General features: G+C 37.2%; 3 protein-coding genes across 5 annotated transcripts; 2 read left to right on the top strand and 1 right to left on the bottom strand.

Moving 5' to 3' along the window:
- Positions 1-26,000: 26,000 nt before the first annotated feature.
- Positions 26,001-29,450, bottom strand: LOC141692555 (26S proteasome regulatory subunit 6B homolog). The gene is made up of 6 exons (XM_074497427.1): positions 28,885-29,450; positions 27,886-28,116; positions 27,279-27,437; positions 26,976-27,128; positions 26,703-26,786; positions 26,001-26,312 (listed from the first exon to the last, which is right to left on the bottom strand). Exons 1-6 carry the CDS (start codon positions 29,326-29,328, stop codon positions 26,187-26,189), a joined length of 1,197 nt encoding a protein of 398 aa, XP_074353528.1. The 5' UTR covers positions 29,329-29,450; the 3' UTR covers positions 26,001-26,186.
- A 21,180-nt stretch (positions 29,451-50,630) lies between these two features.
- Positions 50,631-57,877, top strand: LOC141690145 (hydroxymethylglutaryl-CoA lyase, mitochondrial). Of its 3 annotated transcripts, none has more exons than XM_074494804.1 (9): positions 50,631-50,774; positions 51,721-51,898; positions 52,423-52,615; positions 52,813-52,992; positions 54,098-54,178; positions 54,255-54,418; positions 56,157-56,293; positions 56,873-56,988; positions 57,356-57,875. In XM_074494804.1, the coding sequence occupies exons 2-9, from the start codon at positions 51,732-51,734 to the stop codon at positions 57,593-57,595; spliced, it is 1,278 nt and encodes a 425-aa protein (XP_074350905.1). In that variant the 5' UTR covers positions 50,631-50,774; positions 51,721-51,731; the 3' UTR covers positions 57,596-57,875. The 3 variants fall into 3 exon arrangements, with proteins under 3 accessions (XP_074350905.1, XP_074350906.1, XP_074350904.1); XM_074494805.1 differs by having other exon boundaries at positions 50,645-50,774; positions 51,706-51,898; positions 57,356-57,877; XM_074494803.1 differs by lacking the exon at positions 50,631-50,774 and adding an exon at positions 51,414-51,644 and having other exon boundaries at positions 57,356-57,877.
- A 6,471-nt stretch (positions 57,878-64,348) lies between these two features.
- Positions 64,349-64,753, top strand: LOC141690809 (uncharacterized). The gene has a single exon (XM_074495573.1). The coding sequence runs from the start codon at positions 64,349-64,351 to the stop codon at positions 64,751-64,753; it is 405 nt and encodes a 134-aa protein (XP_074351674.1).
- The last annotated feature ends 7,336 nt before the right edge of the window (positions 64,754-72,089 follow it).

Genomic DNA, 72,089 nt, shown 5'->3' on the forward strand with positions numbered 1-72,089 from the left:
CTCTCTTCTGTTACCCCGCGGTTCTGCCTCTTTGGTTCCGGTAATCTCCCCGCTGCCGCCTTATTATTTTCCGGTTGCTTTACCTTTATTTGCCGGTTGCTTCGTTCTGTTCTGGTGTGGTATACGCGCTTGTGTGCGTATTGTTGTTATGTCGGGACTGTGGGTTCTGTTAGTTTAATTCATTTTTAATTATTTTTTTCTGCAGGAAAATTAATTGAGGGATATTTGTGAAATAAATTATACCGTGCGGAAAATATTATCATATTTAATCGGTGAAATTTCGTGTGGAAACCCGAATTTTGTCGGGTACCGACGAATTTTACCGCCGTCGGCGATGAGCCTCGGCGTGCCGACGGTGGACGGTGATGAATTTATTCTGAGTCCTAATTTTTATAAAATAAATAAAATGAGTCGTGTAATTAGTTTCGTATGGGAATGGTTGTGGAATTGTGAAAATTGGATTGTTGTGGTGAATTGACTCCATTTGCATTCGACGGGTAGTCCGATAAATGAAGGAGACGCTGCCCGATTTCCGGGAAACTGAACTACGTAAATACGGGAACGTTTTCGATGATTATCGGGACGTCGAGTGACTACATATATATATATATATATATATGTGTGTGTGTTTTATACCAAACTTGATTGTACGATGTGATAAAATATTTTGCCAAATTGATAACCCTGATTTCGTAAAATAAAGAGTATATGTATTTTCCGGAAACGAGCACTGAACCGATTTTCAAGATTGTGAACCATGCTTGTTGCGTGTGTTATTATAATATACATAATTACGAGTCAGGTTTGAATATCGTTGGGTTGAATTAGTATCGAGGATATGTCAAGCATACCTAGACGTCTAACGTAGGGTACTTCGACCCTGTAGGTTATAGTCGGGAACCTGAAAGTGGACGATGGACTAAAGATGACCTAGTAGTCAGTCGACGAGCTCAGTAGAGTTTCTACAGAAAAACTTGAGTATCAAAGTCAAATCCAATGGGATCTAGTGGTTGGACGTTAAAGCCTGAGTGACAGAGTTGGCTCAGAATTGATCAGTAATAGTTGTAAAGCCCTGTAAGGCAAGTACTTCTGAACTTTTCTTCAAGATATATCGCAAATATTTTCGAAATGTTTCATAACATGTCGCTAGTATTCAAAATAACTCCTGTTTTATATTGTAAGTGCTCTAAACTAATTACCTTGGAACCCTGATTTTTCTTGATCTTGAGCCGTAAGCCTTATCTTTGTAAACCATCCTTTGTTGATCCTCAGATACCAAATCACACAAATATGATTCTACTCCCCAAATGTATAACTACCAAACACCAAACACTGGAACAAAATTGTTTGAAAACACACAAACTTTTATACTCCAACCATTCCTTATAACATCAAAGAACTATATCTTGAAAATCATTATCTGTCTAATACCTGATCCTTTTACAGACTGAAAACTGTTTCTTATACATACCCTGATATACCCTTGTGATACTCATGAATCACATTATGCTTTTATACCAATGCTTTATCGCTGTTGATTATGATCTTGTTTATTGAATTACATTGTTTATTACACTGAATTGTTTTAGAATTGGATAATTTTCTTTATATGGACCATATTCGTGGTCGAATGAGGCCAATGTGTGCCTTGGATCCAGTTCGTAGAGCAGAGCTGTGTGCTTCGCTCGGGGTTAGTGCGTGACTGATCAGCAGCCTAACCTTGGTTTTTTAAAAACTTAAAATGAATATCCAATTCTAAAGATTAGTTAAAAAGAAACTTGAATCCTCTGAATCATCTCATTTGATCATTGTTTAACCTCAGTTATCGTTATTATGACTTGCTGAGCTAGTTAGCTCACTCTTGCGAGTCTTTTTATATATTTTACAGTTGAAAAGGATATGGATGATAGTAAAGTTCCTCAGTCCAAAGTGCGGGCTAAGGTTCCAGTTTGAGTTGGATCGAGCTAGCAGGAGCTTCTTTCGGTAGAGAGATAGTAAGATTGTAAGAATAATTTTATTATTAGTTGTAAGTTAAGTTAGTTGGGATTTGGTACGTTGTAATAAAAGTTCAGGTTGTGGCTTGTTTTCATACTTTAACCTGTTACGATCCGTGGTTATATAAAGCAGGGTCATTGCAATTAATATTTCATATATAGGTTAATATATTGTGTTTGTGTTGTGGACCCCAAACTGCTGACCCTGGTTTGGAGGGCGCCACAGATAGTTTCCTTTTGAGTACTTAAACCAAGACTAATTGTGCCCAGAGCCAGTCTCATGTAGAGCTGTTCTCGGCGTTCACCCTTTTGAGATAATTTCCTTTGGTCTGTAATAACTTAAATACTTTAACGTTAATTTAGTAATGTTTTTGAGCATATAACCTGTGTGTGTGAGTTTAGTTAAAATGGTCGAGTAATGATGTGACAAGAGGATTAATTATTTATTAGACAATATTAAGTGATCGTAACAACCCGAATTCCCGACCTTGAATTTGGGGGTGTTACAATTCTTATTTCTCGGTATGAGGGGTTTTTGGCTAAACCAAGAGAAGGAATCACTGAAGTCTTTGAAAGGTTCAATAAATTGATAATTGACTTGCAGCTACATGATAAATATTATGAAGATGAGGAGGTTAATCTAAAGTTTCTACTAACCCATCCTGACCATCTTGAATAGAAAATATCAGCCATTAGAGAAGGAAGAGATTTGAGTAGAATGACTTTGGAAGTTTTATATGGAATCTTGAAAACCTATGAACTTGAGATGCTGTAAAGAAAGTCATTAAAAGCACATCATGGACATGTTGTTGATGGTAAGTGCTTTAATTGTAAATGATAGAGAAGAAAATGAATATTAGCAAGATGATCAAGTTCCAGTTGTTCAAGCTATGGAACAAAAGAACAAAGGACCTTAGAAGTAAGTTATATTGGAGCTAGAGAAAGATGAATATTACACCTTGGATGAGCTTGATCAAATGGACAATCCATGACCTACTTGGCTAGGAAATTCTCCAACATAAGAGTTAAGAAGCCATGGTTCTTCAAGACCAAAGGACAATCTTCCAACAACAATAATTGGAAACCAAAGACTCGGTACAATTCAGTTAGCAAAGGTGGCTACAAAACATAATATATGGACAGATCAAAGATAAGGTGCTTTAACTGTGATGAATTGGGTCACTTTGCTACTGAACGCAGAAAGCCTAGGTGAAGAAAAACAAGGCCTATCTTGAACTGGAAGCAAAGTATGAAGCTCTCTTGAAGAAGCAGTCTGTGTTGTGAATATGTTGTGTACTTGATGATCACTTAAACAAAACATCTAAGTAGATTTTACTTAGTGAAATAATGTAGCTCTCGACGGATAAGAATTATAGTCCCGACGGATAACTCATTATAGTCCCGACGGATGATTAACTCATTATCCATCGAGTGAGTAGCTTATGTAATAATAAGTTTGTAGCACAGTGATGTATGCACCTTTGTATGGAATTTGTAGTAACATATAAGTCATGTTGACTTTAACTAGATATGCAGAATAGGTTGATTAATTGTACATAAGCAATGTCTTGTAATTCTGTATAAGTGAAATGAAGTCAAGTGACAAAATAGCTACTGACGGATGATTAACAAAGCCTTCGACGGATGATCAAATGACTATCAATGGATGTTTAACATAGCAGTCGACGGATGATCAATCAAGTCATCGACGGATGATCTGAAAGTCGACGGATGATCATATCAAGAATTCAAACATCAGTTGAACAGTGAAAGCTGGCACACAGCCGTCGAGTTGGATACAAACACACTGTGGAAGCCCATTAACCGGGTAATAGAGGACGAAAAGCAGCAAAGATCAAGACTGTTAGATTTTATATTTGTTCAGTCTTTTTGACTTTGTAATCTTGGTAATATATAAACCAAGAGAGTAGCAAATAGAAATATAACTGAGATAGTTGAGAAACACAAAAACAGAGAAATCTTTGTAAGCATAATCTTTAGCATTTCCTGTATTCTCAGTAGTTCCATTTGTAAGCAGCTGTGAGCATTTCTGCACACAGAGTCCTCTCGATATATTATATATATCTCTGGTGGAATCGTTTAAATCCACCAGAAAGTTTTTAAAGACTCTTGTTTTTAATTACTTATGTTTTGATTCATTCAAGTTTACATTCCGCATTGTGCTAATCAAAACAAATATATCTATAATCGAGTTGAACATTTTTATTTCAAGAAAAAGGTTCAAGAATTCCATTCAACCCCCCTTCTGTAATTCTTGCTATATTGTTAAGGGACTAACAGTCTGGAAAGGCTTATACTGCAGAAGGAAAAAGTTGGGATGATACTGATGTAGATGATGAAGATGAAGATGTTGGAAACTAAGCACTCATGGATTTTGAGCATGGAGAAACATCTACTTCAAAAACAAAGGCACCAACTATAACTACTATTGATTTAAATGTTAGTCAAGATAAAGAGACTGTGGAAAGGATGAGTGTAGAGATGTTTCATATACACACTAGCTTAGTAGAGCTATTGAGGAAGTCAGCAGGCTAACAAAAGTTAATGAGAATCTTGAGAGTGAGAAGCAAAAAATGGATATATTGCTTGTGGAGCTTGAATCAGTCAAGCAAGAAAATGAATACTTGAAGAACAAGCTGAAGTGTGCCAATGAGATTGAAACTGTGTTAAGAGAGAAGATTGAAAAGAATGAAGTTAAGTTGAAATCCATCAGGAATGCATCTTAGTTGGCTGGACAATACCATGAGAAGAATAAACTATGTGCTAACATAGCTATTGGTCTTGACTATAATGCTTTGAACAACAAGAAGAAGAATAATGGTGGTAAAAGAAAAGCAACATAAAATGAAGATGTTCCTGCTATGCTGAAAAAGGTTGACTCACCTATGTTCAAATCATGTGAGGTATATTTCAGTGAAGAAGAGTTGATCATTAAGCAAGAAATTGCTGATGAAGATAATGAGAAGAAAAATGCAGATGCAATTCCAATTTTCAAAGCTGATAAGAAGCCCATGGTCAACCAAGATTCCAAGACACCTATCAAGGAAATGAAAACTGAAGATGCAAGAAAGAAAAAGAAAAATAAAAATGGCAAGATTGGGATAAACAAAAGCAACAATTTTGCTTATGTTGTAGATGCTCTAAGGAAACAATGTAAAAAATGTGACTCTGTAAATCATCTAAATCACCTTTGTAAAAAGGTTGTTAGCAAGCCAATAGAAGGGGAATACAAGTACAATGAAGCAATTACAAATAATCCCTACTCATTCTTTGACAAGTTTGATTGCATCTCTTGTAACTTGAAAGTGATGAAAAGTTGTCACAAGCTGAGACTAGACCTCAAAAAAGTAAAAACTGGGTCTACATCAAAAAGGAAAAATGCACAACAGTCAATGAACTCTATTTTATTTGAAACAACTTATTCTGATTCTGCTCACTCTGTTAACAAGAAGAAAGTACCCAACACTGCTTGAGTTTCTAAACACACTTAAACTCATTGTGTGCATGGCAAAAAGAAGAAAGTCATATGGATCATAGACAGTGGATGTTCAAGACATATGAGAGGTGATATGGCCCTACTATCACAGTTTGAGGAGAAAGCTGACCCATTAGTGATTTTTGGAGACAACAACAAAGGCTTCACAATGGGATATGGAAAATTGATTTCTGGAAATGTTGTCATTGATGATGTAGCACTGGTAGCTGGTCTTGAAGTAAATCTTTTAAGTGTTAGCCAATATGCAGACAAAGGCTTTAAAGTTTTATTCTACAAAGAAGAATGTACTTTCATCAGCAAGAAAACTGGTGAAATTGCTCTGAAAGGAGTAAGGAAAGGAAGCTTATTTGTTACGGACTTGGACTCAGCAAATAAGGATGGAATGTGCTACTTTTACACCAAGTCATCTGTAGAACAAAGCAAGCTATAGCATAAGAAGTTGTCTCACTTGAATTTCAAAGCAATTAACACTCTGGTCAAAAAGGAGTTAGTAAGAGACATGTCTAATCTGGAGTTTGCTCAAGATGAAGTCTGTGATGCTTGTCAAAAAGGGAAAATGAAAAGATCCACAAGAATAAAACTGTAAATTCTATAAGTGCACCTTTGCAACTTATTCACATGGACTTATTTGGACCAGTTAATGTTCAATCAATTTCAAGGTACACACTGGTAGAATTTATGTATTCTAAGATGAAACTCCACACATCATAATTGAACACATCAAGAAGATTGAAAAACAGGCTGAAGATCAGAATTGTGTGAAATGATTGAGGTGTGACAATGGAACAGAATTCAGGAATGCAACCTTAACTGAATTCTGCAAAGACAAAGGCATTGTTCAAGAATTCTCAGCAGTTAGGACACCTCAACAGAATGGTGTAGTTGAGAGAAAGAATAGAACATTGGTGGAGGCTGCTAGAACAATGCTACAAGATGCAAAGTTGCCAACTAGTTTTTGGGAAGAGGCTATTAACACTACATGCTATACTCAAAACAGATATCTCATTAACAAGAATCTTGGAAAATCACCCTACTCAATCTTGTCTAAAAGAAAGCCTACTGTAAAACATCTTCATGTGTTTGGAAGCAAGTGCTATGTATTGATGGACAACTCTGAATATGTGGGAAAATTTAATTCTAAAGTTTTTGAGGCAATTTTTCTGGGATATTCATTGGAAAGAACTGCATACAAAGTCTATGTGATTGAGCAAAAGAAGATCATGGAAAGCACAAATGTTACTTTTGATGATGACAAGTGCCCGGGCTTGGAATGCCTTGATGAAAATGAAGCAGAAGCCCTCAAGTTTGAAAATCTCAACATTGATAGTGTTTCTGATGATGAAACTGAAGTCAACACAAATCACAGAATAAATGAAGAGTCAACTGAACAAGTGAATCATGAGAGTAGAAGCTCATTTCAAACACCTGAATTTGATAGCACAAAATCAGGGGGAGAAAGAGGAGAAAATTCTGAAAGTCATGCCAGTAATGAAGGAGAAGCAGAAAACACAAGTCAACAAACTCACACAAGGAAGTGGGATATAAGTCACACTAGAGAAGCAATTATCGGTGATCCAACTGCTGGAGTAAGGACTAGAAGTGCAACTGCAAATGAATGCCTTTATGCATGTTTTCTCTCACAAGTTGAGCCAAAGAAAACTGAAGAAGCCCTTCTTGATCCTGATTGGATATCTGCAATGCAAGAAGAGCTAAATCAGTTTGAAAGGAACAAAGTTTGGAAATTGGTTCCTGCACCAAAGAACGGAAGTATAATTGGAACAAAATGGGTGTTCAGGAATAAGATGGATGAAAATGGAATTGTTACCAGAAACAAAGCAAGGCTGGTTGCAAAAGGCTACTCACAGGAGGAAGGAATTGATTATGATTAAATATTTTCTTCAGTTGCAAGACTTGAAGCAATAAGGATTTTCCTAGAATTTACTGCACATTCAAATTTCAAGGTATATCAAATGGATGTGAAGAGTGCATTCCTTAATGGTGAGTTGGAAGAAGAAGTTTATGTGCAACAACTACCTGGCTTTGAAGATCCAGAATTTCCAAATTTTGTATACAAGCTACTCAAGGCTCTCTATGGACTTAAACAAGCACCTAGAGCCTGGTATGACATTTTGTTAGGATTTTTGATTCAGCATGGATTCACTAGAGGTACCATTGACAAAACTATCTTCTACAAAAAACATGGTGATGATATAATCCTAGTACAGATCTATGTGGATGATATTATCTTTGGTTCTACTAATGAAAAGCTTTTCCAAAGATTCTCTAAGCTTATGCAAAGTGAATATGAAATGAGTATGATGGGGGAATTAAGTTATTTTCTTGGAATTCAAGTCAGTCAAAGAAGTGATGGAATCTTCATCAGCCAAACTAAATATGTCAAAGATTTATTGAAAAAGTTTGGTATGGTTGATTGTTCACCTGCATCTACACCCATGTCTATAGCTACAAAGTTGGATGAAGATAAAAAGGGCAAGAGTGTAGACATTTCAAGCTATAGAGGAATGAATGGATCATTGCTTTACTTAACTGCTAGTAGACCAGACATCATATTTGCAACATGTCTGTGTGTAAGATTTCAAACCAATACAAAAGAATCACATTTGATGGCTGTGAAGAGAATTTTCAGATTCTTAAAGGGGACTCCAAACTTGGGATTATGATATCCTAAGGGAACTGGTTTTGAAGCTGTTGGATACACAGATGCAGATTTTGCTGGATGCAGGGTTGACAGAAAGAGCACTAGTGGAAGCTGTCAGTTTCTTGGACAAGGACTTGTATCCTGGTGCAGCAAGAAACAACAATATGTGTCAATTTTCACAGCTGAGGCTGAATACATAGCTGCTGGAAGTTATTGTGCTCAAGTGCTTTGGATTAGAAATCATATAATGGATTATGACATAGTGTTACATAAAATTCCAATTATGTGTGACAATACTAGTGCTATATCTATTGTAGCTAATCCAGTTAATCATTGTAGAACAAAGCACATTGATGTAAGGTACCATTTTATTAGAGAACATGCTATAAATGGTACTATTGAGCTTATTTTTGTTCCAACAGAAAAATAACTAGCTGACATTTTTACTAAACCTTTGGATGAAGCAACTTTCACTAGACTTGTAGGTGAAATTGGAATGCTTAATTCTTCATCCAAAGGCAAGGACACGGCTAATGTTTTGCAGCAGATTAATTTCTAGTAAATCAAAATTCATTTGATTAATTGGAAGTTAACTGAAATATGAATTATAAATATTTCAGAAATCTCTGCGTATTTATTCTTCAAAATTCAAAAATCAGCTTGGAATTTTTTAAATTCTAAATAAACTGTCTGGATGTTGATTTACATTCTCAATATGTAAAATTAGCACAAGGAAGAATCAAAGTGATCAAAAGTATATTGAGAACTGAGTTCTCGATAAGTCTAATTGACTTATCGACAAGTCATTTTAAGACTTCTCTAGTGAGTTCTCGAGAAGTCATACTTCTCGAGTGACTTCTCGATAAGTTTTATTATTATTTATCGATAAGTCATTGTAGAGTTCTCTATAAGTGTTAATTCACAGAGTTCTCTACAAGTATAATTTTAGACCTATAAATAACTCAGAACTGAAATAATTTAATGCAATAAATTATTTTGGTAAAATACTTTTGGCAAAATTATTCCGATTTTATTTTGATTCATTCAAATAAAAATTGGAAACAATTCAGTCCATTTTGGACAAACTGGGTATTTATTAGACATCTCGATAATCTTATTTTTAGTTCTTTACAAGAATAAAATAAAATGACTTATCAATATGTCTTTCACTTTTCAAAATGACTTCTCGATAGACAAATTCCAAACGTCTATTTTTGAGTTCTCGACAAGTCATTTACTTTTACTATAAATACCCAGACATCTCGACATACATATACTTACGCCTTCGAGAACTTTAAGTGACCTAGCTATTTCAATTCAAAACCGATTTCTCTCTCGTTTCAAATCCTTTCTCTCTAATTTCTTTTACCCATCAATCTTCACACTCGCAACAATGGCAACAAACATTATTGTACCCTTCATCCCAAAGGAGACCAATTTCCTTGCATTTTTAGATGCCAATCAAGTTCTTGAAGCTTTCAAGATCTTTGTCAAGTTGTTGTATGAAACTTACTTTGTTGGAGCTCTTACAGCTAACCCAGTTCTCTATCTGGATATATTGGGGTGATTTCTGAAACTCAGCTGTAGCTAGGACAGTTGTGCATGAAGACCAATATTCAAGTCTAGTGGTTAATTGTCAAATCAAAGGACAACATGTTGAGATGACTGAATCTGATATGAACTTGGCCTTGAACATTCCAACTGATAAGGTAGTAGGGATTCCAACTCAGGAGGAGCTGTATGAATTCTTGGATTTAATCAACTACTCTGAGAAAAATAACTTGGCTAGCTTGAACAAGAAAAATATGAGAAGGGAGTGGTCCTTTCTGTTTGATTCTGTGATAAGAGCTTTCACAGACAGGAAATCAGGATTTGACAATATTTCTAGTGTTGTTTAGAAGCTGGTCTACTCAATGGCTCACAACAAACAGATTAATGTAGGACACTATATTCTGGAGGAATTGAGCACCGGGCTCATCATGCCATTCACTTCAAGAGGTAAAGAAATTTTCCTTCATAGATTCATAATGTCTGCTTTAAATTATAAAGTAAATGACATCCATATGCTTGAAGGTGCAGATAGGTCATTAATAGGCAACTATAAGCAAGTGTCCAAAATCCTATTTGGATCACTTACTACTAAGAATAAGGTACAGGTGGGTCTTAGGTTAACACCTTTTGTGATTGAAAGATTTAAGACCTATCCTTACCCTATGCCTGATATGAGGATCAATGTAGTTCAATCTAGTCCAACAAAGGTTCCTGAGCCTGTGGAAGTACAAACACAGGTACACCCACAGAAACCTTCCCATGTTGAGCCTACTTCTTCAAAACCAATAGCTTTTAGGAAACCAACCACTTTATTCTCTCAAAAGGGTAAAGTGAGTAAAAAGAAGAGAATGGAGGTAACCCTTAATATACTGAATGAGAGTGATAAGGAACAAACACAACCTGAGTCACCCTTGGTCAAAAGAACAAAGAAGCAAAAGAAAACTGAGTTGGCCACTCAAGGCACCTCTACATTCTCTCAAAAGGATGTAGTTGTAAACAAGGGAATTGAACAAACTCTAGGGGCATCCTTTCAACAGGGTGTCTCTATTGAAAAGTGCATCCTTCCAAATGCATCTTGTAAAGAGTCTACACAACTATCACTTGATCAAATACAAGTGTATGGAAGGAGAAACAGGGATGAAACACACAAGGAGAGCACATCCCTTGAAGCTCCGTCATCCATTCAGGGGGAGCTGCCAACACTCGCTACTGACCAACAACTCTTAATCTCTTAAATTTCTTCTTCACATACTGCACTTGAATTCATTTCTCAAGTGCAAACTCACTCAAGTGACGTGGTTCAAAAAACCTTGCTCACCACCCAGACACCAAACTTAGATGGTGAGAGGCTACTAGCTGGGGTAGACCTTGATGACACCATCACAAACATGGGGGATTCATCTGTTTTTACTTAAACCCCATGGTGATCACAAATGCACCTTCATGTGCAAATTAGCCTTCACATGCTGTTAGGTTTAAGGGTAGTACTCGTGAGGGGGAGATATCTAAATCCTCTCCAATTCAATTGGAGGTTCCTGTTCCAGGAACAACTCCCCTCAAAACCCTAGCGCATTAACAATTGATGTTAGGAGTACAATTGCCAATGATCCTGTTATAGAGAAGGCAAGTATATCACATTCATGTGAAAGTGCTTTGCAAGAAGCACAAGGGTTTGAGGCTGGTGTACATGAAATTAACCCAGTCAAATCCCCTCCATTCAATTGGAGGTTCCCACTACAAGTGGAGGACAACACACTGTCATAAATATAGAGCAATCTGTGGGTCAAACTGTGACTCCTGTCACAGGTGGTTCTGACCCTACACACCAACCCTCAACTTCTCAACCTCAATCATCTCATCTCATCTCCCAGTGGCTTCAAGAAATTGAAAATAAACTTTAAACCATTGAAGATCTTGTAGTTTACCAGATTGGAGGCTTTGCACAAATCTCACAACAGCTGCTCACATCCAACATGTCAAATCACGACTACCAAGCTATCATGCTCACCTACCAGACAGATGTTGAAGAAAATCAAGCTAAAATTGTTGGTGAAGCTGATCAGGATGCAAACTGTGATGTTTGGATAGTTAAAGAATTTTCTATTGAAATGGATGCTGTGCTAGCTAAGTTCAAGGAGGAGTATATCACTATTCTGGGCAGCAATGCTAGATCTCTAACTCCTCAGGAAGTTAATGATGCCATCAATGATGTATACAAGGCTCAAATCAAGGATTTCCACAACTTTGGAAAAGCACTCCAAATCACACTGACTGGACATCAAGATAAAATAATGAAGATAGTGAGCGAAAATATGGATCAAATTATCCCTTCTCAAACTGAGATAAAAAACAAATTCATTAACTTTGCTGACCAGATGTCAAGGCATGATCTTAGTGGAATGGAAACACATGTCAAAAATCTCAAGACTTCATTTGTGGCCCTGAATGAACAAGTTCAAAATCATATAATTCATTCTAATGATACAAGACTGAAGCTGGATCAAATGCATTCTAGCAGATACACTCCTTCAGCCCTGCTCATGGATGAAATTAAAAAGGTTGAGCAGAGCACTTTTGGGGTTTTTACTACCTCCACATCTCAATCTTCATCTACACTGCAAGTTCAAGAACTGCAACAACAATTTTTTTCTCTCCAATCTTCCAATGACTCACTGAGTGTACAAGTATAAACTCTTACATCCTTAGTGTAGAGTCAACAGACATACATCAAAACCCTAGTGGATTCTCACAAGCATCTCCAAATGTAGAATTCTGTTGCTTTGGGAGCCATCATGGGGAAGTTCAACATATCACTGCCCTCACTACCTGAAGAAATAAGGCCAGAATTACCAACTCCTCTACTCATGCCTGTCACCAAGACTAAGGGGGAGATTGAGGCTAGGATTAAACAGTCTAGGGATGCTGAATCTAAGTCTAAAGAGCTTATTCAGGTTGGTCAAGGTTCTTCACATGCTCAAATCTCTCATGATGTGTTGGAAAAGAAAGAATTCTAAAGGCTGTAGAAGGACCAAATCAAGATCAAGAATTCAGTGTACTTCTTGCTGTACTAAAGATGTCTCTTCAAAACAACTACATCACCTACAAGAAAGCATTGACCAAAAATATGAACTTCATTAGGGCAGTGGTTGTGAAAATTGATAATTTCTTGGAGAAGAGAATTGTCGTGAATATCAATGATGGTGATGTGGACAGATGTCTCCATGTGTCTCTTCCAAATCTTAAAACTTTAAGAGCATTTGAACTGGATGTAATGATTGAAAGAGTAAATCCAGTTATTCAAGAGGACACCCAGCTGCTAAAAGAGCTCAAAAATGCACAAATAGCAGCTTTTTCTGAAGCCTATCTATATCCAAACAAAGAGGTGGCATACATTTTTCCAACAACCAAACAATACAAATACCTCATTGTTCCTAAAAACTGTGTCTGATCAAATATGAGGCTGATCATGACTTTGCAGTCTGATCTAAAGTACAAAAGGAGTAAGAAGCATGAGGATCTGGAGATGATAAAGATCTTAGACAGATACCTAATGAATTCTGACACCATGTTGCCATCCACTCAATTCAACTTAAAAGATGACAAGGATAATGATGAGCAGAAGCATGATGAGCAAAAGCCTTCTGGCTCAAATCCAAGTCAATCTTCAAAAGCAACTACAGCAAGTATAAAAAGAAGGATGAGAAAAAGGAAGATGAAAATAAGAAAGGGGATGAAAGAAGAAGGAAGAAAAAACAAGATGGCTCAGAACTACAACAAACCCTAAAAATCCAAATTAACCAAGTTCAACCTTCTAAGCCAACAAACTTATACACTGAACCACCTACTACCTTAAAGCCTAAATTCTTGTACAAACAAACTGCTAACACCTTTCTAAAATTACCAATCACCTCAAGTCAAACATTTCTCAAGAAAATCTTAAACCTACCTTTTGCTAAGCCATCAACCAAAATTCTCTACAAGTTTGTTGGGAGAAAACCTAAGAAAATTGAAGTCACCGAGAGGGCCATCTGGAATTGTTATAATCAAAGTGATTATCTACCTCTTAACTGGTGCATCTCAGATGAAGACTACTTTCAACAACTAGCTGAGGAAATGGTCAGAGTTTGGGTTGTAACACTAAGGGAAGTAAGAATCTACTATCAGGATGGGTCCTTCACATTTCTTGACAGCAATTTAATGGACACCTTTTCACCAACAGAAATCAAGAGAGTGATAAGCTTACTGAAGGATAAGGACACGACAACCAGGGCATGGAGATCTGTTTCAGCAGAATGGTTGATAGAAAGGGAAGAAAAAAGAGCAAGAAACAAGGCTGAATATGAGGAGAGGAAGAGGAAGTATGATGAAGAAATATAAATGTACATTCAAAGATCTGAAGGTCTCAAGGAAAAAGGGATGAGCAGAGTTACCAAAGATGGAAGATTTCTAAATGTAAAGGCTGGCACAGTTTCAAGATTTAGGATTGATTTACTGAGTAATTATTCAATACATGACAAACTCAAACTTGTGGAAGCTTTAAGAGGAACACCAATCATAGAGGAACCTGAAATTCTTGTGCAATTAAAGGACCTTAATAGAGAAGAAATAGGATATGAGAAATTTGTCTGATGTATGTATCTAATGAACTCAAGGAATCTCCTAATGTATAAATGTTGTATTTGTATCAATTTGTATGTACAAGTCTAATTTTCCATTATAACTTGGGGTTAGTCTTGTTAACATGCATGAATTTGTGATAAGCAATCTTCTCACAAATTGGGGGAGATTGTTGTGCAAGACATGCCTGTACAATAACAAGACTAAGTCAAATTGACAATCCTAAGTAAGTTGTATGATAATCTAAGTTTGCATTTTGTATTGTATCACTGAAGTCTATAAAAGTGTAATTAGATTAGACTGGAATATTTTTCCTGTAAACATTTTAAATCCTAAGAATAAACTCTGGAAGAAGATCATGCCTCAGAGAAAGTGTGAAGCAGCTTGGGGTTGAATAAATTTGGTTTGGGAAAAACATTCCAAGTCAAGAAATCTACAAGTCACAGATTAAGCGTTATAGAGAAGTCATTCGAGAACTCCATAATGACTTATCGAGAAGTCAGGAAAAGCTTATAGAGAAGTCTCAGAGATATCGACAAGCCAAATTGAAGACATGAAGATTGGAGATAAGCTTACTGAAGGATAAGGACATGGCAACCAGGGCATGGAGATCTGTTTCAGCAGAATGGTTGATAGAAAGGGAAGAAAAAAAGATCAAGAAACAAGGCTGAATATGAGGAGAGGAAGAGGAAGTATGATGAAGAAATATGAATGTACATTCAAAGATCTGAAGGTCTCAAAGCAAAAGGGATGAGCAGAGTTACCAAAGATGGAAGATTTCTAAATGTAAAGGCTGGCACAGTTTCAAGATTTAGGATTGATTTACTGAGTAATTATTCAGTACATGACAAACTCAAACTTGTGGAAGCTTTAATAGGAACACCAATCATAGAGGAACTTGAAATTCTTGTACAACTAAAGGACCTCAATAGAGAAGAAATAAGGGATGAGAAATTTGTCTGATGTATGTATCTAATGAACTCAAGGAATCTCCTAATGTATAAATGTAGTATTTGTATCAATTTGTATGTATAATTCTAATTTTCCATTATAACTTGGGGTTAGTCTTTTTAACATGCATGAATTTGTGATAAGCAATCTTCTCACAAATTGGGGGAGATTATTGTGCAAGACATGCCTATACAATAACAAGACTAAGTCAAATTGACAATCCTAAGTAAGTTGTATGATAATCTAAGTTTGCATTTTGTATTGTATCACTGAAGTCTGTAAAAGTGTAATTAGATTAGACTGGAGTATTTTTCCTGTAAACATTTTCAATCCTAAGAATAAACTCTGAAAGAAGATCATGAAGATCATGCCTCGGAGAAAGTGTGAAGCAGCTTGGGGTTGAATAAATCTGTTTTGGGAAAAATATTCTAAGTCAACAAATCTACAAGTCACAGATTAAGTGTTATAGAGAAGTCATTCGAGAACTCCAGAATGACTTATCGAGAAGTCAGGAAAAGGTTATAGAGAAGTCTCAGAGATATCGACAAGCCAAATTGAAGACATGAAGATTGGAGATATCGACATGTCATTTCTTTACTAGAGAACTCTGAGATATCGACAAGTCAAAATGTCATTAGAGAACTCAGAGACATCAATAAGTAAATTCTACATGCAAAGAAATGAAGACCTCGATAAGTCAAGTTCATTCGAGGACTCAGAGATCTCAATAAGTCAAAGTTCATTCGAGAACTCAGAGATCTCGATAAGTCAAGATTATACTCCGAGGACTCAGAGATCTCAACAAGTTAATTTCACATTCGAGAACTTGGAGACTTCGATAAGTCATATCAACCATAAAGTAATAAGAGATCTCGATAAGCCATTATACTTATCGAGATGTCTAGTTCTCTATATGACTAACTGGAGATCTCGTTGTAAAACTCAAGTACAGAATGCAGATCAGTTTAATATCCAGGATTATCAATCAACAAACAAATCAATCAATGATTTGAACAGTCTACAAAAGCAACTTGAAGAGTACAAGATCAAAGGACAAGATTAACTGACAAAGTAAAGTCATAGGCATGCACGATTTGTAAAGATACACTACGCCAAAAATAGAAAGATTTAGTTATCCAAAAGTAGGGTTTAGTACATGATGTTGCATGCTGTGTAAAAACCAGTGTTTACTATTCTATAAAGTAAACACTGGATGCTTTATTTTTAAGGGTAACCAAAACAAATCTGAAAAAACTTGTAACTCTCAAGAGGGAAGCTGAGTTCTTAACATACTAAGAACCCAGAAATTTATAGCAAAACACTAGCTTGATTTTAATATAAAATTAAGTGAGTTTTGAAAGATAAGTGTGTTCATGTGCATGTTTTAATTATTCTGCTAAAGCACATTATCTCTACAATACAGATTACTTTGTTCACCATTCTTAAAAGTTCAAAAAGCCATTAAAATTGTCCAAAACACATTCACCCCCCCTCTGTGTTATATTCATTACCTAACACGACTTATTCTGACTCACGAGTCTCTATCAACTAAAATTATTTCATAAGAGAGATATGATTTCTTTTACTCATTTTATTTTAATTATTGTTACATATTTATTTATGAAACTGATTGAAAACTATAAAGATGGCTATACCGTCAAGTAATACTATAAAGATGGCTATGCCGTCAAGTAATACTATTAAGAAGTCTTTGCCGTCAAGTAATACTACTATAAAGATGGCGCTGCCGTCAAGTAATAATCAAACATTTTCTGGCCGGCTATGCCGTCGTAACTTTTGTATAAAGTTATTATTTCAAATTGCTTGTTTAAATATTATGTGACATATTATATCTTGTTTAAAAATCTATTTAGAATGGAGAATCTTGCAAAATTAGAGTTTCTTGCCTTGGATGTATCTGGGGATAATTATCTATCTTGGGTAGTCGATGTTGAATTACACCTTAGTGCTAACGGGTTAAAAGACACCATAGAATTGGGAAAAACTCCAAGTGTTGAACAAAATGCTAAGGCTATCATTTTTCTTAGGCATCACATTCATGAAAATTTAAAATCTGAATACTTAATTGTCAAAAACCCACTCACCCTTTGGAATAATCTCAAAGATAGATTTGATCACCAAAATGTGTTCATCTACCTCATGCCCGATATGACTAGCTTAACATAAGGTTACAAGATTTCAAATATGTGATATCCCGGATTTTCAGCAATTATTATTATTGTTCTGTGAATATGTTTATGTGACTTTCTGATTTAGAAGGAATAAAATTGTGGATATTTTATTCCTGTTTGACGTGTTCATTTCATTAAATGGTAATGTACTAAAAAGTGCAATATTCGGATACTCATTACGTGTTTAAAGTGCAATTATATGAATCGAGTCGCAATTTGGACGCGTGTCAGATTACGTTTCTTCCGTGTTACGTGTTAAAACTTGTTATATGATTATCTGTGTATTTTATAATTACTTTCGGCCTTTATCTTAATTTTAGAAAATATTTTGGTTTCTCAAAAATGAACGGACCGGGCCGTGACCGGCACGAAAAAGCCCACAAAAAATCCGTACATCTATTTTTATAAATATCAAGGGCTCCGCTGGCAGTCCGTATTTTTGTATTTTAATGTGTACCTATTTTTCGATGAATTTTGATACAAAAACTTTAATTATCAATAACTATATTTTAAAAATATTTCCCCGTAAACTATTAATTTTAGGGCATGTGATTTTAAATTATAAGAACCAAAGAGTATCGATTTCAGATTTATCGAGAATATTTTACTGAGTATAAAAACCTCAATGGTTATCTGTACTGTTTTATAAAAATAAAAAATCATTCAGATATATCAAAAGTTCTCTGCAATTTAGTTTTATTTTATTTTTGAAATTACCGAATTCAAACAATTGAGCGTACTGATCAAACCAGAAGCCCATTGATTTCAATCTTAGTACCGTTGCGAAGCTCTTGAAACAACGATCATAACCATACCAAAACCTTCGATTAAGGTGGGATATTCATCGATTTCATATTTTTTGATTTTTCCACCTAAATTCGGTTTTGATTACAGGACGGTTGTTTGATGTTTTTGTTAATTGATTAATTTTCCTGAGGTTGCAAGGATCGATTTAGTATATAGGTTTGTGAATTTTGGTCCCGTTTTGTTACAAACCGAGTTTTAAGTTTATTTCTAATTTTTAAAATAAATTTCTGGTTTTGTTGTTGATTCTCTGATGTTTGTGAGATTATGATTAATTTGAGTGTGAATTTAGCATCATTTTGATACCAAATTCAGAAGTTTTCATTAAGTTTTGAGCCGAATTGATATTCACCGGACCTTCGCCGGTTTTTGGTGTTAAGCTCGCCGGAATAGAGTGGTTGTTGGTTGTTTGAAGTCGTGATTGTTGAATTGAAGTTGACAGAGGATGTTGAGTAGAATCCAGCCGAAATTCTGTTGAAACTGTAATGTTTTGGGTCGTCTAGGAGTTACCGGACTTTTCCGAGGTTGCCGGAAAAGTCACCGGATTCTGGTTTTCCAAAACTCCGATAGGTTGTTCTTGGCAACCCGAAAGGTTCTTGGCAACCCGGATTTCGACCATTCTCAACCCGAGTTCAATCTGTGTTTCCCCAACCCCTTTCCAGAAATCTGTTTTTACAGACTTTTTTTTAAAATTTAATTCAAAATTCAGTTTTAATTCCTAAAATCCTTTTTAAATTTCAAAAACAATTTGGTTAATTATTTAATAATTAACTGAATTCTTTTAAATTCCCAAAAAATATTTTATTTTATTATTTTCAAAAATCCAGATTGGTTTTAATTATTTATAATTTATTTTAGTTAATTACTTAGGATTTAATTAATTAATTAATTAATTCGTTTAATCAATTAATTTTACTTTTAAATAATTAAATAAAGTATAATCATTCATAATTAAGCTAAATAAATCCTAAAAATTATTTTATGCTTTTAAAAATATATTTAGGTATTTAAAAATCAATTAATAATTATTATTAATTGATTTAATCTTATTTTAATCATAATAAATAGACCGTTCATCCGTTTAATACGAAACGAACGCGTCTAGACTCATAAAAATAATCCGCTTCAATTAAAAATACTTTCGAGACCCGAATTCCTTCATATCAAAGGGTAATTTATTTTACGAGTCATTCTGAGTCGAATACTTATCGAAAAATCCCTATTTTGACCCGATTTCAGTTTTAAAAATACTGAGACCTATATTTTAACAATCTAACTTATATGTTATGTGAATAACATGATTATGTACTATGTGATATACATGCTATCTGTTTACAACTTTCAATTCCCTGATTAGATGAACGATCGGGTAGATGCTGAGACGTATAGACGTAATCCGAGTTTGTCTTGATTATTAAATGAGTGTGTTTGATTATAAATCAAGTCCAGGAGGGCAGAAAGGTTTATAAAAGTTAATTTCAGTCTTTGCATACCAGGCAAGTACCCTGTCCCATTCCAATTTCAAAATAAACAATTGTTGTATATTTGAGATTGATATTGCTGTTAGGTAAATCCTTTTGATACAGTGCTTTCAAATACTCGTAGATTATTTGAGATACATAATTCTAGTAATCTTTCTACTAGAATGTTAATTTCATTCCGGATACATAGTGAATCACTATGATATCTCATTTCACTCTATACATTGGACCTTGATATTGATATTTAGCGAGTAACTAATAATTCTAGTTATTTCGCCATCAGTTGTTGAGATTACTCCGGATCATGTGAAATGGGGAGTAGATTATGATAGGATATTGATTGATTCGATTCCTTTATGACGGAAAATTATTTTGATTGGAAGATGCGTAAGTGGCCCGGGCGGACAGTCCAGCATTAGGGCTTTGTGTTAACTGAAATATGTTAACACAATTTTGTCCTTTGGCCACATTGTGCCTTTTTATTAAAGTACATATCGGTTGTGGCCGGTATGTAGCTTTTGTTTGAGTACTCGTGTTTGGGATCTAAATTCTATGAATTATGATCCAGCTATATCACAGTGGCTGATCAGCATGTGATAAGGCATCTGCCGGAATATTGTGATTCCCAATCTAAAACTTACCGCATACTATTTTATAAACTTACTGTTAGCTTTAGTTATTATTCAGATATCATTGATTATCTGTTATTCTTTCTTTATCAGCATAATATTGTTGTTGATAATCATACATAAATGATTTATCTCGTGCTTCTATTTTGAATAAAAGGTGAAAATGCAGTTTTGATTTAGTTTCTGGTTGATGTTGATATTTAGTTTGTTGTTAAATATCAAAGGTGGTATTAATATAGATGATTGATGTTGACTTCAGTATGGGATGTTATTATCATCAAAGTTCATATTAATATCTAATTTGATATGACATCAAAATGAGTATTAATTTCAAAAGTTGGGTTTTGAATGAGTTTATGATTCAATCTATAATCACTGTTTCATATTATTGTTTACGATATTTCTGTAAACACTGTTTTACGAGTTTTATTCTCTTCGAGATTTAAAGTATTGCTGAAGCATTTCCGCTCGAAAATATCAAAAGGATTTTAAATACATCTACGGAACCAATTCTGGGATTCCTTAACTAAAAATTTCCTGGTTCAGCAATTATGATTTAAAATGTTCCGCCCTAGTGCAGATGTCGTCTTTTATATCAAAAGACCATATATATGCTATAATGAACTTGCTGAGCATTTCTTTCGCTCATACTTGCCTGTTTTTAAATTTAACCTTCTAGTGAGGATTAGCTTGCACTGTTTAGCCGCACAATTGGAGAAAGCAAAGAAGAAGTTTTTGGAAGGTGGTTGGTCAAGGGTTTGCGGACTAGTGTAAGTTCTATTGTGTAAAGTTGTTTGTTTATATATTACTTATATTATCTTATATCTGGGCCTAGTATACTTCCTTTCGAAATTATACTAGCAGGTTAAGTTTTGAGTTTGGGAATTTGTTGAAAAGATGTTTAAAAAAAGTGAAAATTTTATTTATGGAATTTGGATATCTTATTTCTAGAACTGTAAACTAAAAAGATCTTAATATAGTTTGGGGTCACAGATGCTTTATTTCAGTTGCTGGCATTTATTTTCTATTAAACAAGTTATTTTGGATTAAGGTTTCATCGTGACGACCAAATCTTCTGACCACGGATTTTGGGGTGTCACAAAATCTATTGCTGAGTATAATTTTGCCTGATTCAAAATAAGCTCAAAACTGACCTTGTGTGGTGAGAATATTACTGATGCTGACATGATTGAATAGACACTATCAACCTTTCACCCCAACACTATGATTCTGGCACAACAATATCGGGAGCGCAACTTTCAAAAATGTAGTGAGCTGATATCTCTCCTTCTTGTAGCTGAAAAGAACAACGAGTTGTTATTAAAAAATCATCAAATACGTCCCATAGGCTCTGCGCGGTTACCTGAAGTACATAACACGTCATTCCGGAAGAATGGACGTGGGAAAGGGCATAGAGGAGGACGAGATAACGGACGGAATCATGGACGAGGAAATTTCCGTGGTCGGTTTCGTAATCAGTATAACTCTGGTCACCTGAAGTGGCAGCGTGATGGATACAACAACAACTCTGGCCACCAGAAGTGGCAGAATGAGATGCCAAATAAAAGGAAGGCACCGACAGAAGGGGATACTAGAGATATCTGCTTTAGAAGTGGGGCTCATGGGCATTAGACTCGTACTTGTCGTACACCCAAACATCTTGTAGAACTTTACGAGTCATGTAAAAGGCAGAATGGACAAAGGATGGAAACAAACTTGGCGAGCTATAATGATGAACCGATGATTAAGACCACAAATGAACTAGAAAATGGTGTTAATATCTACTATGTCCTATATGACTAGTTTTCATATGCACTTCTTTTATGTCATGTGCTGCATCTACTAATGAGGGTGGAAAAGAATATCTCCTAATCACTTCAACTACCTCAGGCTATAAGAAAATGTTGGAAAAATTACCATCAGTCTCTTTTGGGTTGTATACCACACAAATAAAGGTCATTGAATCTTACAATATCACTATTCCCAAAATCATTGATCCAAAATCCCTTATTCCGTGGCATGATAGACTTGGTCATCCAGGAGTTTCTATGATGCATCGTATTATAGGAAATTCTATGGGACATCCTCTTGGACGCCATAAGATCATACCACAAGATGAACTTCCTTGTTCAGCTTGTTCTCTAGGAAAATTAATTGTTCGACCATCTCCTGTTAAACTTCAAACTGAATCCCCCAAGTTCTTAGAACGGATTCAAGGTGACATTTGTGGTCCCATTCATCCATCTCCAAGCTCATTTAGATATTTAATGGTTTTAATTGATGCATCAACCAGATGGTCTCATGTATGTCTACTTTCTACCCAAAATTTAGCCTTTGCCAAACTGTTTGCCCAAATAATAAAGTTACGAGCCCAATTCCCTGACTATCCTATTAAATCAATTCGTTTAGATAATACTGCTGAATTTACATCCTCTACTTTCAATGATTATTATATGATGATAGGATTCTCATTTGAACATCCAATAGCGTACGTACATACCCTAAATGGTTTGGCAAAATATTTGATTAAAAGACTTAAACTTATCACTCGTCCCTTACTTTTTAGAGCCAACTTACCTACATCTGTTTGGGGTCATGCTATATTACATGCTGCGAAACTAGTAAGGATTAGGCCATCCTCCTATCATAAACAATCTCCCCATCAACTAGCACTTGGTCAAATTCCCGATCTCTCTCATTTTAGGATTTTTGGTTGTGCCGTATATGTTCTCATTGCCCCACCTCAAAGGTCAAAGATGGGACCGCAAAGGAGGATGGGTATATATGTCGGTTTTGATTCACTATCTATTATAAGATATCTTGAATCGCTAACTGGGGATGTTTTTACTGCTCGCTATGCTGAATGTCATTTTGATGAGTCAATATTTCCGACATTAGGGGGGATAAATTAACGCATAAGATAAACCCTGACTTGACATGGAATACATCAGGATTAATGCTTTAGATCCGTGAACTAATCAATGCAAATATGAAGTTCAAAGAATTATTCATATGCAAGATATTTCTAATCAAATGCCAGATGCTTTTCGTGATTCCGGACATATTGTTAAATCACATATATCTGCCATTAATGCCCCAGCAAGGGTTGAAATACCTATTCATAAAGCAGTTCCCGAATAATTGACTAGTAATTCAAAACCACGCCAGAAGCGCGGTAGACCAGTTGGTGCAAAAGATGTTGTACCACGAAAACGAAAAACGATTGGACATGACTATGAAGTGGCAAATATTCCAGACAATACCCCAGAAGTGGTATCCCCTCCTGAAGAGGTTAAAACCCCTGAAGTAGCAGTGACAAAACCACCAGAAGTGGTATTGCCTCTAGAAGAAGATATTGCCCCTGAAGTGGCACATGCTTTCGTAAAAGCAAAGGTACCTGAAAGTTATGATATCTCATTGGGTTATGTATATTACGGAAAATTATTGGATCGTGGGAGTATTGAAATTGATGATGTATATGCTTTTTCCGTGGCATGTGATATTTTCTTATGAACTCCGATCCAAAACCACAAAGTGTGAAAGAATGTCGACAAAGAGATGATTGGCCAAAATGGAAAATTGCAATCCCGGAAGAATTGCAATCCTTGCACAAGAGAAATGTATTTGGACATGCAGTCCGAACACGAGCTGGTGTGGTCCCCGTTGGGAATATATGGGTATTTGTACGAAAACGAAATGAGAGAAATGAAATTGTAAGATATAAATCCCCGGCTCGTAGCCCAGGGATTCTCTCAAAGGCCTGGATTTGATTACCAGGAAACTTACTCTCCTGTGATGGATGGAGTTACTTTTCATTTTCTTACGGGTATGGCTTGTATGGAAAAATTGGAAACACGTCTGATGGACGTTGTGACAGCCTACCTATATGAATCACTTGATAGTGATATCTATATGTAAATCCCTGAAGAATTAAAATTGGATGAGACTAAGACCCGTCATTTATACTCGGTTAAATAACAACGATCAATATATGGACTGAAATAATCTGGTCGTATGTGGCACAACGGACTTAGTGAATACCTATTGAATGATGGGTATGTTAATGATAAAGTATGTCCATGTGTGTTTATTAAAAGATCTCAAACTGGTTTCATTATTATTTTTGTATATGTGGATGATTTGAATATTGTAAGTACTTTTGAAGATATTACTAATGCTGCTAATTATTTGAAAAATGAGTTTGAGATGAAAGATTTTGGAAAGACAAAGTTCTGTTTAGGTTTATAGGTGGAACACTTATCTTCAGGAATATTTGTTCATCAATCAACCTACACAGAAAAAGTTCTTGATCAATTTCACATGGACAAATCTCATCCTCTGACTAGACCAATGGTGGTTCGGTCACTTGAAGTTAAAAAGGATCCATTTCGTCCCAGAAAAGAAGATGAAGATCCACTTGGACCAGAAGTTTCATATTTAGCGCAATTGGCGCTCTTATGTACCTTACAAACAACACACGACCTGATATTGCTTTTGCTGTGAATCTATTAGCAAGATTTAGTTCAGATCTAACTAAAAGACATTGGGATGGAATCAAGCATATATTGAGATATCTTCGCGGGACAATTGATCTTGGATTATTCTTTCCAAATAATTCGAAATCACAGCTGGTTGGATATGCAGATGTTGGATACTTGTCAGATTCTCATATTGGACGATCACAGACATGTTACTTATTCACATATTGCGGTACTGCTATCTCTTGGAAATCTACAAAACAGATTGGGTGCAACTTCATCAAATCACGGAGAATTACTAGCAATCCATGAAGCAAGTAGGGAATGCGTCTGGCTATGATCCATAATCTAACATATTCGGCATTCATGTGCATTATCAAATGTCACAGACGACCCTACTATTTTGTTTGAAGATAATTCAGCTTGCATTAAACAGTTAAAGGAAGGATATATCAAGGGAGATCGAAAAAACACATCTTACCAAAATTCTTCTACTCACGAATTAAAAAAGAATGGAGATATTGAGGTACAACAAGTTCGATCATGTGATAATTTGACGGATATACTTACAAAGTCACTACCGACATCAACATTTGAAAAGCTACGAAATAACATTGGAATGCGGAGATTAAAGAACATATTACATCATATGTCAATATGTGAGATATTTTATTCAGGGGGAGACTGTACTCTTTTTCCTTCGTCAATGTTTTTATCCCACCGGGTTTTTCCTTGTAAGGTTTTAACGAGGCAGTCAATCTTTGAGATACTCACATTTGATAATCAAGGGAGAGTGTTATAATATGATTGTCAAATCTTACTAAGGAATACTCGCAATACTTACTAAAGAAGACTTGCGATACTTATCAAGAAATACTTAATTCAATATTGGAAGTTTGTCACGAAAATCTGTCTAAGAAAACTTATCTATTAAGTTTTCTTAGTATAGTTGATACTATAAATAATAGTTTTGCCTAGTCATTTGTACTGGAACAATCACAGGAAAAGTAATAATACCTTTGAGATCTCTCAATCTTTCTCCATTTCTTATTTTGTAGTTTATAGTTTATTTAAATATAACAGTTGTTTGAGAGTACATCTATTACCAAATTATTCGGTAGCGAAGATAAAGAAACTCGTCCATAGTATTCTTAACAAAGGTTTCAAGGTAAGAATGTTTTCAGAACCGAAACTAAACACGATTTGCATGAAATGAACTGTTAATATTCCGAGGCAAACTATCCGGCTACACGGGATTAAGACCGAACATCTGAAAGTGAGTAGTAACATAAAACTAGTCCTTGAGCCTGCAATCACTTGTAGAATGTGTAGGGTTTCTTCACATGGGTTCTGTACCCCTTCTCAAAATCCTTAGGAAGTATGACATATCGGTTCTTGCGGACAGCATGCATTCCCGCTTCTTGACAAATAGCTGCAATCTGTAAACACAACAAACATAGTGTGGGGTTAACAAGCTTTAGTCTTACAAATTTTCAACATCAAGTTTCAAGCATATTTCTAATTTGCCAAAACAGCTCAAACTTGAATCTTTTCAGGAACTAAAAATGTAATGTAGACGTATGGGGCCATTTGTATCGTGGAATTTCAACCCGGTTATAGGGAACGATGATAAAGTTTTAATACATTTTTGTATAGAAATCTCATTCTCATTCCCGCTAACTAGCTTGAAATCATATGATTCAAACGGGCCTTTAATTCTTTGCATACTCTTATTTCATACAAATAATCTCCAGTGTCTTAATTCCAATACAGACCTATTCTACAAGGATACATCTACTCATTTTGGTAAAATTGAAAAAGAAACTAACCTCGGCAGCACTAATCTTATCTGGCCGAGAAACGTAGTCCTCCAAATCAACCTCATCACCCAAGTTCATTTTAGCTGTGCAAACCTTCACAAGTGACCCAAGTTAGAATGTAGGTACAAGCAACTAAGCAAAGTAATGTGCTAGCCTACACAGATAACCATTTCAATAACTTAACGGCATTTTTAAGCGGTGCTCTTAGAGTGAATAAATCTTTCATTATTCCAGCTCGATTACTTCACGGTAAAACAATGGATCTGAATTCTGAAGTCATACTTGAAAAACAAGTCTTTTTTGTCTTCTATCTGGCAAAGGAAACTCTATTTTCCGGTCCAGCCGCCCTGGACGCAGAAGAGCAGGATCCAATGTGTCAGCTCGATTAGTTGCCATGAGAACTTTCACATTCACTGTTTGATCAAAACCATCCATCTGTAATGACAAGAAACTTATCAAGTAAACTTTAGTTAAAGAAAATAGGTTAATCACAGGTTTCACAACATATGATTTAAGCATCATACAAGGGACGTGTTAACCAGTTTGCTCATAGCTAACTCAACTAAAAGCTTCCCCAAACGTTACCTGGTTTAAAAGTTCCATGAGAATCCGCTGAACTTCTCTATCAGCTCCAGTCTGAGCATCAAACCTAGCAGTTGCTATGGCATCTACCTCATCAATGAAAATAATTGCTGGAGCATTTTCTTTGGCAAGACGAAAAACATCACGGACCATTCGCGGCCCCTGAATTACATATACACAACTGTTCAGGATAACAAAAACACGAGTTGTGCTTGTCATCACTACTTCACTTGATACGGGGAAATGTAGATTGATGAAGTTCAAATTGCACATAAAATACAGGAGCATGAGAAGGAAAATAAAATATTAAACAACTGCCAAAAGGCTCTTGGCCTAGCTACCTTGGTCTCTTTACACGAGGTCAAAGCAGTATTCATTTTTTTTTTCTAAATTTTAAGGTATGCAATCTCCCTGATGATGGCAAATCCGATATCAGTGAAAAAGAAGAGAAATAATCAGCAGTTCACTGATTAGTAATATCCACACTCATGTTCTGGATCTCATTAACGCAACAGAAAAACCACAACATACATCAGTTAATGTATACAAGCAAGGTACACAGAGAGTCTACATATAAACAAGCAGAAGGTTCCATCAAATCTTTACCTACCTCACCCAAGTACTTTTGAACAAATTCCGATCCAACCACCCTAATGAAGGCTGCAGTTGTATGATTGGCAACAGCTTTGGCAAGCATTGTTTTACCGGTGCCTGGAGGGCCATAGAGCAACACTCCACGAGGAGGGTCGACACCAATCTGTTTGTACAATTCATGGTGAGTCAAGGGCAACTCGATAGCTTCATGAATTTCCTGCTTCTGAATGTCGCAGCCTCCAATATCCTGACAAAATGAAGGAAAGACAACTTTTATCCCAACAAACACCCCCCACAACTTAAAATGATATAAGAGACATCTTGATGCAGTACAGACTTGTGAAAGATGAATACATGAAACAGATGAACAAAAAGATAAAATTTGGTGATTCAACCGCACAAGAATCACAGCCTTAAAGGTTTCCTAGCCGTGGAAGGAGAAAAATAATAGATAGCAACCCATACTTATTGAGAATTTGAGACTCAATTCGACTTTCATTAATATTCCAGTAATTAAGTCTAAGATAGTATGTCGGGTTACATGACTTGTATCGGCAACAGAAAGCCTAATGACAGAACATAATGGACCAATGTCCAAAAGATTAGGACTTATTTAGGCCAATCACCTCAAGTTCTAGCCACCTAAGTTAGGAGCCTACAAATTATTTTGAATAAGATAGTGAGGACCATTGATGGTCTCATACTCTCATTGCAATAGTTCAGCATACTTTTTGCCCATCATTCTCTGAAATCGTTTTGTGGACAAATTAAACGTCAGAGTCCTGTATTAAACATCGCCTTTTGTTTACCATCTAATACGGAAAATGAAAGTGATGAAACAATTGCACTGTGTCTCAGTACACATCCAAGTCCTTTACAGCTACAACACTAAAAGAACATATCGATGAGATCATAACAGATGATAATATATGACTTGTTGGCGGACTAAGTAATTCATAAAAGAACATCGATGAGAACGTTTAAGTAGCGATGAATTAAATAGCAATAGACTTACAGCATAAGAAACATCAGGTTTCTCAGACTGGCTAACAAGAGAAACACTCGCATCACCCTCAGGCGGTAAAACATCCACGAGAGCATTCGAGTGTCGATGCAACGCAACAGAACCCGAAGGCTTAAGTAATTCACGATCAACAGTACTCAAAACTCTAACATAGTAATTGAAACCAGTAGGGGAACCAACAATGCCATTGTTCTGATCAATCATCTCCATGAATTGGCCTATTTCAAGCGGCACTGATCGGATTCTTTTCAATTCTTCCTCAGCTCTTACACGTTCACGCTCTAGATTGTTATGCTCGTCTTTCACGTACTCCTCCCGAATTTCAATTAATTCTAGCCGGCGTTCTACAGATTTCAGCAGCATGTACGGATCTTCTTCTGCGTCGGTCTTAACCGGTTTCGAGTCAACAACCAAAGCTACTGCTAGTGCGGCCATTGAATAACAAACTACTGGATATGCTTTGATCTAATATACAAATGATCTTGTGTTTTATAAAGTACTTATCCTCGGAAGAAAGTACTTGCTTCTTCCTCAAGACAGAAGTACTTGTGTACTACTAGCGGAACGCCCCTTTTAAAATATATTTTTTCTTTAATTTTTATATACCAGCCCCGGCAAAGTCGTGGTCAAAATATCAATATTAAATAATAATAATAGAGATTAATTTTAAATTATAATTAAAATATATAATAAATAAAATTACTCTATTATTGTAATTTTTCTTTTAAAATTATATGTAATTTTCATTTACTCAACTCTTATTAAAACAACAAACTCAACCTTGTTACGTCTCTATTTTTTGAAAATACATAAAAAAAAATCCATTTTATTATTTTATTATAAAATAAAAAAGAATTCTATGAAAAATAGAAATATCATAATTATAATATGATTCAAACAATCTATATTTCGTTAAAAAAATAAATTTATCTTTATAAAATAGAAATCTAGAACTGAAACCAAAATACGGTGGAGGCGTATTAAGATGAAATCAAGTACCTGATTAAAAAATAATTAAGAGTTCTACGGAAATAGAAATTGTAATCATAATACAATTTGAACAAATTTATTATTTTCCAGGGATGAAATCAAAATACAGTGTTTATAATACTTATATCATTATCTTAAAATGGAATTCCACCAACAAATTAAAAAAAATTAAATTGAATTATTCCAATTAAACACATGATCTATTTACTTGGTCTTGGTGTATATTTTTCGAAAATTATTTGGTTGAGCCAATTTATAAACCTATTTATTTTAAAATATAATTAAAAATAGGATTCAAACCTATAAAAATAATAAATAAGCATGGTTTCTAAAATTCAAAAAACGGGTAAAAATAATACATATATAATTATAAGTCACATAAAAATAAATAAAAATAATACACTTGTAGTTAAAAATGAATCATAAAAGGTGAAACTGAGAGGTGGCGGAATAACAAAATAAGTGAAATCAAAATAACACTTAAAAAGAGAATTCCTTTATTAATGAGTGAAACAAAATACGGGTAACTGTAGTAAGATGAAATCAAGTGCCTTGTGAAGAAATAATTTAGAGTTATACGGACATATAATTGTAATCATAATTTGGTTTGGCCAGATTTATTATTTTTTAAGGGAAATCAAAATACATTGTCTACAATATTCATATCATTTTATTAAAATGGAATTTCACCAACAAATTAAAAACTTTTAAATTAAAATATTTCAATTTAAACACATGACCTATTTACTTGGTCGTGGTTTATATTTTTCGGAAACTATTTAGTTTAGCCAATTTATCAACCTATTTATTTTAAAACATAATTAAAAATAGGATTCAAACCTATTAAAATAATAAAAAAGCATGGCTTCTAAGATTCAAAAAACGGATAAAAATAATACATATAGAATTATAAGTCATATATGATAAAAAGGATAAAAATAATAAAATTAGAGTTATAATATGAATCATAAAATGTGAAACCAAAAGGTGGTCGAACCAAAAAATAAGTGAAACCAAAATATCACTTAAAAAAAGATTTCATTTATTAATAAAGGTTATTAATTTAGTTTACAAATTCTTTTTACTGTATTTTCTCTTTGTCATTGTACATTTATTTTCATAATTTTTATCAAATTAGCAAAAGAAAATTGATCCAATATATATCAGAAGTACAAAGCTAACATCATTCAGATCTTAAGAATATCTAAATTCGATTCAAGAGCATTCCAACTACATTTGACTCGATATTTGATGATGGATCAGATTTCATTGGTCTTTGTTCATGATCCTGTATCATATATACCCCATTCCTTACATACCCATCGATCATAGCCTTTCACGAAACCACATTCCTCTCCGGCATCTTAATGGTTGTTTGGTTTGAGAACGGTACGGGGTTGCAATTAAGAATCGGGTTAAAATGATATTAGATTGAGGTATCATTTATGATATTATGTGTTTGGTTGAGTGCTGGAATTTGTATTTTAGATTTAAAATATTTTTTAAGTGATTAATTTTAATTAATTTAAATATTGTTTTATTATCATTTTAATAAATTTTAGTTCATTAAATTATTTTTGTATTAAACATTTATATTTGATTGATTAAATAAAATTGAAATACTATAAATAAAATTGATTCCCCATGCCCCTTCCTCATACCCACCTCTCCCTTTAGATATCAAAAACTCATACCTTGGAGGTATGAAATGGGTTTAGAGAAAAAAAATCTGAACCAAACATCAGATATGGGGTTGGAATGAACGAAACTCATAACTAATACCGAAATTCCTCCGACCAAACGACCCTAAACAAATTTTTTCACCTCGAAAGAACACTTGTTTCTCAAATGCCCATAAACCATAGCAATCCATTGTGATCAAGTGTTTAGTTTTATTTCATTCATCTGTTCTATATATAATATTGTATATATAAAATGAGAGAACAAGGGGATAATTAGTGAGATTAAAAAGCCTCATTGAAAAAACTAAATTACCCCTGTTTTTAATTTTTAGATAAAAGATGTGCTTTGTGGAATCAAATTTAAGATATTTTATTCACATATACAACTTCATACCACTACACCATAATGACACATGTGCTTTTTATCATACACATAATATGTAAGTGTGCTAAATGAATATTTTATTTAACTTTTAAAAATAGTTACTTGAATTTCGTAAAAAAAATAGCTACTTGAATATTTGTACAGTTAATTTTAAAAAATTAAATTCCGGATATAAAATTAAACGTAGTACATAAATGAATTGTTATCTTATTTATTAATCTTTTTTTAATTTGAAAATGTATCTCATATATTTTTAACATATTTATTATTATAAAAAAGCAATTAAAATATATATATAATTTTTAAAGAAAATATTGAAAATAGAAACGCTTATATATGAATAATTTATAATAGTATTACATATTTAGATGAGTTCCAATTATAATGAGTCAAAGCATTTTATTTTATTTCGAATTTGAAATCAGAACTTGACCCATTCTTCAAAAAATACTCGAAATTTGACTACATGACCCGGCCAAAAAAGATCATCACATTCAATGTTTAGTAATTTTAAATTACAAGTTCGGCGAGAATATCTTACCAATAATGTCAAATTTTTTAATATCTTATGTTAATATAAATTAATGTGTTCGAGGAGTTTATAAGATCAAGTCAATTGATTATTTATATTGAAATTACTAACTTCATTGATAGCCTATTATTATTTTTGGGACTTGTCTCGATTTTAAAAATATTTAAAATTTGATATGAGATCTCACGTGATTTTTTAAAACTACGATAATATATTAAATCGATTTATTTTTCATTTTTCACTTAAAAAAACTAGCTTTTTAAAAAGAATTCTTCTAGATAAATAATATTCATTGACCAAGATAATATTGTACAAATATTTTGAATTATTTTTATATTTTGAATTATTCAAATAAAAGTTATATCTATATTATATTATAACATTTGATTCAATGCATTTTATACTATTTAAAGAATATATATATATATATATATATATATATATATATATTTCAATAATCTGAACGAATAAACCAGTTCAACTGATATTTATAAAACTTTATCAAATTGAAAAATATTTAATTTTAGGAGAATAGTATACAATTTTATCAAATTATTATATGAAGAAATATTATAGTAGTAATTAAAGGAACTTAAAAACGGTTTAAATAACGGCATAATTATAATTTTTTTTCAAATCCTTAAAAAAATCATGAATATCAATAATAAGTCTTTATAATATATAATTTATTTTTATGTTACAACCATGATTGATACTCAGTTGCGTAAAAATTAGATATGGATTATTTGTTAGTGATAATATAAATACCATATTTAATTATTGCAATTTATTTATTACATAATTTTAATTTTTGAATAATTATAAATGCATGTTATTTAAGTAATCATTTGTTTCACTAGATGTTAATAGTGATTATACATGTACATAAATCATATATTTAGCATATAAATAATTGAAACCATCGTAATTTACTAATAAATGTAACATACGACAATTTACATGCTGACACACACACATATGACTTAATGTCACTTTGGTAACCGTAGTGTAAATAAATCACTAATATTTTTCCATGCATACATACGTTGAATTTTAAAAACTAACATTTTTCATTAAATTTAACTTTTATATTAACAATAATGTAAAATTTACATTATTGTAAAATTTACATTATTGTATATTATGATTGCAAGTCATACTGACTTCAATTATGCATTTTTTATCTTTTTAAATTGAGTAAGTTAATTGTAAGTTAATAGTGAATTCAGTTTTAATATAGACCAGTACATATAGTTTATTTAAATAAAATTCAAAATTTTTGGTTAACTCTGTATTCAACATAAATGTTATTTTTTAACTTTATATTTGTAAAATAATAACGACATTCTACAAATTAAGTATAATCGTTTCGTTTTAAACGTACACTAACTACCCTATTTATATTCATTCATGAAATACAAATGATACAACATAAACAAGAATATATATATATATATATACATATATATATATATATATTTGCTTAATGAGTTACATTTGAAACGTTGTGTAATTTGGTATTGTCTTTTATGAAAATATAAATGTTATGCCCGTTTTCGGTGATGGGCCCTAAACAGGTCCCCATGGGAACATTGAATAGCTGGGCTCTCATGTGTGGGTTAGAATCGTGGATTAATGTGACTTGGGCCAGCACATGCGAGTTGGACTCGTGACATGTGAGCCGGTACGATCTCACATGAGAATTGGGCTCACACTTGTAATCTGGGCTCTCATACGCGAGCTGGGCTCAGGTGCCCGCACGCGGGCTGGGCTCAGGTGCCCACACGCGCGCTGGGCTCAGGTGCCCATACGCGAGCTGGGCTCAGGTGCCCACACATGAGCGGGGCTCAGGTGCCTACACGCGGGCTGGGCTCAGGTGCCCACACGCGGGCTGGGCCCATGAGCCCCCATCTTATGAAAACGTAGGAAACATTGTATTTATTAATTGAAAAGGAAGGCGGTACGAGCCGAGGTAACCAGGCCGACCCGCATTAAAGGACTTTGTGTGCAACATGGAAAGTGACTCATAGATGACTGAGTTGCTCGTAGATTTCAGGGCCGACACAGGTTGTTCCTACAATTACGGGAAGAAATGCGGAGATGCCGCGAGATTATAGAAAGCGTGTGGAGCCGGTCGAGATTTACGTGACTAATTGGCTGAAGGCCTGACTTTTATCATGGGCTTGGGCTGCACGGGTTGAAGAACCCTAACCCTAGCCTACGTGACTTGTTCCCCAAGAACTACGTGAGGCTTGATCCCTATAAATAGGGTACGTAGGCACTTGTATGATATATGAGTCGACACTTGATAGAGAATAACAAAAACCCTATTCTTTCTTAAGGAGTCAACATACAAGTTCAACCACCACCACAAAACAACCTTCATCTGCCTTCAAACACCGTCCTCGATCTTTTTTCCGACCATCAACCTCCATAACACCGTTATACGAAATTCTCCCTATAACATTTGGCGTTAGAAGGAGGGGTCTTCATCTTAGGGAGAAGAGATGACCAAAGAAGGCAAACAAGCGGTGACACCAGGAAGCGGGGGAAAGAAGAAGGACCAGAACGAGGTCGAGCACACACCCCCAGAGAGTCAGGCGCCACCTCCACCAATCGCAACTGTGGACGGGCAGGCGGTCATGACATATCTTGAAGGGCTGGCCGATCAGATGAACGAGATCAAAGCCCGGATGTCAAGAGGAGAGAAAAGCTCGGTTCGGAACGCCAAGCGCAAGGCTCGCCGCTTCAAGGTCTCTCAACGTAGCTGGAAGGGAAAGGGTCCCCAAAAGAGGTTGATTCACGAGTTTGATGACGCGGCAACCGAGACCAAGCAGAAGAAAGAGGCATCACTAAAATAGGAAGAGATACCTCAAGATCGGGTTGAGCGGGGTAGCCAGATCTCTAAGAGACCGGGGCAGAAGCCAGCTTCGTCCGAGGCAAGGTCGACTAGTGTGCTAGACCGCGTGGGCAAGAAGCTAAGTGAGCATGACCTCAGGCTCAAATTGGAGAATAGCAAGAAAGAGAGAGAAGAGAAGGAGCCCAAAGATCAGAAAACCCAAAAAAGAGGGCGTGCAGCGACTCCTCCAGAAAGACGACAACACACCCCACCCAGGAGGGAGGGATGGCGTAGGCGCAGAGACAATCATGAAGAGGAGTCGCATGTACAAGATGGAGGTCTATCAGGTGCCAGAGCCAACCCGCTGCAGACTTTTTGCAGCATCACTCCGAGGGAGTGCCCAACAATGGTTCTTCAAGTTGGGACCGACTAGCATAAGGACGTGGCGGCAGTTGGAAGACCTGTTCATCCAATAATTTCAATCCACCCTCCACTATTCACCTCCCGTGGCCACGCTAGCCAACATCAAACAAAGGGAGGGGGAGCCTCTGGCGGAATACTTTCGTCGGTTCAATAATAAAGTTCCTAAGGTGAGAGGTGCTAGTGAAGAGACCATCAAGAACTTTCTGATAGCGGGGTTGAAAGAATGGTCGAAATTTTGGAAAAGCCTTCAAGCTAGCGAGCCAAGGACCTTGGCGAAATTCTGTGAGCAAGCTGAACACTTTAAGAGGGTAGAGAAGTCAATGAGGGAGCTGAAAATCAGCGAGAACTATCGAGACAAGAGAGACCGGTCCTCGAGCCCTGATGAGAGGAGGAAGACGTATCAGCGTAGTTCAAGCCCCAAGAAGTCTGCCCGGGTCAAAGAGACAAAAAAAGATTCGAGGAGGCCCTATACAAGCAAATGGCAGACACATACCCCTCTGGTAGCCTCCACCGACCATATATATGCTACCTATGCTGGGAAAGGGGTGTTCAGGAAAGAAGCCCCTCTCACAGACTATAACAAGAGGGATACTTCGAAGTATTGTGCATACCATGAGGCCACGGGGCATGATACAGCTGATTGCAGACAATTGAAGGATGAGATCGAGACGCTGATAAGACAAGGGAAGATTATAGAGTGTGTTATCAAGGAGGTTCAAAAACACATGACTGATTATCATACGTCTCTCCTCCACCCTCATAAGACAAAGAGAGGGTACCCCGGGCCGACAACATTCATATTATTCTAGGCGGGTCTCACATTGGTGGAGATAGCCGGAAGGCGATGAACAGATATGCCCGGGAAGCAAAGGACAAGCCCCTCACCAACATCATCCATCTGAGCCAAAGGCCCCCAGAGTTCTTTGAAAAAGAGGCTGATGATATTGTGTTTAGGAAGAACGATGCAAAATGGGTGCACTACCCCCATACTGATGCCCTGGTCATAAAAATGAAGATTGGGACAGTGAATGTACATCGAGCATTGGAGGATACCGGGAGCTCGGTAGACGTTCTAACCTATGATGCCTACAGGAAACTAGGACTGCTAGATAGAGAACTGAACTCGACAGGTGGGCACTTGTATGGGTTCACGGCAAACTCAATCGAAGTAAAATGGGCGATTCGGCTCCCGGTGACCTTAGGTGAAGAGCCTTATGTGGCCACCCAGATCGCTATGTTTACAGTTGTAGATCAGCCTTGTGCCTACAATGTTATAGTGGGTAGGCCCCTTATGAAGGCAATGAGGATGGTGACCTCGATCCATCACACGATAGTAAAATTCCCAACCCCCGCGGGGGTAGGCTTCTTGAGGAGCTGTCAATACGAATCGAGGGTCTGCTACAACCAGGCGTTCAGGGCAGCCGAGTCAGAAAATACATCGAAAGAGACGGTCAAACCGGGTGAAGGCGATGTCCTCATGAAAGAGGCAAAGGGCGGGAAGAGAGTACGTCCTGAGGGACACGAGACTTGTAATATGATTTCAATCGAGGAATTTCCCAAGAACTATTTCGAGTACATGGGGATTCAGGTGGAACCGCGCCCAGGGGCCCTGCTGATGGAGGCCTCTCAGCCCATCATGTTGGTACAAGAGGGGATTGTGGAAGAGGCAAGTTATGAAGAAGAGAGCCCAGAACAAATCGCTGCAAGACTCAGGAAAGTAAAGTGGGCACGCGAAGAAACAACAACAACTATGGATCTGCCCAACGGAATCACTCGCACGGTCACCATGACCTCTGAACACTTGGCAAATCCGGTTCAAGCTCACCAGCCTGGGCTCGAGGACACGGAAGATTTGACAATCATGGAAGTGGGAGAAACCAGTGAGGCTTGAACAGACTTAGACCTAAGAATGCCCCCAATGGTTGAGAGGGCTGGCGTCACAGAGGACACAATTCCAATCTTGGTAGACACGAATGGTCCCTCCAAGGTACTCAGAATATGCTCTAACTTAAGCCCTAACTTGAGGGAAGACCTGGCTCAACTCTTGAGCGGAAATTTGGATGTCTTTGCATGGTCACACTCTGATATGATAGGGATTGACCCAAATGTCATGTGCCACCGGCTCAACTTGGACCCGAAAAAGAAGGGGGTCAGACAGAAGAGGCGGCCGATTAGTGGAGAAAGGGCAGATGCCCTCAAAGAAGAGGTGGATAGACTGATGGAGGCAGGGATTGTAAGGGAAGCCTTCTACCCCATATGGCTGGCCAACCAGTGCTTGTCAAGAAACCAAATGGGAAATGGAGGACATGTGTGGACTTCACCGACCTAAACAAAGTTTACCCGAAGGATAGTTTTCCTCTACCCTGAATCGGCCAGCTGGTTAATTCCACAGCTGGGCACGCACTACTTAGCTTTATGGATGCTTATTCGGGATATAACCAAATCCCAATGTATGGGCCAGATCAGGAGCACACCTCCTTTATTACTTATCGGGGCCTCTATTGTTATATCGAGATGCCCTCCGGGCTCCTTAACGCTGGGGTAACCTATCAAAGGTTGGTGAACAAGATGTTCAAATATCAGTTGGGGAAAACCATGGAGGCTTACGTAGATGATATGCTTGTGAAGTCAAAGAAAGCAAAGGATCATGTCCGCCGCCTATCAGAAATATTCCAGATCCTAAGGGAGTACAGAATGAAGCTCAACCCCCAGAAATGTGTGTTTGAGGTCGAATCAGGGAAGTTTTTGGGATTTATTTTCAACCATAGAGGCATTGAGGCCAACCCCGCCAAGATACGAGCCCTACTCGAGATGAGATCCCCTCGACGGGTGAAGGATGTTCAAAGCCTAGGGCGAGTGGCTGCCTTAAATCGCTTCGTCTCAAAGTCCTCCGATAAATGCCAGGAGTTCTTTAAAGCAATTAAAGGAGTGGGGAGGAATTTTGAGTGGACAGAAAAGTGTTAGAAAGCCTTTCAACACATAAAGAAGCATCTTAGTAGTCCTCCAATGTTGTCCAACCCAAAGGCAGGTGAGACTTTGGTCCTATACCTGGCTGTCTCTGACTTTGCAGTAAGTGCGGTACTGGTCCGAGAGGAGGATGGTATCCAGCTCCCAGTATACTATGTGAGTAAAAGGCTAGCCGACGCAGAGACTCGGTACACAAGCCTCAAGAAATTAGCATATGCTCTGATTCTGGCCTCCCAAAAGCTCAGGCCCTATTTTTAGGCGCACAGGATAGAAGTACGAACCTCCTATCCCCTCAGACAAGTAATGCACAAACCGAAGTCTTCTGGTCGAATGCTGAAGTGGACGGTTGAGCTTGGCCAGTTCGAGGTGGATTATAAGCCCATGACCGCAATCAAAGGCCAAGCCCTGGCCGATTTTGTGCTGGAATTTCCTCCACATCAAGAAGTGGAGCAGGGAGCCCTTGTTGTCATACCTAGTGCAGAAGCGGTCGGGCTGGAAAGCCAAAATAGTGCCCCTGGTGGAGCCTATTTGTGGATGGAGCCTCTAATAGGGATGGGGCAGGAGCTGGAATTGAGCTAATCAGACCAGAGGCGCACAAGATCAGACGCGCGACCCATCTGGCCTTCCATGCAACCAACAATGATACTGAGTATGAGGCCCTGATCAACGGTCTCAAGCCAGCTCTGGAAATAAAGGTGGAGAATTTGAATGTGTTTAGTGACTCCATGATCATGGTCTATCACATAAACGGGGGGGGGGGGTACCAAGCTAAGGGGCCAAGAACAGAGCTTTACCTGATGTGTGCACAGAGGATAATTGAGATATTCAACGAAGTGAGGCTGTAACTAATTCTGCGCGGGTAGAATGAAGGCGCAGACGAGCTGGATAAACTCGGCTCACGCCGTGAGGCCACTCTGTTAGGGGTCGTGCCCCTTGATATACAGAGGCAGCCTAGTGTGCCCAAGCATGAGGTGGGCAGCCTTAGTGATGGCCTCGGCCCCACATGGATGACACCTATCTTAGCTTACATAAAAGAAGGATCACTCCCGGACGAAAAGAATGAGGCGAGAAGAATAAAATATAAGGCAACCCGCTACGTGATATATGATGGGGTCTATACATAAGGGGGTTCAGTGTACACCTCCTCAAGTGCATAGATGAGAATGCATGCAATTATATCCTAAAGGAAGTACACGAAGGCATTTGTGGCAATCACTCGGGGGGTAGCTCTCTAGCTCAGAAAATCCTCCGTCAAGGTTACTATTGGCCAACGCTAAAAAAGATGCCTTTAAATTCTCCCGAGCATGTGATAAGTGCCAGCGATATGCCAAATATTATAACAGCCCCGTGGATCCTCTCACATCACTCATGAGCCCTTGGCCCTTCGCTATGTGGGGAATTGATCTGATTGGAGAACTCCCGAAGGCCAAGGGAGGTGTCAAGTATGCGGTTGTTGTGGTAGATTACTTCACTAAGTGGGCAGAGGCTGAGCCTCTAGCCACTATCACGGCAAAAAAGCTCAAGAAATTTGTGCACAGGACCATTGTGTGCCGCTATGGCATCCCTTACAAGTTAATATCTGATAACGGGAAACAGTTCGATAGAAAGGAAATGCGGGAATTTTGTGAGCAGCTGGGAATTCAGAAGAGTTTTAGTGTAGTTTGCCACCCCCAAAGCAATGGGTAGACATAGGTTGTTAATAAAATCATTAAGCACACCTTGAAGGCAAAACTGGAAGAGAAAAAAGGGACATGGCCAGTATAACGACTCGTACATTTCTGTAATAATTAAATAACTAAATAATTCAATAAATAAAATATGTATATGGGTTCCGTCAACGGGTTATCTCTTTGTTATTAATTATATGAATTACTGGTGTTTGTGGATCAATTTTGTAGTTAATTGCTGAGCTGTGTTGTTTGGTTTGTATTTTAAAAGTGATTATATTTAAGATTTATTTTTGTGAATACTTTGGTTATCTCTAAAAATCATTTTTATTACTTTATAATTTTATTTATTATTTTTAGGAGTTTATAAAAATTGAGAAACCAATATTTCATTAATTATTCAGCCCTGAATGATTTTCTGATTGTATTTTAATGTAAATTCGATATTAAAATAAAAAATATTTCAAAAATTATGAAATTTTTAGTTTATTTAAGTTTGGAATATTCTGAGAATTTTAAAATTATTTTGGGAATTTTTGGGATTAATTTCACCCGCGCGTTAATTCATTTAATTGAAAAGGCGGGTATAAATTGCGTTTCAGAAATTATTTTAAAATTACAAAATTTATGTTTTAATAAACTTCGGGATATTTTTAACATTTTAAGACTATTTTGGTAATTTTCAGAGCTTATTTTATGCGCAACCTAGTTCGTTTAAATGCAGAATGCTAATCAGAATTGAGGCTTGTAAGCAGAAATAATTATACGTGGTAAATTCTTGATACGTGTAGAAGTTTTACAAACTGCTATACACGTGTTGCTACTGGATTGTTACAGAAAAAAATATAAATAAAATAAAACAACAGAAACGACCCACCCCTGTTCTACCCCCCATTTCTTAATATCTCTTGTCATGTTCCTCCAGTTGCGGTGCTCTCTTCCTTTTCTCCTCGGTATCGCCATTGCCTCTATTATGTTCTTTTTATTTTGATTACAAACTAGTTTGTTTTGGGTGAGGTTTGCTGCGTGTTGTATGTATATTGTATGTGCATATGTCTTGTTTTGCTTTCTTCTTTTTCCACCGCCGCCCCTCTCCGTTTTCCGCCGAGGGCGGTGGCGCGTGGGGGTGCTCATCTGGGTATGGTCTCTGTATATGGCTGTGTAAATTAGATTTGTCCTTTTGGGGATTATTCGAATTGCTTGTTAATTTCTTGATAAAAATTCGAATGAATTATTCTTGATTTTCGAATTTTATTTTCGATTTTTCCAAAATTAATAATTGGTGGAATTCGCGACGAAAACCCGAAATTAATCGGGTACCTGCAAATTTTTTTGCCGTCGACAATGAGCCCCGGCGAGCCGACGGTGGACCGTTATGATTATTCTGAGTCTTATATCTATAAAATACTATTTAATATTTAATTCGTACAATTATTATTAAAATAATACTTAGTGCGTAAATTAATTTTCGGAATGAAAAATTTGTTATGTTACATCAAGGTCGGGTAAATAAATTGTATTCTACATGTGATTGTTGAATTGTGTATTTGATTGGTTGTGTTTGAGACGTCGAATTATTTCGACGGGTAGTCCGATAAACAAAAGAGACGCTGCCCGATTTCCCGAAAATCGAACTACGGAAATACGGAAGCGTATCCGGTGATTATCGGGACGTCGAGCGGATATATAATTTTTTATGTATTTTATACGAAACTTGATTGTACGACGTGATGAAATATTTTTCCAAAACCAACAACCCTAATATCATAAAATGACGAGTATAAATATTTTCTGGAAACGAACATCGAACCGACTTTCGAGGACGTGAACCCTAGTGGATACGTGTATTATTATATTAAGAATGTTACGAGTCGGGTTTTGTTAACGTACGGGTAGACTGTTAGTGAGGATAAGTCAAGCATATTCGGACATCTAATTTAGGGTATTTCGACTCTGTAGGTTATAGTCGGAAGACCCAAGAGTTGGCGTTAGTCTAAAGATAGCCTAGTGGGCAGTCGATGAGCTCAGTAAGGTTCCAATCGAAGAACCTGAGTGTTGAAGTCCAAATAGGGTGATCTAGTGGTTAGGCGATAAAACCTGAGTGTCCGTGTCGGCTCAAGGTCAATCGATAATATTTGTAAAGCTCTACAAGGCAAGTACCCCTGAACAAATCTTTTACGGTTCAGTATATATGAATAATTGTTTATCTAAATTAAGTACTGGAACAAAACGTTTTAAGTTACGTATCCCCTGTGATTCAAATTGATTTGTTAACTGTTGTTTTGGGGGAAAAGTAACTTCTCAAAGTACCTATCTCTAAACTTTGAATAAAATGAAAATGTTTTGGAATATGTGCTGTGATAGAATTATTTTGAAAAGAGATAGGTAAGTGGTTTGGAAAACTGGATAAAATTGATCAGATAATTGGATGAGCGTGCACAAGGGCCCGTAACAGCCCAGAAGATAGCATAAGAGACGAAGTGGTTGCGCACCCTATTTTAACCACTAGCCCAGCGTGATAGGGACCTAGCTAGTCTCTGAGTTCCGGAACAAGTTTCATAGGATGGCCAAGATAAAGTTATCCTATGGAGATAGCCTCATCAGCTGTCTCACCAGGGATCATCCAATACTTTCATATTTGAGCGTGATTTTGAGGTTCCCGTAACGAAACAAGTGATTTTGAGGTTCCCGTAGCGGAATAAGTGATTTTGAGGTTCCCGTAGCGGAACAAGTGATTTAATGGTCCCCGTAACGAGACAAATGGTTTTATGGTTCCTGTAATGGAACAGATGATTTGAAAATGAAAATAACATGCTAAAATTTGACTCTGGTATTTACATAGCACATAACTTATGTTATTATTTTACAGAGCATGCTAGTTATTGATATCCAGTTTATACATGTTTTACTTGTTTTCTATAAACGAGTTATGATTTGTGTTCCTATAAGTGTTCATCATAAACTGTTTTTGATTATTATTCAAATAGTGGTACTGTTGAGCAATTGATTGCTCACCCTTGTAAAATGTTTTATATATGTATTGCAGATACCTAGGAGATTTTTTCCATGGTAGTTGGGGCAGAGTTCCAGTTGCTTCCGTGTCAGGCTCCTCTGAGGTACTTGTGTCAGACCAGAAATGGTCTGTTGAGTTGCTGTATTAAGATAGTATTGTCAAAGTGGTTGTAATGAATTAGTTTTGTGGTAAATTATAACATAAGTCATATTTAAACCTATAAAAGATCTTGGTAAGAGGGGTCGTAATTATGTTTTATCAGTGGAATGAATTTTATTATGTTGGTTATTGTGTTATGGATGACGTCAACTCCTGACCCCGGGGTTGAGGCCGTCACAGCCAGAGGAGCTCGCACAAGTCCTATGGTCTTACAACATGACCCCCCGAACTACAACTAGAGAGACCCCATTTTCTTTGGTATATGGGTGTGAAGATATGGTTCCCGCTGAAGTAGGGGCAGATTCTTTTCGGAGGGACAATTATGACTCAGAGGCAAATGAGGTCAATCATCGGCTCTATTTGGACATGATCAAAAAAACTCGGGAAGATGCTCAGATCAGGATAGCAGCATATTAACAGAGGACAACAAGGCACTACAACAGTAAGGTTTGATCCCGGGCTTTTAAGGTAGGAGATTTGGTTCTGCGCCGGGTCATGCCAAACACCAAGGTGGTGAGCCACGGAGTCTTTGGGGCAAATTGGGAAGGCCCCTACAAGATAAAATCAGTGCTCTGGGAGGGAACCTACCACCTCAATGATATGCAAGACAAGTTGATCCCGAGAGCCTGGAACGCGGAACACCTCTGCAAATATTATCAGTAATATTATTCTTCTCAGACTTAGTATTATCTTAAACTATTCTTAAGTCTCAAGGGGTAGTGTCATATAGGTGCCTCCCTGAGACTACAAGCATGTAATCCTTTTACTTTCCATTATCTATGAATGAACGATTGATATTTATTTGTGCCTTGATATTTTAACTCATGTTAATAGATTAAAATACCTAGCAGGGGAGCCCATCCTTGGGAGCCCATGCGAGGACAAAACAGTTGTTTCATTAACATGTTAAAATCATAAGTCAAGCCGGGCCCTGACCCGTTTTACAGCAAGTCTGTGAACCGAGCTGGGCCTCGGCCCGCTTGGAAAAATAATAAGCACAAAACGGATTAAAGATGAAGATAAAACTATGAAAGTAGAAAGAGGCGCCAACAAACCCCCCTAACTGACTTAAAAGTTAGGAATGACCGGGATGCGAGCCCAAATCCCTGGCTCGCAAGGCGACATGTGCTAGAGGGTGCAGGCCGGGGAGCCCAGACCTCTATCAAATATGGCCAGGGTCATATTATGCGAGGAGAGGATATAGGAACAAGATGTGAGCCCATGGGCCCGGCTCGCTAATGCAAGTACACATGCAACACTTGTGAGTTAGCAATGATGTGAGCCTGTTTTAATTAAAAATTATCATTGATTTTACTTGATTGGACCATGATGCGAGCTGATGGGCTCGGCACGCTGTCAAGGTGTAACGCCCGCCATACACGACCAGGGTTATGATAGCTTTTGGTCAGTAGGGGCACGGTAAGTTTACACAAAATAAAGAAAATCAGCTAACACAATAATGACAAATGCGGGCACAAAAGACTTGATAATTTATACAAGCAAGTTATAAATAAGTTATTCCCCAAGGCAGGATATTTCAAATACATATGCGAGGCGAGTAGGATGCCCGCTTACCCATTCAAAATTCTATCTTCAAAAATAAATTAAACTAAGGCTTATCAGCCTCTGCCTCTTTTCAGGCCTGCTCAGCTGCGAGCCGGGCCTCCTCGGCAATTTGAGCGTCCCTTTCCATCTTCAGCTTCAGCTTCTCGGCGTGCCTAGCTGTACCAGTGCCCAGAGCACCCCAATCAAAGTCAGGAACCTTGCTGATAAAGATTTTCATGAAGTCCTAGCCCCTAGGTTCCTGGCATCAGCGAGGGCGGCCTCACGACCCGCAATCAAGGCAGAAACTGACCCCTCTAGCTCGAGCACCTTCTCCTCGAGGGCCTCTTTCTCCTTCTTCCACCCATCCGCGGCCAGGTCATGAGCCTCATTCTGATCCCTTAGCGTCTTCTCATGAGTAGCGGACAGATCAAACATCTTCTGGTTGTAGTTGTTCACAAGCGTGACTTTCTCCTGCCCATGCTCGCTAACCTTGCTCTAAAGGGACTTGACCTTGGAGTCGAGCTTTATGTTGGTTTGGCTGATGGCTCGTATTTCTCGAGCCCTAGACAGCTGACGGTAGTACACCTCAGCCGCGGCCCGGGTCAGCGCATCGTTGTTGGCCTCAAGAGAAGAAGAAGTCCAACTCTTCACATCATGGTCGTTGATGTGAGCCTGAGCGAGCCGGCCGAATGTGGTCACGACCGTGTTGGTAGAAGAAGACAAAAGGAGAGGGGCATCAGATGGAGCAGCCTTTTTTGGGTCAGGCTCACCGGTTTTTCCCTTTTTAGGACCTCGATGCCTTTTCAGCCGAGGAGAGGGCCCTCCGCTCTTGAGATGCTCCGTAAGAGTGGTCATGTGGGCTGGAGGATTAACTGAGAGCGAGCCCCTGTGGTCGTCGCCACGGGCTGAACTGGACCTGAGGTCGCGGCTTGCTCAGCCTCTTCCATGAATGGAATAGGGGATATGGCCATTTCTGAAAAGAAGACAATAAAAGAATACATTAGTCACAACAAGATACAATGGATAGAGGAGATGCGAGCAGATAGAAAATGCAAAAAATTAAAATACAATGTGAGATGCGTGCAGGAAATATAGGCATGCGAGGACACGGGCTCGCATGTGCGGGCCCGATGTTCTTACCCTTTCTGGCTCTTTTCTTTGGCTTCTTCTTTTGGGGAGTCAGCATCACTCCTTCCTTCAAAAACCCACACGCGACAAGGTTCGAGGTCGTTATGAGTTTTTGGATATCCCTGTCCGCCTTGGGAAGTCCTAGAAGGCTATCCGTGTTTATCTTTTCCTGTCCAGTGAGGACAATGCGAGGCAGGGTGGCTAGAGATGAATAAAAAATAATTTGATTGTTAAGAAAGAACTATTGTGAAGAAAAGGAATGCGGCCAGGGATAACTTATCTTACATGGGTTATAATAGAAGTGAGTCTGGACTCGAGGTACCTCGTGGATATAGAAGTAGGGGCTCTTCCACTTCCCTGAATTGCTCGGCCCGTTGTGGATAAGGTTTTTCTTGTTGAAGCATGGCCAGACAGAGAGGTAGAAATACCCAAAGTCGTTTGGCGAGTGCTTCAAGTTGAGGAAATAACCTAGCTGCCTCGCGGTTAGAGGAGGGTACCCACACTTATGGTACATGATTTATAGTAGGGCGGCCCGGTATCCATTCGGATTGATCTGAAGAGGTGCGAGCTGGTAGTACTCGCAAATGTCCTTAATGAAAGGATGGAGGGGTGAAGAGATTCCTAGATTTAGCAAAAAGGTGGACAAAACCATGCGAGGCACCCTGCCTCCATTCTCATGGTGGTTGAATATATAGCATCGCATGTGCGGAAAGGGCAGGACAACATGACCCTCGAGCTGGAACTGCTCGATGTGCTCGACCAAATGCTTCTGAGTAAGCGAGGTGGGAAGGTCGCGGCAAGCGAGCACCTTTATCTCCTCGGCCGTAATAGAAATCTCCTCCCCATCAGGGATGATCTGCTTTCTGAAGATAACATCACCCTCAAGTTCGGGCTGGGCAGGAGGCACGTAAGGCTCAGGAGAAGCTGCGGGGACATAGTTATAATTGCAGATCTTAAATTGACTTGTAATATCTGCCACCTCCTCGCTTTGAGAGGAATTGTAAGACCAACGCGAGTCGTCTTCTTCACCCTCGAGCCCCAAGATGGGATACTGTGTGGGAACAGGCTCCTTCCCTTTCTTAGTGTCATAGTAGGCGCTCCCCAGGTCGCTGTCAGTAGACTCCGAGTCGAAATGAATAGGGTCGAGGTCATTGGCTGCAGCTTGCCTAAGACGGGCCGCTCTCTCTTCAACCATCTCTCTCAAAATCTCCTCATCCTGTTCTTTGTCCAAAGAAGCGGGCTCGCGGTTTAAGAGTTCCTCCACCCCGAGGAAAGCTGGTATCTTAGAGAGGTCCATAAGCCTGTTTCTCCAATCATAAATATTCTTCTCCGTGGTGTAGTCTTCAGGGTTAGGGTCAAGGTGAATATCTAGTGAGCCGGAGTCACCTGCTCGCATCGAGTTCTCAACTCTAACAATGTTCAGGGCCCCTTGAGGGGTGATAGCAGAGCCATGAGAACTAGGTTGGCTGAGACGGCCAGAGAGGGAGGTCAGCTCGCGTTGGAAGTCATTTGAGCCTCGCTGCTCAGGTGGATATTGGTTTAATGGAGACGGAGTGGCTGAAGAGCGAGCCGGGCTGGCAGAGGAACGAGTCGGGCTAGAAGAAGAGCGAGATGATCCGTAGGAGCGGGCTGAAGACGCACCCGACATCTGTAAAAGATGGCGAATATTAGTGTGTGGCCCTAAGAAAAGCAGAAGCAAGTATGGGGTCGCACCTAAGTGTCCTCACGTCTCACACGGGGTCGCACCTAAGTATCTATGCAGGTAGACAGGCTCGCATCGCGTTTCGTGATTGTGTGTGGGCTCACATCGAACAGGTGGTGTGTGCTCGCGTGGTGCATATGAACAAACATGAATGGATATGAATGATTGAAGATCAAAGGGGTACCTGTAGGTGAAGTATAGGATGATCCTGATGAATCTGTTCCCGGAGAATATCATCGCCGGTAGACGGTCCTTGTGATGACGATAGTTTTTGTCGTGGTAGATCCTTGAGCAAAATGAGCAGCAATTTGTTACTGTTCTTGGAAAAGTGAAGAAATGAATTGAAATCCCACATATTTATAGGGGATAGGAGAGAGAAATGACCACTGACGCGTGTCACCATCTCAAGGGACGACACGAATCCCTACGCCAGCTGTCCAACAGCTGTCATGGGTTTAAGATAGATGACTGTTGAAAGACATGCGAGGCAGCAATATGCGACCTCGTGGACTCACACTTGCGGGGCCATAAAAAGCTAATGTTGGAAAATTCCTAGCCTCAAGATGCGGCCAGGAATTTTGGGGGCTAGTTGTTATGCCCGCTTTCGGTCATGGGCCCTAAACAGGTCCCCATTGGAACATTAAATAGCTGGGCTCTCATGTGTGGGCTAGAATCGTGGATTAATATGACTTGGGCCAGCACATGCGAGTTGGGCTCATAACATGTGAGCCGATAGGCTCTCACATGAGAATTGGGCTCACACTTGTAATCTGGGCTCAGGTGCCCACACGCGGGCTGGGCTCAGGTGCCCACACGCGGGCTGGGCCCATGAACCCAAATCTTATGAAAACGAAGGAAATATTATATTTATTAATTAGAAAGGAAGGCGGTGCGACCCGAGGTAACCAGACCGGCCCGCGGTAACCAGGCCGGCCCGCATTAAAAGACTTTGTGTGCAACATGGAAAGTGACTCATAGATGACTGAGTTGCTCGTAGATTTCGGGGCTGACACGGGTTGTTCCTACAATTACGGGAAAAATGCGGAGATGCCGCGAGATTGTAGGAAGCGTCTGGAGCCGGTCGAGATTTACGTGACTAATTGGCTGAATGCCTGACTTTTATCATGGGCTTGGGCGGCACGGGTTGAAGAACCCTAACCCTAGCCTACGTGACTTGTTCCCCAAGAACTACATGGGGCTTGATCCATATAAATAGGGTACGTAGGCACTTGTATGATATATGAGTCGACACTTGATAGAGAATAACAAAAACCCTATTCTTTCTTAAGGAGTCAACATACAAGTTCTGTAACACCCCAGTCCCACATCGAGGAAATTTGAGATTTCTGTTCAGTTTATAAGGAAAAGCACTACTACTATGTACACCAACAAATCATGATCTTTTGGGGGCCTGTGGTGGGCTTGTCGTAACCCAAGTTGGCTGCACTCGGGACAGTATGCTTCGACTTATTTCGGAATCGGGACTTGACCCGGTTTTCGAAAAAGGCTCGGGATTTGACCCGGGTTGTCACATATGGTATCAGAGTCGACTCTCGAAAGCTTGATGCATCAAGTTGCCGGAGGTGGGAAGACGAAGGCTGGTGGTATTATCCCACAATGGCAAGAGGTCCGGAGGTGGGGACACGAAGCCAGCCGGTATTATCCTACAATGGCTAGAGATGTACGATCTTGGTCCTATAGGCTGTCTGTTCGGGCCTGACGAGGACATCAAGAGTTTAAGTGGGGAGTTTGTAACACCCCAGTCCCACATCGAGGAAATTTGAGATTTCTGTTCAGTTTATAAGGCAAAACACTACTACTATGTACACCAACAAATTATGATCTTTTGGGGGCATGTGGTGGGTTTGTCGTAACCCAAGTTGGCTGCACTCGGGACAATATGCTTCGACTTATTTCGGACTCGGAATTGGGACTTGACCCGGTTTTCGAAAAAGACTCGAGATTTGACCAGGGTTGTCACAAGTTCAGCCACCACCACAAAACAACCTTCCTCCGCCTTCAAACACTGTCCTTGATCCTTGTTCGGACCATCAACCTCCATAACACTGTTATACGAAATTCTTCCTATAACAATAAACAATCAACTTTTCCTTGTTCCGACCATCAACCTCCATAACACTGTTATACGAAATTCTTCCTAGAACAATAAACAATCAACTTGTATTTGATATACGTTATACATTGTACAACATTTATAAATAAGAAAACAACTAAAAAAATTATAATTGTATGGTACATAAAAAAATTCTAAAAAATGACCCGCGATTCGCACGGGTTATTATGCTAGTTTAATTATTGACGGTTAAACACACTCATTCATTTACCTTATATTTAACGAGTTTCGAACAATAGACGTCCTTACGAAAATAGACGTCCTTACGAAATGCTCAATCCAGGGGTGTACCTGAGTTTACTTAACAAAAAAAAGCGCATTCTGTACAAAGCAGGGAGATGGTAGAGCAATACAATTGGCATTAAGTGTGTAATTCCGTGTGATATTTGTCTTTTTCTGCTCGGTTTTGGAAAATAGAAATAACTAGGAATTGTGACAACTTCCAACTGAAAAGAACCTACCATCTACAATAAATATATTGATAAATTTATAATTAAATAATACAATAAAAATGTGACACCATACAAATGTTATATGCATGTCCACCACAAACTTGGCAAAGACTCTTTTACTGACTACCAACCAAGACTTTTAGTTTTAGTAGTAGTTCACATCTCACATCTTTATATACATGTATATGTTGTACTAACTCTACCTTGTTTTTGTCAAACTTCTTTCCCATTTCTCCCTGATATTCTCAATAAGCTGAAATTAGGTAAAGTTCTCAACTTTCTTGTTCTAATTTACAGCTTGAATTTTTATGATCGTGATAGCTAGTGTATTTGACTTTTCTTCTTTTGGGTGATCAAATTTTATGCTCTGTTTTGATCAACAATTATTTTAAGTATGATTGTCTTAGTCTTTGTGTTGATGAAAATGATTGGGATGTTGTTAATTTAATGTGTATTTTAAAAAAATGATTCTTTGAGTTCTTGTGTTGATGAAAATGATTAATATGTTGTTAATTTGATCTAATGTGGGTTTTTAATATTGCACAACTAGGAGATTTTGTGTTCTTGTACTTGGATGAGAATTGTTATATTGATGTACCATGTTTGTTGTTTTTAAGACTTCAATCATTAAGCATACAAGAGTACATTGTGCTGGACTAAATTTACCTACTAGTAGTTTCTTTCGGTTGAAGGTTCTTATATTCTTTTGTTGATATCTACTTGATTAAAATTTTGAATGGAAATGTCCAATTCTCTTCTTCTTTTCAAGATAAAATTTCAAAACGTAGGGGGCATTTGGATTTGCAGTTGGTTAACGGGAATGGGAATGAATTTCAAAAACATTCTTGTTGTGTAATTTCATTCCCATTACCGTTAGCCGGGTTCAAGTCCCGTGATCCAAGTGCCCTCATAGTTGTCTGCTCAGTCTCTCACAGTTTGTTGCATGCGAATGCTCACACATGGTTGAGATTGTTGCCATGGGTTTATATGGATGTTGTAAATGCTCAATTTAGAAACATTCCATTTGTTCGGCTTTGAAGGTCTTCCTTTGTTGTGATATAGGCTATTGGTATTCATCATGTTTGTTTTACTGGAAGGTTAAGGGAAGGACATGTAATTATAGATGTGGACAAGTAAAGCACTGTTTGGCATTTTTTTGGAATCCTTAATACTGTTGTTGTACTTCTCTTACAGTTCCTTCCATTGCAGCCACTTGTAAAATGTCAAGTTTGGAGCAGCCCCTTGGTTTGGAGAAGTTGCCAAGCCTAAGCACTATTGAGCGACTTAATAGTTTCAGATCTACTTCTTGCAGTCCTAGAGGAGTGGATGGTGGAATGGGAGAGTCCTGGATTGAAGGAAAAAGTTCTGGCTCATCCAATAGCTGCAGGTAAAATGTCTTGGCAATGCTGTTACTTTTTGCTGCTTGTGCCCATAGATTCTTTTAGCAATGAAAAAGTTTCATCTCTTGCCGCGTCACCTAGACCAACTTTTCCAAAGAGTCAAAGCAAGAAAAAAACAATAGATTGTAATATTGTATTGTTAGTGTTAGTGAAAATGTTACTGATTTAATTATAGTAAGATGAGTTGAATCTCTCTGATAACTTGAAGCCTCAAAGAGGAGTTGCAAACAGCCATTCTTTTGTAAATAGAGTGAATTTTGAGGGGAGTATGAATTATCGTAGAGGTATATTCGGACACGAAGGAGATAATATCTTTACTTGTCAGCTGCTTATGTTATATCATCTTTAACTAACCTTTGCTGTTCAGAGGGATAGTGATCAGAATCTCTAGTGCTCTGGTCTCATTGTGTCCTAAAACTTCCTTTATTTAATTTTTTCAGTCACTATGCAATTCCTTGTGATTGGCCCTTTAGAAATTTAAGAAACTCTGACAGGATTCTATATATTTCAGTGAAGATTTTGAAGAGTACAGAAGAGAGTCTTTCACCTGGAGCCGTACACAGAACGAGATCTCTTGTAGGAGTTCATGTTTAGACCACAGTAATGGTAGATACCGGATTGAATGTGATTTACCATATTTTCCGAATCATCAACACAACTCATATGGCATAAATGGTAGAGGCATCAAGAACATTGTACATAAGGTAATACCTTTGTGTACTTTAGTTTTTTGCAATCAAGTACTCAACTAAATTTAAGTTTTTTCTCAATATATATGATAGTGGAGCCCAGGCTTTACCATGTTTCTGTGGCTGAATTTTTTTTATTTAGTGTATGATTGTGTATTCCCCTGTATACATATCATTAGATGTGGTCATTGATAATTGGTGGAATGCTTCAGGTGTGCAAAGGTATACCAGACTATGTCAAGATAGTGGAAGTTGGTCCAAGAGATGGTTTACAAAATGAAAAGACTGTCGTCCCTACAGCTGTAAAGGTTGAACTAATTCGTAGGCTAGTTTCCAGTGGTTTATCTGTTATCGAGGCTACAAGTTTTGTCTCACCAAAATGGGTACCTCAGGTGACATGCCTTTCGGTCTACTGTTGTTCGGTGTTGTATCAACATATCAATTAAAGTGCCCTTTATTTTGTCTGATACCTATCTAAAAGTCTTGCAAAATAAATCTCCTTTTCCTGGGCAATTGCTACTGTTATATATTTAAGAGTTTATATAAATTTCTTTAATTTTTTTTTGGAGGGGGGAGGGTTATGTTCTATAAATAAGGGGAGTATTTCAGTTGCACTTGAAGCATTCAAAATTATTGCTAGCTAATTTATTTCATTTGATGTGTGTGTGTGTGGTGCACAAACAAAAGTAACAAGTTGTAACAAAGTCAAAATTCAATTTTGACATAATCTTGATAGACAATTCTAAAAAAATCGTTGTGTATGTAAAACATATTTGGTGAATTGTAGTGACAGTGATGAGTACACTCAACCTAAGAATGAAAGTAGAACGGAACAGAATTAATTTCGAGTCTGGTTCAGTAAAATTTCTTAGCAGAGCCATCTAGTCCCTCACCCAAGGCCAAATTCTTTGTATAAAAGCAAGTCCCTCACAAGTTATAACCTCTGAAGTTAACTGGTGTCTTGAGCCACTGGGCAACATGAATTTTCACATAAGATAATTGAGTTATTATCGTACAATAGATTGTTAGCTTGAAAATGCATTTTTGTATAATATTTTGATATTTTGATGTTACACGTTGAAATCAACTTCTTAGAACTTCGTTTCATCGGATACCTCTCTGAAAGTCTTGTAGGATCAATCTCCTTTTTCTGGGCATTTGCTACTGATACATATTTTAGAGTTACTTCACTTAAATTTTGACAATGATGGGTTTTTTTGGGGGGTGCGGGAGAGGTGTTGGATTTTGTAAATAAGGAGTGTTTCAGTTGATCCTAGAGTATCCTAACCTGGCCGGGCTCTTGTTTCAATGCTAATTGAACTTTTATTTAACATGCACTGCATTTTTTTATGAGAAGTTGAGCTTTGACCCTTTTCTATGTTAATGTTTCTTCTCATAAATTCAATTTTGTGTTGTATTATTGTCTTTGCATCTATTCTCATAAAGCTTGACATATTACTGCTCATGGTCCTTTTCTTTCTCCGGCATTTGTAACAGCTAGCAGATGCAAAAGATGTAATGAAAGCAGTTAAAAATTTGGAAGCTGTTAAACTGCCTGTTTTGACACCCAATCTAAAGGTAAGTCGTGCTTCCCTTCAGAAAAGTATCTGACATGCTGTTCAATTAAATTCGTAACGCTCTTAAGAATTTGCAGGGCTTTGAAGCGGCTGTTGCTGCCGGTGCAAGGGAAGTAGCTATCTTCGCATCGGCTTCAGAAGCCTTTTCCAAGTTGAATATTAATTGTAGTATTGCAGAAAGTCTTGCACGTTATCGTGTTGTTGCTGACGCTGCCAGAAAGCTTTCAGTTCCTATTCGTGGGTATGTGCTAGTTCCACTACTAAACATAAGTAACCATTGCATTGTCATTTTTTTTGCTTCTATTAGGAAAATGAGGACGCATTCTAATGTATATCAGAGCCGGTATTTTTTCCTGTCCATAGCATTCGAAGGTCTTTGCTGAAAAACTCTTGCAGATTTCGTAACAGACAATGTTATTCTGTATAAGGGTGTTAAATTTTAAATTTTAAGTTGGAGGTCTGTTTAATACGGAACTAACTATGTATTGAGAAAGTAGTTGGTGCATGCTAACTCTATTTATAATGGTATCTCTAAAAACATAAATCGGTTGCTGGCATTGCTGATTTTCTTTGTTTCAAGATCCAAGTAATAAAATTAGGTGTCACGTATATTACATTACATTATTATAATATTATGTGTTATCATTTAAGTAAACTTAGAATGTGGATAAGTTTGCATATATCTAAGTACTTGTAATTTTTATTAGTATAAGTTTCACAGATACACTGAGAGGCGCAAGGTCATGCTTGCCAAGCGTGAATAGTTTAATGTGTTTGATGCCTTATTGTTATCAGTGTGAATACCATCTAGCAGCTCAGTTTATAATTTTTGTGTAAACTGCATATTAGTGATATTACCAAATTGAAATTTTGGGTCGCTGAGTTTGCAGCATGTATATATGTTTAACAAGTCATTTACCTTCGTAAGAGCTTCATCTTTTTTTTTTGTTGTTCAAATATACTTTTGCAATTTATGTGGCACCTTGTATATATACGAATTGTAATATTTTTGTGACTAATCTGCAATTTTGCATAAAGTTTATTACGTTTCTAAATAATTGCATTTCTATATAAAAAAATTGGACTTTCTTTTCAAGATTGACATGATTATAACCTTTTAGAAATGATAAAAAATTGATTTGCATCTCTTGTTCTTTAATATTATTACTTTCAGTAACTGTTTAAAAAATAGGCACCCTGGTGAAACAGTTCCTAATTTCTTCCGTACGAACAGATACATTTTTAACATATCTAGCTGTTGTACTAGTACTTGACTTTGACTTTGGTGGACACGATCATGTCCTATTTCTTGTGATTAAAAACAATCAACACTATCATGTTTCTTGTATGAACTGATCTGCATTCATAATAAGTTTTGTATTGAAATAGAAGCAATAGAACTGCATTGAAACTTGCAGATGGGCATATGCATGACATGATGTATGAAAGTGTCTAACTATTTCACTGTACACCGCAGACCTGAAAAGCGACTACTATTTTTTTCTTGTGGGAAATGGGGACCTGCAGCATGTTATAATAATATATTAAAAAGACAGAAAACCTAGTATACACACATAGGAGAACAACTCCAAGATATAACCAAACACTCTCAGGAACATGCTCCAAAACCAAAACACGGACCTGAAGCTTGCGTGGTTTCTGGTCATTTTTCTTCCCCTGAATCATTTTAAGTCAGTGTATCACGTTGCTGCACCCATGTCCATTGTCCAGTTTATGACATGGATACTTGAGGTTGATAGAATGTACCACACAGCAGGTCATTAAAGACTGAAAATACAAAAAGTGAAACTTGTCACTTTAAGCCCATAAATTCCTTTGAACTTGACAAATTAATCCTTTTTCTTGAATCCTCCAAGGCCCATACCACCATATTGGGTTTTACTGAACAAACTCCAGTATTTATGTTGGCAGCATATAGTACAAAATATATTTACAACCCATGGTTTGTCAATGTTCAGGTACATATCATGTGTTGTTGGCTGCCCAGATGAAGGAGCAATCCCACCATCAAAAGTTGCATATGTAGCTAAAGAACTTCATGGTATGGGTTGCTACGAAATCTCGCTTGCTGATACAATAGGAGTTGGTACCCCTGGTAATGCTAAGAACCTTATGAATTATATTTTACATTTGTTCATTACTTTTAGAATTCTTTGGTCTATGACCATATAACTGGTGGCATGGCAATTGGCATGTCATTAGCTGCTTACTGAATAAAGACTTGTAGTCAGTTTCGGTGGGTGGAATGAGATGGAGGTAGGCATGGAAATTATAAATTAGTCAGACGTGGAAGAGAATAATGGCGTAGGTGACGCTGAATAAATATGATTTTTTTTGTCAAGTGAAAGAATATGATATTTAACTTCTTAGTGATCATATTGGTAAATATGGATTGCGGGAGGAATGAACGAGCATCCACTCGTAAGCAGAAGAAATGATCTCCAGTTTAAACCTGTGGAATGCAAAGTGTGGAAAGGAAACAAAATTTATGTCCAAAAGATTCTTTTAATATCATTGCATTTTTCCAACATTTAATGGAGGGTTTATATACTGAGTAATTTTTCTTTCTCATATAATCTACGCAAAAATGTAAATTTTTTTTACTAATCGTGCTACCAAAATGCCTCATTGCACTTACTTTGTTACTCAACTTTTCCTCATTCACATGTTACAGGTACTGTTCTTCCAATGCTTGAAGCCGTAATGGATTTTGTTCCTGTTGAGAAGCTTGCTGTGCATTTCCACGACACTTACGGACAGGCCCTTCCGAATATATTAATGTCCCTCCAGGTGAGCTATACCTTGAACTATATTCTTTTTCTGAATCCATTCTGATTTTGTTATATGAAGTGTCAAACCACATTAATTTTACAAGATAAAGACCCTACTTTTTAGGAGGCATGACATTGAATTGTATGGCCAATTGTTTGTGGTAATGTGCCATTACCATCTTTTGAAATGAAAACTATAGTTCTTCTAAAAGAAAAGGAGCATTCTTAAAATTACTGATCTACAATCAAAACAATCAGAAAAGGAATCTGTTGTTCCGTGCCTTTATTTTAACGTATATTTCCTCTGCACTAATGAGGAAAACAAGTAACTTCTCAACCACATCAATGAAATTTTATTGACTAGAAGAACAATTTCCTTGTGACAGATGGGAATCAGTGTTGTGGATTCCTCTACTGCGGGTTTAGGAGGGTGCCCGTATGCAAAGGGAGCTTCCGGGAATGTTGCAACAGAGGATGTTGTCTACATGCTTCATGGTCTGGGCATAAAAACTAATGTTGATCTTGGGAAGCTCTTGTCTGCAGGGGAGTTCATAAGCAAACATTTAGGCCGGCCCTCGGGTTCAAAAACTGCCATCGCTTTAAGCCGGTTTACTGCGAAGGCCTGATAATACAAAACTGTGCAGGAACAATATTTCTAGTAAATTTTGCGATCTTTTGCAAAAAATGAAATATAAATATTAAATACACAGGTTTACACATTTATAGATGCACAAGTGGAGATATCAGTACTTTAGACAAGAGTAAAAGTTTATAGGGGTCTTTGTAGGCATACATTAGTCACTAATTCCAATAAAAATGAGTTTTTTTTATTGGTGGAATTGATGTGAATGCAGAGGTTATTAACATTTATTATTCATTATTAATATTTATTATTCAATCACCAATAAGACAAACTCATTTATATGGGAGTTAGTATTTATATGGGAGTTAGTGACTATTGTGTGCCCTTGTGCACATCATAAAAAATCCCAAAGTTTATATACTCCCTCCGTCCCTAAAAACGTTTCCTCTTTGTGTTGGACACGTTTGCCAATGCACACTTTTGATTGTTAATATCTTTAATTTCGTATTAGTATTAAATATAAAAATTTCATAGTATTAAATTACTCATAAATACGAATTCAACGAGATCACTCATAATTATATTTGATCTTATAGATTAGACATAAATTAATAGTCAATCGCTTAACATGAATAGTGTTCGAAATCAATATAGGAAATGTATTACGGGACGGAGGGAGTACTAATATACTCTATTCAGTTAAAATTAAAGTTTAAGTTGCTCATGAGTTATGCATCTTTAACATCTCTCTTTCCATATTCTAACCGATCGACAATCAAAAGGAACTACCGAATCTAAAGTCATTTTTTATTTCATAAGATTGAGTCGCATCTCAAATTTTTATATAAAATTTAAATCCACTAACGATATTAACTTATAGCCCTAATTTGACATGGGGTGATTATGTTTATTTTTATCTCAAAAACATTTAATATGTACGTTCATCACAAGTTATAGTGATTAATTTATAGCTCTAATTTGACTTGAGGTATTTATATTTAATTATTTAGTAAATCCGTAAGTGCTATCTTTCGGAAACTTTAATTATTATTATTTTGCACAAAAATAATTTTATATAATTATTATTATTTTGCAAAAAATAACTTTTTTTAATTGTTGCCATTGAGATAGTCAACTTTATTTTTTTAACATAGCACTCTGTTAAATATTCTTAACTGAAGTTAATAAATTCATTTTTAACTTCTTATTATCGCACTTTGATAGTTTAACTATTATTTATTTTGTAAGAAAATGAATGTTTTATATATATATTGACATCTTATTAATTAAATAATTATTAAAAAATAATTTACCTAAATTATAATTTTAGAATGATCACTGACTTCTAGATATTTTATTATAAATTTTTTTGACCAAGTTAAACATACGAAACTTGAAAATTTTAATGAGTATGCTTTCATGAAATAAACTCATATTTCTTCCATGCTTTTGAAAATGATTAAACACCTTAGTGAAGTTCTAAAATTTCTTTTAAAAAAACTAATATCAATAATTTTTTTTAAGATATAATCTAAAATGAAATTGAATTTTTAAATTGATTGAAAAATGTGATACAAACATTAGTAAATTTGTAACTTAATACGATTTAAAGGTGCTAGACATAAGTAATACTAAAATATAATACCAAACATACAGTACTGTTTTTTTTCTTGATTTTGAATTTATTTATTTCATTATAAATATTATATGTTACCGTAAATATTTCGTCTTTCATATGTACTACTTAAGAATTTGTTTCTTATATTTTTCAAAATAAAATTGTTCTTCAGATATTATGCCTAAAATCCATGTACAATATATTCATAAAAAATAATTTGATTGATAAAATGTCAATATATATAAAAGAGTCATTTTTATACAAAAATAATAATAATTGAGTAATCAAAGTGCAACATTAAAAAATTAAAAAGTGAATTTATCAACATCCGTTAATTTTTTTTGACGGAATACAATTATGTGTTATAAAAATAATAATTTTTTCATTAAAGTGACAACAATTATAAAAAAATCACTTTTGTCATAATAGTCGAGACCAACTGCAACTATTTTTTTTGAATTTTAGAAATAAAACTAAAAAGTTTGAAATTTTATTCAATCACCCTTTTCTACAATCTCCTGCTTCTACTGTTGGGAAAAAAATCTTTTATAAACAAATCTAAAAGAAAAAGATGAAGAAAATAGAGATATAAATATTTGTTATAAAATATCTAAGTAATCTCTTCGTCTCAAATTAGTTATAACTTTTGAGTTTTGGAAAGTAATTTGAAACAAAATAGTAAGTAGTAATTAGTATGAGCCTCTAGCCGAGTCGACGTACTCGCAATTTCGTAAACACCGACGGCGCATGATCTTATTTGGAGACCTCTCCCACATGACCGAATCTACAGAAACTATCTCCAATGAAGAGTTCGTAAAAATGCAAAAGGATATGACACAAATACGAAATCTAATGCGCAACCAATCGGGGTATGAGACCGTCGCTGAGAGTCCCCTCTCGCTAGTGCTAGAAAAAGCGCACATCGACAGAACCTTGAAAACACCGGCACTCGACCACTTCGACGAGTTATCCGACCCCTTGCATTTCTCAATACCTTTGATGGTTGTATGGCTTTTTTCGGACATTCAGAGATTGCCCGATGCCAATTTTTCTCCACATGTCTATAAGGAACCGCACTCCGTTGGTACAGTAACCTACCCCGCATTCTATTGATTCATGGACAACCCTGAAAACCAAGTTTTAAACACGTTTCTCCGGTAATTATAAAGGCATTAAAGTCATGGCGTCCTTAATGACTATGCATCAAAGATCGAACGAAAGCCTCTGATTCTTCTTAACCCGCTTCAAGGAGGAGATCGCGGAGATTCCCGATCTCGTGGAACAAATGGCTATAAATTTTCTCACAGCAGGTATCGACAAGTCAAGGCATGGTTTGCTCATTGAGGAAATATTCGAAAAAAGACCAAAAGCTCTCCAGGAAGCGTATCAAATCATCGAAAACTGAATGATACTGCAAGAAGCGGTAAGTTGTATCCAATCTCCTAGACACTATGCGAGATCCGAACACCGCAGAAGCTACAGCTCACGATCTCCGAGATTTGACCGACAACGAGAATACCGTTGATTCACGAAACACTGAGAAAGCGATATTCCGCCACGAGATAGACGTGAAAAAGAATGACAACCCCGACCCAGAAATGAAAAAGAATTCACGAAACTCAATTCTGACAAAGCGACCATATTAGTTGTCGTAAAAACAGAACCAGATTATTGACCACCGAGACCAATGAAACCCGGTAGGCCACCAAGTTCCTGGTACCGTGACTATCATGAGGACACAGGTCATACAACGGAACAATATTTTCAGCTAAGCAACCTTATTGAAGGCAAGATTCTTCGAGGGCAACTAGTCCACTACGTTCAACAAAATGATATTCCTCGACGAGATCGCAGAAACAAGGACGACCGGGTCATCGATATTATTTCGGCAGAGTAACAGCTGGAGGCTTCTCAAATAACTCTTGCAAAACCTATGCACGAGAATTTTTTAATATCAACCCCTCGACTATGAAACGCCCCCACGTGAACCATTCTCCAATCATATCTTTCTCCGATGATGACTATCACCCTGGCCTCATTGAAGGTCATCAAGACGCCCTCGTAATCACCACAAAGGTTGGCAATAACACTGTCAAAAAAATGTTGGTAGATAGTGGATATCACCACGCTTTCTCAAGGATGGACATCAGAGACCGACGTCTTGAGAATTCCCGTACTCCCTTATATGGTTTCACCGGAAATTTCCTACAGACTTCAGAGTAGGAGAAATGATTGGAGATCATGCAACAACAAGACAATGCTATTTAAACACAGTCTCACCAAAAACCAAGAAAGACAATGAGCTTGGGATTAATCAATCCTCGACATGGATCCACGAGAGCTAACACCAAAGAGCAATTTATGCTCACCTGTCGAAGAAATGGAGGAAATTGAGGTGTTTGTTGGAAATCCCAAGTAAATAACTAAGATTGGAAAAAATCTCCCTGAACCACTAAATCAGGATATCACCAATCTCATCAGAGAGTTCTCCGACATCTTTGCCTGGGACTCCAAGGACATGCCGGGTATTCCAGAAGTCGTAGCCCGACATTCTCTCCACATCGGTAAGGATATCATACCGGTATGACAGAAGCGAAAAATATTCTCTGAGGAGAAAAAGGCAGTTATCGACCAGGAAATAGATAGGTTACTCGAGGATGGATTCATCGAGCCGGTATAATTTCCTACATGGATTTCTAATGTGGTCTTGGTCAAAAAGATCAACGGAAAGTGGAGGATGTGTATAGATTACTCAGATGTAAACCGGGCCTGCCCCAAGGACTTCTACTCTCTCCCAAATATCGATAAACTCATAGACGCAACAGCAGGCAACGAACTTCTGTCATTCATAGACGCATTTTCAGGGTATAATCAAATAAGAATGGATACCCAGGATTAGGAACAAACCACACTCTTTACCCAGAGAGGAGTCTTCGGATATCGAGTAATGCCCTTTAGTTTGATTAACGTCGGTTCAATATTCCAACAGATGATGGATATGATATTTGGATCGCGGATTGGAAGGAACATGTTAATCTATGTCGAGGACATGATAACTCAGTCGAAGGTCGTTTCAGACCACATCACCGATCTCCGAGAAACTGTTGAAAATAGAAGAAGCCACAACATGGGGTTAAACCCCACTAAGTGCTCCTTTGGTCTCACTGTCGATAAATTTTTATGGTTTTTGGTCACCCAACGAGGCATCGAGGCAGACCCCTCACAAACAAAAGCAATTTTGGAAATGGAAGATCCAAAATCCATTAAGGATTTACAAAAGTTAACAAGGTGCATACCCGCATTACGAAGGTTTATCCCTCAATCGTCCAAAAGATGAATCCCATTATTTTTCACAATGAAAAAGGCATCAAAGTCTGCATGAGTTAACAACGATGATTGTAAGAGCAGCTTCGCTGAATTAAAATCTTTTCTAACAAAGCCATGAATCCTTACTCGACCCTTTCCTGATGAGCCACTACGAGTCTATCTGTCTGCAACTGATGAAACTGTTGATGCCATTTTAGTTCAACATAATGAGGGGAAAGAAGTCCTAGTATACTAGATCAACCAATCGCTTCGTGACGCGGAAACAAGATATCCACATATCGAAAAGATGGTATACGCGCTTGTTGTTGCTTGCCAAAAACTTCGTCACTATTTTAAAGCAAGAGAAATCCACATGCTCATAAATCAGCCACTCAAACGAATTCTGCATAAGCCCGATATGACGGGTAGGCTCGCCGCCTGGACTATAGAGTTAAGTCAGTTCTTTATCGAATATAAACCTCAAACCACGATAAAAGCTTAAGTCCTCTCAGACTTCGTCGCCGAGTGTCAATTCAAATCCAAGAGCCCCGACCTCGACAAAGATCAGTCGAGACCTTGTCTTTTGTTTATCAATGGATTCCACTTCTTACTCGGGAGGAGCCGAAATAATCCTCATCAATCCAGAAGGTTTTAAAGTCCAGCAAGCCCTCAAGTTCAAATTTCCCGTCACAAACAAAGTTGTAGAGTACGAAGCGCTAATTGCAGGCTTAAAACTGGCAACAGACCTCGAAGAAAAAATTATAGACATATTTAGGGATTCTCAGCTTGTTGCCAAACAGATAAATGGGGAATCAAAACCCATAATGATAAAATAGCGTTATACCTCACACGAGCACATGACTTACTAAAGAACTTTCCCTCATAGAAGCTCTCAAATATCGACAGATTAGAAAATCAGTGGGTGTGCTTAATAGCCAAGCCGACATCCTCCAATCTCCCCATCAATCCCGATCCTATATATGTCAATGAATTGACAATCTCCGCAATTGATGAGCCTTCGATAAACGAGATTCAAAATACCTCTGATTGGCGAACCCCATTCGTCCAATATATCCTAGATGACAAACTTTCAGAATAAAAAAATGAAGCTCAATCACTCATGTTTAAAGCAAGGAATTACTGCATTCTCTGTTGGACACTATTCCGACGAGAATTATCTGAGCCCTTACTACGATGTATAAGACCCGATAAGGCTCAATACGCGATAGTCAAGGTTCATACGGGATATGTGGTGAACAGCTCGGTAGAAAAACTTAGCTTTCAAGATCATAAGACAAGGGTTATACTAGCCCACGATCCGCAAAGACTGCGAAGAGTACGTCAAAAAATGCCAAGCATGCCAACTACAATACAATGTTAACCAACGTCCAACTAGCCATCTAAACTCGGTCATCGCTCCATGTCATTTTTTTAGTGGGGTATTGACATTGTGGGCCTCTTCCCGAAATCCAAAAACCAATGTCAATACATAGTCGTTGTTGTCGACTATGCAACCAAATGGGTTAAAGCAAAGCCCCTCTCCAAAATTAGAGAAAAAGAAATGATCGAGTTCTTCATGGAAATGTCGTATTCCATTTTGGAGTCCTGAGAATCCTTGTTTTCGATAATGGTACATAATTTGTGGGGGCAAAGTCTGAGAAGACTTCAGACGAGCTCAAAATCCAGCACATCAAAGCCTCGGTCGCGTATCCCTAAGCAAACGGATTAGCAAAAGTAACAAATAGGACTATCCTTCGAGGCTTAAAGAAAAGAATCGAGGAAATTTCTCAATGTTGGGTTGAAGAACTCCCAAACGTCCTTTGGTCATACAAAACAACACCTCAATCAACGACGGGAGAGACCCCTTTTCGTATGACGTACTGTTTTGATGTAGTGTTACCTGTAGAAATAAGCCTGATCTCCCCGTGCATCGAGGTCTTCGACCAATCTCAATCGGTCGAAGGTCTAAAGTTTCACAACGACCTGCTTGAGGAAACAAGAGAGGCATCAAGTCTCTGCATGATCGAGCAACAAGAGAAAACGATCAAGTACTTCAACAAGAAAGTTATGGTTAAGAGCTTCAAAGTTAATGACCTCTTTCTCCAGGAATCCACTACCTCACAGCCTACAGTGACAGGAAAATTCAAGCCAACATGGGAAGGTCCATATTGGGTTTCGAGGATTGTCAGTACAAAAACCTATGAGTTAGTGCAGCTCGATGGTCGACCCATCAAGAATGCGTGGAATGGAATCCACCTTAAAAAATTCCACCAGTAGCTTTCCTATTAGAACCAACATCGAAGCTTGTAAAACATTATCCTTCTCCGTTCAAAATTTCCCTCGACGCAACAGGGTCGATATGAGATCCCTGTCGGAGGTTCATTAAGTTATTTGAATAAAAGCTTCAATACTTATCCACGATTAACTCTATTACTACAATATTAAAAAAGAGGCAAAAATTATCAAGTCTCTTTCATGAATATTTTTCATTTTTTGTTAAAAATGATAAAGAAACAATTATTACAAATTATACTGCAATCATAATCAATAAAAAGTGATATATTTACATGGAAACCATCATCTTAGGCTTATGAACAAGTTGCAAAGTACAGAATATGGAACAATCCAATCCCGTAAAATTCATGACTTATCATCTCATTTATCAAATGATTAAAATAACATGGCGAGACACCACAGGGGTACAACTTAAGCGAAAGATGTTAACTAAATTACGAACAAAGATTTGCACCAAAGGAAAAAAAGCCCACGACTTAATGAAATGATTAAAGGTGAATAACGATATTAGAGTAAAGCATCCAGAAAAATTACAACCGATTAAACATGCAAACCGAATTCCGAGAAACCAAAATAAATCAAAGTACTTAATAACCAGAAATTAGAAGTTAATAAGAAATATAATCAAGTTACAGTAATAATGGGGCATACCCAACCTTCAAGAGCCCATATTATCAACTTGATTGCCTATCTGTGAAGCAGCGAAGTCATGAATATAATCCTCAAAGGCGTGCCCCTCGACATTAACGCCAATACCCGCCATCCGGTGAATACATCGCCCATAACTGTCGCCCAAAGCCACCACAATATCCTCTACCCCCTTTTGCACCTCTAGCTTCAACTTATCATTTTCCTCAACAATCAACTTGTAACGCCCATTAACACCGTCAAGTTGACGCTCCAAACCCTAATGCTTAAACCTCTCATTGTCTCGTTCCTTCTCCACCTCTCGAAGCTTGGCCTGATGCTCTTCCACCTTATCAACAAATAACCTCTCAGTAGCCTTCTTCTCTTCAACTCTCTTTGACAGTGCAGAATTATTTTTAGCCAAATCACCTGCATGCCTTTTCACCTCGGTATAACTCACTTTAAGTTTCTTCCTCTCCTCCTTGAGGGTGGCAATCTCAGCTTCTAGTTTTGATCAAGCCTCACCGGCAGCATCGACTTTAAACTCCTCCAAAATATTTGGAAAATCAGCAAAAGACTGACAAGGAAACATAAGAGATAAATATGATAACAAATGTACTATAAATATACGCAAACAAAATAACAAGCATACACAAAGTGAAAAGTTGTCTTACCCGGCCAACTCGACCCTTAGACATGTCGACATTCTCGTCGCGACTTATACCGGTATAAGACACGGAGTCTTGAGGGAGATTAAAAAGCTTGAAGGCTCGAAGAGGAACAGTCGACCCACATGTCCAACGCTCTGTGGGTTGAAGAATCTCAACCCGAACAACTTTCCTGCGGGCTTGGGGGTTGACGGTATTAGTCATCAAGACTCGGTTCCTAATAAGTGTCAAAGTCTTGTTAACCCCACCCGCAGTATCATCGGCCCCATCAACACCATCCTTGTCATCTTTATGACAATATCGCTTGCGAGGGTTAATACCCGATGGATCGACATCAGTAATCACCCTTCCGCGTCCTCCACAACTTTCTCCCCATTATCGTCTAACAGCTCGATGGACACCGAATGATTTGCCTTCGATGACCCAGCCCTTGCAGCATCAACAGCTCCAACTGAGGCCCTCTGTACTAGAAGCATCATAACTTTTTCTATTTCTCCATGAACCACGTTGTTTAAAATCTTCTTCAAAGAAACACCTGTCACTGACAAACAAAGACAAAATGTCAAAATATAAAAAAAATGAGAAGCGGCGGGGAAAAAGAAAAGAAAAGTAACAAAGCATAACGGATACACATCACACAACTTAAAGCTTACAATTGTGATCCTCCAAGAATATAAAAAAATTTAACTACAAAATAAATAGATCTTGAACCATGGAATCTATCCAAATAGTCAAAATCATATTTTGCCAAATTGTTAAGGCCATCGATAGTCACCTCACTAATCTTTCAACACAGCCTCACAAACTCTAAATCAAGACCGCCAATGTATAACCACTTAGGATGATATCCCGAATTTGAAGAACTCACACTCACTATCTTCATCCGTTTATGTCGAGTGTCGAAGTACACCTGGCCCACGTGATACCAGATGCTGTAAATAGAAAAAAATAACTTTATAGAGGGTATCATATTCCTATCACAGCATAAAGCTATAAGAACAACTTAATTGAGCAATAGAGTTAGGTGCCAACTGTCCAACCCCACAACCAATGGCGTCGTACATTATCAAGTGAAAAGGGTGCATAGGCAGCCGAAGGCCGTAATGAAATAAAATCACTGGAATACTATGCATCTCGTACTCTGGCATCATCCACACCCGGTCACCGATAGACAGAATGCAGTGTCGATACCCATTACTAAAATCAACATAATTATTTAACTTATCCCACGACGGCACCTTGTTAATATAATGATTATGTAGTTAAGACTAGACTTATCCGAGAACTCCCTTTTATCTTAACGCAAACTCTCATAGACAATACGTGCCCTAAGCTCCAACGTGCGAGGACTCAAAGGAGGGGGAGGTGGCACACCCTCCGGGACCCTAGATAAAAATTCGTCTTCGTTCATAAAATCGAAGGAATTACACTGCTCTAAATCAGGAATCTCCAACTCATTCAAATTCAACGACGATTTTTGATCACCCTCCTTAAGAGGTCTTTTTTCAGGATTACGATTAGAAATTGTTTGCATAGATGAAAATGAACTTGTGGTAGCCATACCAATCTAAATCGACCACACGGACTGATAAAATATGCAATTTAACCCAAAAGCTACTAACTTTAAAGGATAAACATGAGGAAAAGAGAACTTATAAGGACGATGGAGGAAGAAAGAAATGACAGTGAATTGATCTCCAGACGGGTGGCACCTCCTTTTGATATGAAGAAGAGAAACTGAACAGCCACAACCCCAATCAACCGACGCCAAAAAACATGAAAGAAAAATACACAATATATATATATATATATATATATATGTTTCCCCCAAATAAGCACACAAAAAAATCCAAATAATAATAAAACACATTTTTGCTCTTTATTTTTACTCTTTTCTTTACTAACCCTTGTTATATTTATATATTATTATTTTTTTGTCTGATTTTTAGAATCGAAAGTACCCAAAGCAAATCTAAAGATATTGCTTCAAATAAGGAGGGGGCAAATGTTGGATGAAGGATGAAGAAAAAGGCCCAAGTGGACTTAATTATAATAATTAGAATATTTTTAGACATTAAGGCCCAACATGCCCATTTGTAAACATATATATATATATATATATATATATATATTAGGACTTTCTATAAATATAGAACCACAAGCTTATTTGTTTTTTTTGATAAAATAAAATCCATTAAGCAATATCTTGCAAAAGTGTCTCCAACAACATGTCTGGAGGAGACGATAACATGATTAGGCAATGTAACGAATAAGGTAAATGAGCCATGATATGGGCTGTTTTGTTCGCCTGCCTTTTAACAAAAACAATCGAAAGACCTGAACTAGAAGAGATTAAAGCTCGACATTCCTCCAGTATGTGGCCAACTTCCAAGTGATTTTCTTGAACCTGATTGATAGCTTTAACGTAGAGGAGATAGTCTGATTCGATGCATACCTCCTGGTAGGTCATGCTTTGTAATCATCTAGTGCCTTCCAGGATAGCAACTGCCTCTGCCTCAAAAACTGTAGACGCCATATGAAAACATATGGTCTTGCCTGGAAGGAATAGCCCCTGGTGATTACGTAAAACAATGCCTACAGAGAAAGTCGATGTTCCTAGTTTAACTGAAGCATCCACATTCAACTTATAGCTTCCCTCTTGTGGTGGTTTCCATCTTTGTTTTGTTCTCACTACAGTGCAAGAGATAATGTCAAGTAGTCGCATCTTATAAATTTTCGTTTGCTTCCAGTCCAATATGATTTTACTACTCCAGTCCATAGCCACTACATTGGTTACTACCTTATTTTCCCATACCTTCCTATTTCTGAAATACCATATTCCCACAGAACTTTGGCTACTACCTCGATCTCTTCGCTTGGAGCATTACTTACTTTTTGAATCAACCAGTCTGGAATAAATTCCACCTCCTGCATGTTATATTGAACACCTGCATATTGTCAACAACTAGATGCTAATGGACAGTCAAAGAAAATATGTCCCATATGCTCAATATCAGCTAGACACATGGGGCATGTAATTGGAACACGAACTCCCTTTTCACTTAGCCTTCGATGAACAGGGATGTTATTTCTACAGAAATGCCATAAAAGATCTTGATTTTATGTGGGAGGTTCAGTTTCCATAGTTTGTTCCAACCGTTTGACTGAATCACATTTCCAGTACCCACATTGGTTTCATGCCACAATTGATATCCTATTTTGACAATATACTGACCGGTAGTAGTTATTATCCACGCTAGCCGATCCTTTACGTCACCTGAAGGAATTTGCTTTGCCAAAATTAGCTGGGCATCGGTGTCTGAGAAAACAGACTGAACTTTATCCACCTTCCAACTTCTGGTATTCAGATTCATTAACTCAGCTACTGGAATATAGTTCGTACCGTAGTCCCTTTCTTGTATTACACAGAAATTCTCCCTACCCTGCAACCACGGGTCCCTAACTGCATTAATGTCCATCTCGTTGCCAAGAACCCATCTATATCCTGCCAAGAAGTTCTCCTTCATAGTCATAATTCCCGACCAAATATAACTGGCCCTTCGGCTCATAGAAGCATGAAGAAAATGAGTAGTTGGGAAATAACGTGCTTTGAACATGCGAGCAACTAAAGATTGAGGATTTTTTACAAAATTCCAACAATGTTTCCCCAATAGTGCTAAATTGAAACCATAAAGATTTCTAAATCCCATACCACCCTTACTTTACTAAGAGCTCATAGTACCCAAGATAACCAACTAATACCTCGTCTATCATTTGAGCTGGTGCACCACCAATATTTGTTTAACATTTTCTCAAGTTCTTGGCAGAAAGATTTAGGCAGAAGAAAATAAGACATACAATACAAGGAAATAGACTGTGCCACATTCTTAATTAGAATTGCTTTACCTCCTCGAGATATTGATTTTGATTTCCATCATTGCAATCTCTTACGGATCTTTTCCTTTACAAAACCAAACACCTTTTTTTGGAATGACTAACAAAAGAAGGTAGGCCTAAGTATTTGCCATCTTGAATCTCATTGCTCACCTCTAAAATCCCCGATAACACTTCTCTATTAGCTTGCTTTATGTTTGAACTAAATAAAATAGCAGATTTCTGGAAATTCACCGATTGGCCTGATAGTGCCTCATTAGTATTTAAAAATGATTTAGTTGCAGAAGTTTCGACAATGTTAGCTCTAAAAAAGAGGAAACTATCATCTGCAAACAACAGATGTGTTAAAATAGAGGCTGTTAGGCTTACCTGAGACCCATGAATGACTGTTAGGTCCCAATATGTTTGTAGAAGGGGGGGGGGTTGAATACAAACTATACCGTTTAATCGAATAAAATGCGGAATAAAAAAGTGAAACAAAATTCAAGTTAAATAAAACTATTATTAAACTTGAAAGGTGTTACAACAACGGTATCGTTTACAAGGGATTAATCTCAAATAAATTATTCCAAATCTAGAATAAATTCGACATGAACTTTTTCTATTTTTGAAATAAAAAGGATTAAATGCTAAATGCAATTTGAGATTAAGTTCTAGGGATTTTGATCCGCTAGATAGTTACACAAGAACAATAGAAGGATTTCTAGTGGTTTAGATTTAACAATAAATACTAGAAATTAATGTCCTGAGAAATTACAATAAGTTCTCTGCTTTTCTTCTGTGTTCTTCAGTTGGTTTGATATTCAATGCTTCTGTTAATAATCAGGTTCTGTTATTTTATACTAAAACAACCCACTTGATTTAATTGGCAAGACAATCCGTTGAGCTCAGCAAGACAATCCCAACAGCTGGTAGAACTTTCGGTAGGACTATTGATTGTACTAGCAAGACAATCACCACAGCTGGTAAGACTTCCAGTAAGACAATTTAAATGAACTGGCATGACTTTCGGTATGACTATTGATTGTCATACCGATTGTCATACTAATACAAAAGACTGTCTTGCTGAATTAATTTTGAATTTAAATTCAAAATCAATTCTGAAAATCCATAATATTAATTCAGAATTAATTAATCAATTAATCCAATTAATCAATAAATTAATCTTTGCAGATATAATTTATTTTCTTAATTAAATTATACGACTTAATTAACTAATAGAGAATTAATACTATTCTTGAACAACAACCACTCTTCTGACAATCTTCTGAAAATCATGAATCCATTTCATCACTTCAATGTTGATACTCGATGTACTGTCTGGTTCATGAATGACTAACTTCTGTGATGTTTCTTCATGTCTTGATTTTCTTCAGATTAAATCCCTGTAATTAATTGATACCCTGACGAGATCTCTGTCACTTGATTAAATCCACAATCTTGATTTATATCACTAAGGCATGATCAATTTCTCGAGCTTCTTCCAGTGAATTAAGTCCTCAAGTCTGTTGGTGAACAATGTTACTTAATCCTTTAACATATGTTACTTTGAGAGATCTCTCTGACGATATAACCACTATTTACTTGTTACATCCTTATCTGAGTTGAGTTAAATCCTCGAATAAACAAATAGGCTATGACATATGCCTTTCAATCTCCCCCTATTTGTTTGTTAGACAATAACAACAAATATCTAGAGGATTGTTAGTCCCTTAACAATATAGCAAGAATTACAGAAGGGGGTTGAATGGAATTCTTGAACCTTTTTCTTGAAATAAAAATGTTCAACTCGATTATGGATATATTTGTTTTGATTAGCACAATGCAGAATGTAAACTTGAATGAATCAAAACATAAGTAATTAAAAACAAGAGTCTTTAAAAACTTTCTGGTGGATTTAAACAATTCCACCAGAGATATATATAATATATCGAGAGGACTCTGTGTGCAGAGATGCTCACAGCTGCTTATAAAATAGAACTGCTGAGAATACAGGAAATGCTAAAGATTGTGCTTACAAAGATTTCTCTGTTTTTATGTTTCTCAGCTATTTAAGTTATTTTTCTATTTGCTACTCTCTTGGTTTATATATTACCAAGATTACAAAGTCAAAAGAAGTGAACAAATAT

This window comes from Apium graveolens, chromosome 10, assembly GCF_009905375.1.
Source record: "Apium graveolens cultivar Ventura chromosome 10, ASM990537v1, whole genome shotgun sequence".
NCBI classification, from domain to species: domain Eukaryota; kingdom Viridiplantae; phylum Streptophyta; class Magnoliopsida; order Apiales; family Apiaceae; genus Apium; species Apium graveolens.

Coding starts and splice junctions, on each gene's coding strand:
- LOC141692555 (XM_074497427.1), bottom strand. CDS start 29,328: ATGGCCGCACTAGCAGTAGCTTTGGTTGTTGACTCGAAACCGGTTAAG. Junction 27,438..27,885: donor TTCAAAAGTACTTGGGTGAG/GTAGGTAAAGAT, acceptor TATGTAATTCAG/GGGCCGCGAATGGTCCGTGA. Junction 26,787..26,975: donor AAAAAAGACTTGTTTTTCAA/GTATGACTTCAG, acceptor TCACTTGTGAAG/GTTTGCACAGCTAAAATGAA.
- LOC141690145 (XM_074494803.1), top strand. Junction 51,899..52,422: donor GGCTCATCCAATAGCTGCAG/GTAAAATGTCTT, acceptor TATATATTTCAG/TGAAGATTTTGAAGAGTACA. Junction 54,179..54,254: donor TTTTGACACCCAATCTAAAG/GTAAGTCGTGCT, acceptor AAGAATTTGCAG/GGCTTTGAAGCGGCTGTTGC.
- LOC141690809 (XM_074495573.1), top strand. CDS start 64,349: ATGACGTACTGTTTTGATGTAGTGTTACCTGTAGAAATAAGCCTGATC.